Genomic DNA, 69,882 nt, shown 5'->3' on the forward strand with positions numbered 1-69,882 from the left:
GTGCAGGTGAGAACACTGACTGACGTGAACACTTGGACACATAAGTACCTCCTGGGTTGGTTAGCTGGACAGGCTGGGCTTTGTACTCAGTCACGTGCTGCAGAGCACAGGCCACACAGTCCACACTGGCTCCTGTGGAGTGGAGCTGTGCCCATGCAGGGTTCAGGGTGAAGAAGGGAGTGCTGGGTTGGTGGCAGGGTCACCTGCAAAGTGACACAGAACACGAAATGCAAGGCAAATGCAAAATAGTTACAAGCCAGCCCACTGAGCACACATGAAGGATGGAGGAAGGGTGTGAGGTGTTTGCAGGTTTGGAATGCCGTGTTATTTTTAAAAAGTATTTTAATAATCCTTCAGATTTATTCAGCACTCATCAGTGTCATGAGTGTTTTTTAAACACTTTGCATGAATAAATTTATCTAATCTTCACTAGAAACCTACAAAGTGATTGAGCCGAGGAACATGCAGGCTTGGTAAAGAGCAGAGGGCTGCAAAAAGCTGGTGAGAAGAGCAGAATTTCAAACCAAGGTGGTCTGGCTCCAGAATCAATGTGTTTCACAATCACAAAGACACTGGGGAACACAGTAAGCATCAAACAGGACTGAATACAAGATAGAATTTCCCTGCTAAGCCCTAGGTGCATCAGAAACTAGATTACACAAACTTTTAGTCATTGTTAATTTATTTATTTTTTTGTTTTTTGCTTTTTAAAAGTATTTTATTTAAATTCAATAAGCCAACATAAAGTACATCATTAGTTTCAGATGTAGTGTTCAAAGGGTTATCAGTTGTGTATAACACCCAGTGCTCATGACGTCACATGACCCCTTAATACCCATCAGCCATCTACCCCAACCCCTGGCCCCCTCCCTTCTGTAAACCTCCATTTGTTCCCGGAGTCCAGAGTCTCTCATGGTTTGTCTCCCTCTCTGATTTCTTCCCCTTCACATTGAGTTTTCCCTCCCTTCTCCTGTGGTCCTCCACACTATTCCTTATGTTCCACATATGAATGAAACCATATGATAATTGTCTTTCTCTGCTTGACTTATTTCACTTAGCATAATCCCCTCCAGTTCCATCCATGTTGATGCAAATGCTGGGTATTCATCCTTTCTGATGGCTGAGTAATATTCCATTGTATATATGAACCACATCTTTATCCATTTATCTGCTGAAGGACATCTTGCCTCCTTCCACAGTTTGGCTATTGTGGACATTGCTGCTATGAACATTGGGGTGCAGGTCGCCTTCTTTTCACTACATCTGTATCTTTGGGTAAATACCTAGTGGTGCAATTACTGGGTCTTGGGGTAGCTTTATTTTTAATGTCTTGAGGAAACTCCATATAATGTTTCCCAGAGTGGCTGTACCAGCTTGCATTCCCACCAACAGTGTAAGAGGGTTCCCCATTCTCTGCAACCTCGCCAACACTTCTTATTTTCTGTCTTGTTAATTTTTGCCATTCTAACTGGTGTAAGGTGGTATCTCATTGTGGTTTTGATTTGTATTTCCTTCATGCAGAGTGATGCTGAGCATTTTTTCATGTATCTGTTAGCTATTTGTTTCTCTTCTTTGGAGAAATAACTGTTAATGTCTTCTGCCCATTTCTTGACTGGATTTTTTATTTTTTGGGTGTTGAAGTTCATAAGTTCTTTATAGATTTTGGGTACTAGCCCTTTATCTGATAAGACATTTGCAAATATCTTCTCCCATTCCGTGGGTTGCTTCTTAGTTTTGTTGACTGTTTCCTTTGCGTACAGAAGCTTTTTATCTTGATGAAATCTCAAAAGTTAATTTCTGATTTTCTTTCCCTTGCTTTTAGAGACCTCTCTTGAAAGAAGTTGCTGTGGCTGATGTCAAAGAGGTTACTGCTTATGTTCTCCTCTAGGATTTTGATGGATTCCTATCTCACATTGAGGTCTTTCATCCATTTTGAGTTTATCTTTGTGTATGGTGTAAGAGAATGGTCGATTTTCATTCTTCTGTATATAGCTGTCCAATTTTCCTAGCACCATTTATTGAAGAGACTCTCTTTTTTTTCCATTGGATGTTCTTCCCTGCTTTATCAAAGATTCGTTGACCATAGACTTGAGGGTCAATTTCTGGGGTCTCTATTCTGTTCCATTGATCTATATGTCTGTTTTTGTGCCAGTACCATTCTACCTTGGTGATCACAGCTTTGTAATATAGCTTGAAGCCAGGCATTGTGATGCCCCCAACTTTGTTTTTCTTTTTCAACATTCCCCTGGTGATTCAAGATCTTTTCTGGTTCCATACAAATTTTAGGATTATTTGTTCCACCTCTGTGAAAAATGCTAATGGTATTTTGATAGGGATGGCTTTGAAAGTGTAGATTGCTCTGGGAAACATAGACATTTTCATAATGTTTATCCTTCTGATCCATGAGCATGGAATGTTTTTCCATCTCTTTATGTCTTCCTCAATTTCTTTCACAAGTGTTCTGTAGTTTCTAGAGCGCAGATCCTTTACCTCTTTGGTTAGGTTTATTGCTAGGTATCTTATGGTTTTTGGTGCTATTGTAAATGGAATTGATTCCTTAATTTCTTTCTTCAGTTACATTGTTAGTGTATAGAAATGCAACTGATTTCTGTGAATTGATTTTGTATCCTGCCACATTACTGAATTGCTGTATGAGTTCTGTATGAGTTCTAGTAATTTGGAAGTGGAGTATTTGGGTTTTCCACCTAAAGTATCATATCATCTGCAAAGAGAGAGAGTTTGACTTCTTGTTTGCCAATTTGAATGCCTTTTATTTCTTTTGTTGTTGTTGTTGTTGTCTGATTGCTGAGGCTAGGACCTCTAGTACTATGTTGAACAATAATGGTGAGAGTGGCATCCTTGTCATGTTCCGAGCTTTTCCCCATTGACAATGATGTTTGCTGTGGGCTTTTCATAGATGGCTTTCATGATATTGAGGTATGTTCCCTCTGTGCCTATACTTTGAAGAGTTAAGCAGGAAATGATGCTGTATTTTGTCAAATGCATTTTCTGCATCAATTGAGAGGTTCATATGGTTCTTGTCTTTTCTTTTATTAATGTGCTCTATCATGTTGATTGATTTCCAAATGTTGAACCACCCTTGAATCCTAGGAATAAGTCCCACCTGGTCGTGGTGAATCATCCTTGTAATGGACTGTTGGATCCTATTGGCTAGGATCTTGTTGAGTCTTTTGGCATCCATGTTCATCAGGGATATTAGTCTGTAATTCTCCTTTTGGATGGGGTCTTTGCCTGGTTTTGGGGTCAGGGTAATGCTGGCTTCATAGAACGAGTTTGGAAGGTTTCCTTCCATTTCTATATTTTTGGAACACCTTCAGTAGAATAGGTATGATTTCTTCCTGAAATGTTTGGTAGAATTCCCCTGGGAAGCCATCTGGCCCTGGATTCTTGTTTCCTGGGAGGGTTTTGATGACTGTTTCAATTTCCTTGCTGGTTATTGGTCTCTTCAGGTTTTCTACCTTTTCCTGTTTCAGTCTTGTAGTTTATAATTTTCTAGGAAGGCATCTATTTCTTCCAGATTGCTTAATTTGTTGACATATAGCTGCTGGTAACTGGTTCTAATAATTGTCTCTATTTCCTTGGTATCAGTCATGATTTATCCCCTTTCATTCATGATTTTATTACTTTGAGTCCTTTCTCTTTTCTTTTGGGTAAGTCTGGCCAGATTGATCGATCTTATTAATTCTTTCAAGGAAACAGCTTCTAGTTTCGTTGATCTGTACTGCTATTCTTCTAGCTTCTATTTCATCGATTTCTGCTCTAAACTTTATTATTTCTCTTCTCCTGCTTGGTTTAGGCTTTATTTTCTGTTCTTTCTCCAGGTCCTTTAGTTGCAAGGTTAGCTTGTGCATTTGGAATTTTTCTAATTTTTTGAAAGAGGCTTGGATGGCTATGTACTTCCTTCTATGGACTGCCTTTGCAGTATCCTGTAGGTTTTGAACCAATGTGTATTCATTTTCATTGGTTTGCATAAATTGTTTAAGTTAATTTCCTGGTTGACCCATTCATTCTTTAGCAGGACACTCTTTAACTTCCAAGTGTTTGAGTTCCTTACAAATTTTTTCTTATGTTTGAATTCCAGTTTCAAAGCATTGTGGTCTGAAAATATGCAGGGAATAATCTCAATCATTTGGTATCAGTGGAGACCTGATTTGTGGACCCAGTATGTGGTCTATTCTGGAGAAAGTTCCATGTGCACTTGAGAAGAATGAGTATTCTGTTGTTTTAGGATGGAACATTCTGTATATATCTACAAAGTCCATCTGGTCCAATATGTCATTGAAAGCTCTTGTTTCTTTGTTGATCTTTGGCTTAGATGATCTGTCCATTGCTGTGAATGGAGTGTTGAAGTCTCCTACTATTAATGTATTATTATCTATAGGTTTCTTTATTTTGGTTATTAGTTGGCTTATGTAATTGGTTGCTTCTGTGTTGGGGTCATAGATATTTACAATTGTTAGATCTTCTTGTTGGATAGACCCGTTAAGTATGATATGCTGTCCCTCTACATCTTTTACTACAGTCTTTGGTTTAAAATCTTATTTGTCTGATATGAAGATTGTTACCCCAGCTTTCTTTTGAGGTCTGTTGGCATAGTAAAATGTTCTCCAACCCCTCACTTTCAATCTGGAGGGGTCTGTAGGTTCAGAATGAGTCTCTTGCAGACAACATATGGATGGGTCCTGCTTTTTTATCCAATCTCAAACCTTGTGTCTTTTGATAGGAGAATTCAGCCCATTCACATTGAGAACAACTATTGAACGATTTGAATTCAGTGCCATTGTATTGCCTGTAAAGTCCTTGTTTCTATAGATTGTCTCTGTTAATTTCTGGTCTATATTACTCTTGGGGTCTTTCTTCATTTATAGAATCCCCCTTAATATTTCTTGCAGGTCTGGCTCGCTGGTCACATATTTTTTCTGTTTCTGGCTGTCCTGGAAGCTCTTTATCTCTCCATCCATTCTGAATGACAGCTTTACTGGATAAAATATTCTTGGAATCATGTTCTCCTCATTTAGTAACCTGATTATGTCTTGCCAGCCCTTTCTGGTTTGCCAGGTCTCTATGGACAGGTCTGATATGATTCTGACGTTCCTCCTTCAGTACGCAATGAATCTCTTCCCCTAGCTGCTCAGGTGGCTTCCTTTGCTCTGAGATTTGCGAGCTTCACTATTATATTTCCAGGTGTTGATCTATTTTTATTGATTTTGGGAGGGGTCCTCTCTGCTTCTTGGACACGAATGCTTATTTCTTTCCCCAGATTAGGGAAGTTATCAGCTATGATTTGCTCAAATATACCTTCTAGTCCTCTCTTTCTCCACCCCCTTGGGGATCCCAATAATTCTGATAATGGGATATTTCATATTATCATTAATCTTTCCAATAGTTTTTTCATGTGCTACAAGCTGCCTATCCCTGTTTTCCTCTGCTTCCTTCCTATCAACTTATTTTTTAGATCACTGATTCTCTCTTCTGCCTCATTTACCTTGACAGTTAGAGTGTCCAGTTTAGACTGTGCCCCATTCATAGCCTTTTTTTTTTTTAGTTCAGTCTGACTAGATCTCATTTCTGCCCTTAGAGATTCTATATTGTCACTAATGCTTTTTTCAAGCTTAGCTATTAACTTTATGATTGCTCTCCTGAATTCTATCTCTGACATCTTGCTTATATCCATATTTATTATTTCTGTGGCAGAGGACATTGTCTCTGGTTCTTTTCTCAGTTGAGAGTTCCTCCTTTTAGTCATTCTGTTGAGAGATGGTTGAGCAAATGAACAGAGTCCAAAATATCAACCATGACCCAAGCAAAATGCACCCTAGGAAAAAATTCAAAGTGGTCGGAAGCTACCACAGATACACAACAAAAGCCAAGATGACCCAAAACAGTAAAAAAAAAAAAAAAAAAAAAAAAAAGCAGTGGGGAGAAAGATCATAATCTCTCAGGGTGGACAAAGCAGAGTGATCTGCCTGTTCCTGATTGATTTTTTGATCTTTGGTTAGAAGACACTATATCCCAAAATTGCAAAGAAATCAGAACTTATATATATATCAAGATAAAATCAAATAGAGTGAAAAACGGGCTAGGATGTGGCATAAATTTATAAAATGTAGATGTGAAAAAATAAAAGTTAAAAAGCGACTTAAAAACATAAGTTGGGAAATAAGAATCAATTCAAATGGGAACAGGGTAAAAAAAAAAAAGAAACGAAACAAAAAAGAAATGTAAAATTTTAGCCTGAAGTATAAATGAGTCATGAGGGAACACCTGGAGCTTCCTATATTATTTTCCCCTGGCACTGGAGTTTACAGTCCTTGGGAAATAAGCTTATCATTCACTTGTTCTTCCAGTCTGTCTTCTGAGGGAGGGGCCTCCTGCTCTTCTTCTCAGGCTTTTTTGCCCGGGTGGAGTTGCCCCACCTTTCATCAGGGGCATGGGATTAATGTGAGCTGGTCATCTGTGTGGCTTCTGTTTCCTGGCAGCTTTCTACTTCTCTTTAGAGGGTCAGAGCAAATATGGCTGTGTGGGAATCTTTGGCCCAGAGCTGCAAGGTCATGGTCCCCTTTCTTCAATAAACTGTCTCCACTTCTGTGTGTACTAAACTCCACAGACTTGTGCTATTCGTGCCTGCTGTAATTCTCCCAGGGCAGTTCCGGGGACCCACTAGCATCAATTTCCTTTGTGACTTTGCAATAGCTAGAGACTGTGGGATTGTGTGTGCACCCTCTTCCACAGCTCCCAGGTCACGGCTGGGTGCTGCCCCAGTGTCCTCTCATGGGCCACACCACCCAGAGAGCTGTTGCCCTGTCATGGGCACAAGCCATTTTATATTTCCCCTAGGATGTCAAACAGTCAAACGGTACCCTTTAGTCCTTTTCAGGGTGGTCAGGCAGAACGCTGTCTCCCTCCCGGCCCAGCTTGCAGTTTATGGTGACTGGAGCTGAGAGTCCCCTCTGGGCTCGCTAACCATGACCAGTCTCCCCACTCCACTGCTTGGGCACTCTATCGGTTCAGGCTTTCCCATTCTTTTTGAGTCTACTGGAATCCTGAGACCAAGACCACAATGATTCACCTAGAATTCTGCCCTATTCATCCTTTGTGCCCTTTTCAGAAGGGGGTGCCTCTTACTAGAGCAGATTTCCAAGGGCCCTGAGTTTTTGTTCTGGTGTTATATCACTTTCTGGTGGCCAGTTTATGGGGGCTCCCTTCCCCCTCCATTTATCTTCTGATATTGCCCCTGAAGATTCAAGGTTCTGCACCTCCTACCTTGCAAAAAGTAGTCATTTTTCTGCTTGTAGAGATCCAGATAAATCTTCTTACATCTCAGTTGAATTCATGTGTTTTCAGAATGGTTTGATAGATATCCAGCTAAGTTCGAGGGACCTAAAGAAATGAGGTCCCCTACTCTGCTGCCATCTTGCCCCCAACTAAGTTTTATTTTTAATAGCAATCATGTCCATGTAATCATGACATGAATAGATCAACACATTCTAAAATGCAAATATAAATGCAATCTTGTCATTGCGAATAATACCATTGCAAGCAAAGGAAGCAGAAAGTTTTCCAACTTCATTGCTTTCTTTATGGTTTCAAAGATGGTTTACACCCACCTATTTGCAGTGCTTGAGTGCCCAAGAAAACAAGAGACAAATTCCATTCAAATTTAAGGGTTCGAATGATCCTATTTGTCTTGATGCTCTGGCCTCCAGGCTGGCTGAGGCATCAGTGCTCAGCCCCTGTGCCTGCCGTGTTGCCACCTTGCCTGGACAATGTCCACTACAGAGCTGGTTCCCCTCTTTGAGACTGCAGAGATGACAGCCTTGCCCCCCTCCTCCAGGCCTGTGGTGGGACGGGCAGCCCCGCTGATCTCCAAATTGTCTTTAGGGTCATTCTTCACTTTTCCTGGAGGAAAAAATATTTTCACAGCCAAATAGCCCCATTTCCCATCCTGTAGAATCCCAGGAGTCTGACGACCTTGGTGTCAGCAAGGAGACACCAACCCATGTCATAGAAAGTAGGTGAGTGGTTTTCCTGGCCTTGCACAGTACATGATGAGTAGAGCTGAAGTATGTTCTGACTGTCCCTCCATCTGCCATCCTGTCTCTGATGACAGAGGTAGCCATTATGATAACAGAGACACTTGTTATGGGTACCTTTATAGCAAAGTGTGTGTGTATGTACCCGTATGTGTGTTCAGAAGGTGGCATACAATCAGTTGTCTTCCAGTGAAACAGAAGCACAAGCCCCTGAGGCTCTTCTCTTTCCAGAGCCCTGCCTCTGTCTCTGATATAGATGGTAAGCTGCCTGGGAAGGAGCTCCAGAGATGTGTGCTGAGTGAACAAGCCAACCTCCATCCACCTGCAGGAAAGGCTGAGCTGACAGACTGCCCACACGTGGCTTCTCCACTGCCTGTCCCAGATCTGTGATTGGGATTGAACTTTTCATCACAACCACCAGGAGCTGCTACAGCTGGATGGTCATTCTTCTAGAAGGTGGGGATTTTTTCCTCGTGTATGGAAAAAATAAAGGAAATTTATTTTAAAAGTGGAGGGAATCTAGAGCTGAGTCCCTTTAGCAGTGAACAGAATCAGGTGTGCATGTGGCCCAACATTTACTATATTTTTAGCCATAGAAAAGTGACTACCTCCTTCTCTTTGCAGTTGTAAATCCCCTCATCAGCATCTTGGTTAACAGAAATGTGAAAGCAGAGTTTCATTGTGGAGTCTCCTTGGAAAATAATGGTTATTCTTGGAACAGGAATACCCCAGGAAAACATCGTGATGGTGGAGTTGTATCAAGCAAAGTGAGGCCACTCACCCACTGTCTTTCTCATAGACACACAGCAGCTCCTACTTTCCCTCCTTACTGTATGGGCTTCAACAGCTGAAGCCACGGTCAGTTTCAGGGGGCATCAAGGCATTTAGGGTTTGATTTTAGCACCAAAGTACTTGGTCAGGGAGAAAAATGCTAAAGGGTGTGACCACCAGTATCAGTTTCCTTCTGTTGTTACAATTCTGGAAGAAGTGTTGTCCTCTACTGGAAACACATAATGGTTTCATCTCAACAAAAGTTCGAAATGCAACTGATTGTTGCCATGAATGTGGAGGAAAATAAACAACTTATTCCCTTTAAACTGGATTATGTAACAATTACCTGAGACCAGGTATGAGGGCTGAGGGCTCTTAGAAATACGTTTTTATTTTCTAGTCAAGATATTTAAGAGAAAATCAGAAATTTTCATTGGAAATTTTTAGTGTTTTTATTTGTTTTTTTATTTGTAAGAAAGTTGTTCAGATTTGACCCCACAGGTAATCCATCTACCACAGTCATTTTGGAAACCCCAGAGCTGACCATTCAGAGGGACACATGTTCATAACTACATTTCTTGATCTATGCAAGCTAATAGTTTAAAGGACACTGATGAATTTTACACAATTTATGAAGTGCCAGTGGATTGCATTAGATGGCTGAATTCACGTCCTCTTGTAATGAAAGCATATTAAAGTACATGTCTCTGTGGAGAGAGCTTGCTTGCGGGGGACCATGAATGAGATTTTTCTAGGAAGCAATATTCATAAAGACAGTAGACCTTGACTCAAATAGGGAGATCACAGAAGTTCTCCTTAATGCTATTATCAGGTCAGTCATTATTTGCTTCATAGAAAAAGAATGAATATTAATCGTAATCATGTCTAGCTGTTCCTATATGGAAATTCTAACTAATCTGTGTCTCCAATTCTGTACACATTCTCTATCAGATCCTTGCTCACTAGATGTATCTTTCAATTTATCTGTTACATCTATTGTCTATCATTTATCTAAAAATATAAAACAATCATCTTTTTAATTTCTTTGCTTTTTCACAGTATGTGCATTGATGGTCTATGTATTTTACCTTCAGAAAGTTTGACATACAGTTCAAATCTGTTTCAGTATATGATTGTAATGTCTATTCTATGTTTGTATATTCCCTTTCAATGCATTTAATGTTTTCATGACTATGGGTTTTGTCTTTGTCTACCTAACAAGTCAACTTATATTTTTTATTTTGCATAATTTTATCCTTGTCTGTTCTTTCTCTATATATAATCCCAGTGTCCAAATGCCCATTTTACTCAGTTGTTATTTTTCCAATGGTTATGATATCTCATTTTCTTCCCATAGGAATAAGACAGGAATGACAAAGAAAGGTGACTCACAATTAAGAAGGAATGAAAGGGACAAATTTTAGCAATCCAGCAGGTTTTATCTTGCTGGGTTTTTCTGACCAGCCCCAGCTGGAGACGATCCTCCTTCTGGTTGTCTCTATCATATATGTTCTGACACTGGTGGGGAACACAGCAATCATACTGGTCTCCTACTTGAACCCCAAGTCCCATAAGCCCATGTACTTCTTTCTGTCTAATCTTTCTTTCCTGGACCTCTGCTTCACCACCAGCATCATTCCACAGATGCTGTGGAATCTCAAGGGCCCTGAGTGTGTGATCCAGCTCTAGGTTGCATTGGGGCCGGGCTCCACAGAGTGCATCCTCCTGACTGTGATGGCCTATGACCGCTTCAATGCCATCTGCCGACCACTCCACTATGGTGTTATCATGCACCCGAAGCTTCTCTGGCACCTTGCAGCTGTGGCCTGGATCAATGGTTTTGTGGAGTCCACAGTTCAGACCCTCCTCGTTTTCCAGTTGCTTCTCTGCAGCCACCACAGAGTGGATGATTTTATGTGCGAGGAGCCTGTGTGAACACAACCTTCCTGGAAAATGAGCTCTCCATAACAATTGTCCTGGTTATACCTCTAGGGCTTATTCTGGTCTCCTATGGCTGCATCGCTAGGAGTGTGCTGAGGACAAAGTCCACGGAAGGCAGGAGGAAAGCATTTGGGACCTCTGGGTCCCACCTCCTTGTTGTTGTTTTGTTCTTTGGGACTATAGTTTTTGTCTACATCCAACCCAAGAGCAAGTACACACAGAACCACAGTAAATTCCTCACCCTTTTCTATACTGTAGCGACACCCTCACTTAATCCTTTGATTTACACCTTGAGAAACAAAGAGGTTAAGTGGGCTCTGAGAAGATTGCTCAGAAGAGACCCCCATCAGGGGGAAATGTGAGATATACTCATGCAGTCCCCCAGAGACCGAGGACTTTTAACATCATCTAATTATTGCTTCTCATCACATTTATAAGGTTCACAGCTTAATCTCCTAAATAAAATAGGTGTGACTTTTCCTTTCAATGGCATCCTGAGGTTACTATTCTATACCCTTCTTATCCTCCCTTCTGAAAACGTCATGCCTCTTTTTCTGGCTATTTTGTAAAGATTCTATGAATAAGTAAATAAATGTTTATAGGTATGTGCAGGCATATCTGAATTATACTTTCATAAATTTTGGAGTTATCACTCTAGTAATTAACTAATGCCATACCCGAACAATTATGGCAAATCTAGTGTCCCATCACAGAAGTATATCTTCCAGCTTCTGGAGGGAGAGCTCTGGTCACAGCTGGGTCAGTCTGGGTCTACCTGAGGACATGGCTCTGCAGCACGTGCCCTGTCTGTAGCTTGCCAGAGTGCAAGGGCCCTGCAAATCCACAGCTACCTGACAGTTTGCCTTATGTAGGGTATTGTTGATTCTTGTGCATGCAGAAGAGCATCTGGGATTAAGTACATTCGGGATTTTTTTGATCTCTCCCACCCACAGAGAAAGCCTCCAAGGAAAATGGGCCATGAGACCGAATAATTCTCTATTATGCATCTCTTGTCACCACAGAGGAGCTCCCGATCTCCTTAGATCAACCCTTTAGTGCTATATCTGCATCTAAGACAAATATGCAAACACATTTTAAGTATTGTCATTAAATCTGAATATTTAAATCTCACTAAAGTAAACAGATTTATTTATAAATAAAAATGATGGTCTTTGTCATATACAATATTCCTTTTGATTGATATTATAACTGAATAGAATTTTTTTTTTTATTATGTTATGTTAGTCACCATATAGTACATCATTAGTTTTTGAAGTGGTGTTTCATGAATCATTATTTGTGTATAACATCCAGTGCTCATTACAACACGTGCCCTCCTTAATATAATTGCATAGGATTTATAAAATTGTTTTCTTTATATTGAATATAAAGTTTTTACCTATTCTAATAACATACTTGAAAATATTGGTAGTTTTTAAAATTTGAAAATATTGGCCTTGTTTTCCCTACATTCACAGTAGTTATTGATTTATAAAATATTATCAAAACCCTTATTGGCTTTAATTCTAGAGCCTGCTTAGACATATTTACAATATGTTTTGTTTTATAAATGTGGCTTTGTAAATAATAAATGCTTTTAATGGGCATTAATCCTAAGGAATCATTTTAATACAGATAAATAACTCTAGCAGAATTTAGTAAGTTGAATGGAGTGATAAAAAAAAAACACATTGGAGAAGAAAAACATGATCTAGTAAGAAGACATTGATAAGGTACCTTAGGTATTGTTTTTGTATTTCTCTGCTTATAAGATAGAATATGATTGACATTTGATTAACTGGGGTCATATTGAAATAAAATTTTTTAATTGAAGAATTAAGATAGCCAAATACCTAACCAACAATATGATTACCTAAATCATTTAAAATCTTATAATTTCAAATATGCAATAAATTAATAAACTAATAAAAATGATATCTTTATGTACACACTAAGAAGAAAAATTTTACTATTTTCCATATATTCTTTACATTTTTAGTAGTCATACCTAGAGGTATGATTATTTGTACTTTTCCAAAAACATTTAAAAATATTTTAAAGAAAAAAATAAATAAATATTAGTGTTTTTAAATTTACAGAACTAATATTAAACTATATGCATCACTTATACTAATTTTTTAAGAACTATTCACAAAAGTATTCAGATTATTTAATTACATGAATGTATCTCATTTTATTTAGTTAAATATTTATACTGTTTCAATTTTTTTTTATTTTCAACCATGCTGCAATAAACATTCTTGTGTATATATACTAGTTTTTACATACTTTCATGAAAGTGATTCTGTGTGGTTGGTAACTACCCATGGAATACCTCTTTTTTTTTTTAACATTTTTTAAAATTTAAATTCAATTAATTAACATATAAAGTATTATTGGTTTCAGAGGTAGAGGTCAGTGATTCATCAGTCTTATGTAATACCCAGTGCTCATTACATCACATGCCCTCCTTAATGTCTAACCCTGTTACTCCACCCTCCCACCCCCCTACCTCCAGCAACCCTCAGTTTGTTTCCTATGATTAAGAGTCTCTTATGGTTTGTCTTTCTTTCTGGTTTTGTCTTGTTTTATTTTTTTTTTCTTCCGCTATGTTTTGTTTCTTAAACTCCACATATCATTGAGATCATATGATAATTGTCTTTCTCTGATTGACTTATTTAGCTCAGCATAATACCCTCTAGGTCTATCCACATCATTGCAAAAGGCAAGATTCCATTTTTTTTTTTTTTTTTTGGTGGCTGTGTAATTTTCCATTACATATATATATATATATATACCACATCTTTTTTATCCATTCATCTGTCGATGGACATCTGGGCTCTTTCCATAAGTTTGGCTATTGTGGACATTGTTGCTATAAACATTGGGGTGTAGGTGCCCCTTTGGATCACTATATTAGTATCTTTGGGGTGAATACCCAGTAGTGCAATTGCTGCATCATAAGGTAGCTCTATTTTCAACTTTTTGAGGAACCTCCATACTGTTTTCCAGAGTGGCTGCACCAGCTTGCATTCCCACCAACAGTTTGGGAGGGTTCCCATCTCTGCATCCTCACCAACATCTGTGGTTTCCTGACTTGTTAATTTTAGCCATTCTGAATGGTGTGATTTAGTATCTCTTTTTTTTGTGTGTGTGTGGTTTTGATTTGTATTTCCCTGACAGTTAGTGATATGGAGCATTTTTTTCATGTGTCTGTTGGCCATTTGTATGTCTTCCTTGGAGAGATGTCTGTTCATGTCTTCTGCCCATTTCTTGATTGGATTATTTGTTCTTTGGGCGTTGAGTTTGATAAGTTCTTTATCGATTTTAGATACTAGCTCCTTATCTGTTATGTCATTTGCAAATATTTTCTCCCATTCCATAGGTTGCCTTTTAGTTTTGTTGACTGTTTCCTTTGCTGTGCAAAGGCTTTTTATCTTGATGAAGTACCAAAAATTCATTTTTGCTTTTTTCCCCCCTTGCCTTTAGAGACATGTCCAGCAAGAAGTTGCTGCAGCTGATGTAGAAGAGATTGCTGCCTGTGTTCTCCTTTTGGATTTTGATAGGTTCTTGTCTCACATTTAGGTCTTTGATCTATTTGGAGTCTATTTTTGTATGTGGTATAAGGAAATGGTCCAGTTTCATTTAATGTAAATAAAATTGGATTTCTTTTGAACCTGAAGCCCATTGACAAGGACATGTGATAGGAGGAATGTAACATTCCTCCAGGAAACTCCCAGTTGTCTTCATGTTAGTGCCTCATTAGAGGGGGAAATAGCCTTGGCTTGACAATAACCAGGCCTCCAGTATCCTGAGAGTCTTTAGCATATGACAATCCTTCTGGACACCCACTTTGTTCTCACCTCTACAACTCCTGAGTATATAATCAGCCACTCCTCAAGACCACAGGGCAGCAGCTCTTTCTACCCATGGGTCCTGTCTCCGTGCTTTAATAAACCACCATTTTGCACCAAAGATGCCTCAAGAGTTCTTTCTTGGTCATTGGCTCCAGACCTCACTTATATTCTAAAACTACATCAGTACTGTCTCAAGCCACACATTTTTATATGTATTTTTGTTGAAATTTAGTTATAAATGCTTTGTAAATTTAATTTCTATTGATTCTGTAACTTGAAATTATTTAGGAATGTGGTTTGTAGAATCTAAACTCATGGGATGTTTGACTATGATTTTGGGAATGCTATCTCTTTTTTTGTTATTGATTTCTTATTTTATTCTATGTGATTGAAGAGGAAAATTACCCAGAGCAGGCCCAGGCCAGGAGGCCCCAGAAGATGGAAAGTTACTAACAATAAGCTAGAGATAACCAAAAGCCCTACTGAGAGCAAGAGATAACCAGCCGTGTCTGCTTCTGTAAACAGGCTTCCCACCACAGGCTCCCTGTCTACTGTCCCCGCCTAAAGCAGCCCCTGCTCCCCCAGTTTAAATCCACCTACCAGGAGTCAGCATAGCTCTGGGAACTTGATGGCCTGCAGTCCCCTATAAAAGCCCTATAACCGCATTGCCTGGGGCCCAGAACTTCGAGTACAAGCTCATCTGGGTCAACCGGCAAAAAATAAATTCGAGGTCTCCTACTTCCCCAAGTGTCACTTGGTCTCTCACTGGTCTGATTTTTATTTTTCTGCAACATGATCAGTGAATATAATCTGAAAAAAGTTCTTTAAAATCATTGGTTTGTCATTTTTGCCTGGTAGTTCTGAAAGATTTGGCCCTGTCTCTCTTAAGGCTTTTTTTTTAATTTAACAACATAGATTGGAAATCACTCAAAATCATTTCATGGAGAAAACAAATTGATTGGGAAAAGCACTACACTAATGATGAGGGAACAGAAGGCAAGCTGAGGACAAAGCAGAATCTGACACCTCACAAACCCCCCCGCCCCCACCACCATGGGATATATGTGACATTCCTCAGGCACTCCTGGCTGCCCTAAAAGAAAAACAGTTAACTTGTAGAGATCACAATCCTGCAAGACCCGAGTCTCCCTCAGTTTACTTACAAAAGCCCTAGCAATAGCTTCCAGAAGGGAATGTAATACAATTAAAGGTCTTTATAACTGGCAGCCCATCGACAGATACTTGAAGTGGGCAGATTGTAATGTTCCTCCAGGAAGTTCCCAACTATCTTAATGTCAATGCCTTACTAGAGGGGTAAACAACCTTAACTTGACAATGGCAAGGCCTCCGGTATCCTGTGAGTCTTCTTTAGCATATGAAAGTTGTTTCAGAAAGCTCTCTTTTTCCTTACCTCCCCCAACCGCATAGTATATAATCAGCCACCCCTCACAACCCCGGTGCAACAGCTCTTTCTGCCCACGGGTCCTGTCCCTGTGCTTTAATAAACCACCATTTTGCATCAAAGATATCTCAAGAATTCTTTCTTAGTCATCGGCTCCGGACTCCACCCCACTGAACCTCACCTATATTCCAAAACCCCATCACTAATGTATTGCTAACAAGCTTGAAGGTGAGGAAAGTGTCATCATAAAACTATTTGATTAATTATAGAAATATAATTGCAATAGAAGAAAAGGCAAGCAATAAATCAAATAGAAATCACATAGAAAAATAGTAGCTACCAACTCCAACAATTATATAAATTATAAATTATATTGTATAAATTATATAAATGTAAATGGCTAAATTGTCCAAATAAATACAAACATTTTCATAGTACATTTTTTTTTTTTTTGGAGACTAAGATAAAAACTACATTTAGGGATGCAACATAAAGGATACAAAAAGACATACCCTAGATGGTGGCCAAAAGAAAACCCGCACAGTCATGCTAATACCAGACGAAGGAGAGTTTAAGGGAAGAACTATTACCAGGAATAAGGAGGAATTCTCATCCTGATAAAATATTTAATCAACTTGGAAATTATAATACTCCTGGACTTACATACATCCTGTAACATAGCTTCAAAATATGAAGCAAAATCTGACAAATAGCAAAGACATTAGAGAAATCCACAGCTGGAGTTGGATGAATCACTGGTAGAAAAGACATACACACATGAGTGAGGGAGTATGCAGGAAATATGAATAACAGTAAAATTCACCTTATAAATACTGAGAGAACACTACAGGTAACAAGCACACACAATCATTTTTCAAGCATACACAGAATATCCACAACAGACTGACAACATAGTGAATAACAAAGCAAGTCTGAACACATTTCAAAAGTTAAATGCATACAAGCATTTTATCTGAGAAAAATGAAATCAAGATAAAATCAATAACACAGAATGGACAAAGTATAACTGTTCTTCATGTGTGAACATTTCAGGCATAGTGAATGGAGGTAGGATAAAGTAAGATAAACCCAGGGACACAGCAAGTAAACATTAACAATTATCAACATCACACCAGTTTTGTTTCAAATATTTCCTCCCACAGTTTTTTGCTGTAATTTTAAAAAGTAAATCCCAGGCATCATATCATTGCAAAAGTAAATAATTTAGAATGAAAATGAACAATACTTCCTAATTATAATCCATCAGCCCATGTTTATATTTTCTTAACTGTCTTAAAAATGTCTTTTTATCTTTGGTTTGTTCAAATCAGGATCCAAAAAAGCTCCACACCTTGCATGTCCTTGGTATGTTTGTTATGTGTCTAGGTTTTCTGTAAGGGGCAGGTACCTAGCATCTGAGATCTCTGCAGCAAGCACTAAACTCTGCAGGCACAGCAGGAAAGCAGCCCCTAGGCAGTGTGTCAATGAGGGGCTGGTTGGGCTTCAATTAAACCTTATTTACACAAACAGGCAGCAGGTCAGATTTGGCCCTCTGCTGACAGTTGGCAAACCAAGCCCTGGTTGGCCATTCTGTAAGGAGACAGGCTGACCTAGAGAGGCTGATGATATGTTATAATTTTGTAACTTGGTATAGAAAATAACTCTAAGAGTTATAAAATTAATAAATTCCTTTTCAAACTCTCTCTCTCTCTGCCTATATTTCCTTATTGTTCAGCCCTGGGCCACCTAGCTTTTATCTTCTGCCAGTTCATCCATTATTGAATCAAATAAACTTTTTAGCACATTCTAAAAAATCTATTTGTTTGAGAATTTTGCTCTAAGACAACATGCTTGTGACTGGATTTTTATGTAAACAGGAGGTAAACAGTTTATGTGTGTACTTCAAAGATAGTAGGCATATGTATTTAGGTTTTCTTTGGGATTACTCTTAAATATAAATCAGAAGTTACTGTATACACCGCATATGCTCATTAAAACCAAAGGAGAAGCCTTCAAAAAAGAAAAAGAAAATCACCCCTCTGAAAAAATCTTACAAGTTAGTAGGAAGCCTGAACACCAGGGCTGTCCCTTCCCAGCAGAGACATTCTCTGGTCTTTTCACTCTTATTTATCTTGGGGACAGAGGACACAGGGAATCAGAATTAATGGAATAAACTTTCCTGGAATTTGTGGCCGAGAACCATGGGATTGTGCACCAGACCATCCATACCCAATGCTGGTCCTTGTTAACTCCTGGGGGTGAGTGACTCCAGCCTCTGTTCCTCTGTACCATGTGTGTAGAATGAGAACAATAGTACATGGGTGGTTTTTAAGGTCAATCATTAGGCAAACATTGAAGGAGCTTGAGCTGCCCTTTTATATATTCAGAATCCAGTGAATGGTGGTTATCCTAGGGTTGGTGCTGCTGTCAGCTGGTGCTGAGGACAATGCATTCTAAAGCCTCTTTGAAACCAAACCAGGGTTTGAGGATCAAAGTTAGCAAAGAATTTCTCCCTTATTAATATTCAGGAATATTTAATAGAGAAAATATGGAGGATAAGTTAATTTATGACAATGTAGATATTTAAAACAAACATGAAATGTTCTAGAAGTTGCATTTTTGGTACTTTTTGTATTTTCAACTGCTTTCAAAATAGTATATATGTTTCAATAACATAATCTGCCTTGAGAAGGGACTTGAGTGTGTGTGTGCGTGTGTGTGGGTAGCAGAAAGCAAAAGGCTAAAATTAAATAAACAAAATATTTACATTGGTTATTACTGCATGGAAGGAATATAAATGAATAAATTTTAATTTTTACATTTTTTATACATTTTATACATTTGCTCTGAAAAGCATGTATTATATTATAATTGTTTTAATAAAAATGTCCACATTTAAATATTTTAATATTTGTATTATACATAAATTACATGTTTGAAAGAATTGGACAGTTTTTGGTAAAATAGGGATATCTGGCAAAATGCACATCTTGGTTGTTAGTGAATATCACCGTTATCCCCTGATAGAATTATCACATTCTTTGATCCTTTCCAGCTAATTGAGATTTATTATCTCAAGTAAAACTGCATGTCTTTAAGGTGTATGATGTGATGATTTGATACACATATGTATTGTGAATTGATTAGCACAATTAAGTTATTAACACATCTCTCAACTCACAGCAATTGTGTATGTGGTGAGAATACTTGAGACCTACTCTCTCAGCACATGTCAAGGGCATAATACAGCATCACTAACTAGGGGACCAGGTGGTTCATCACACCCAGGACTATTCATCGTACACAGTGATTAAGTCACAGACCTCCTCTCTGTCCCATTACAGCTACTACATGAGTAGTTACCAACCCCTCATACCCCACAGCATCTCCCTAAGTGCTCCCATCGCAGGAAATGCCTCTCCAGATGCCTACAGCTCATTTCTCTTCAGAGCAAGTGTATGGATAATTTTAAAACATATGGAGTCAGAATTCATTTGCACATATGCAAATTTTGTTAATTACATAAAAGTCTTTTAAATTATTTATGTTAATTATTTTTAGTTTGTTTTTCTCCTTCTATCCTTGAATTTAAATATGATTTTCTTTCTAAAAACACTTTCACCATGGAGGCTTTTGATAGAAATTCCTACTTTTTTCTTTTAATATTCTGCAAAAAATACCTCTGAAATGTGTTTGTTTTATTTACATATTTAAATATTGTTATAGTACGCACAACTCACAGAAAGAATTAATTCTATATCATGTAACAATAATTAAGGTTGAAGTGTTTGAAACATTTTTTATGGAAGGAAATAATGTGCTCCATGGAATTATTAGGGAATTAAAAGTCATGTGGGACAGACATATGTGGGAACACTTCCCCCAGAGACCAGGGCAGTCAGATGAGACCCTCAGGGGCTAGAAAATGCCTAAGAGTACAGAATGAGAATTTGCCAGACTTCTGAGATATAATCTCAGAATCTCTGGCAATCTATACAGCAAGACTGGACTGACATATTTTGGAAAACCTGTCTAATATTGGACACACCTATTAAAATTCTTTGGTAGCCAACTTCCTTCCAGAATTTGGCAATCAGAAGTTTGACTGTGAGTACAGAGGTGTCTCCAAAATTACAGCTACTTTTATTAAAGAAGGTCCTTACAAAATAGGTTGCAGAGAGCTTGGTTTTTGTTTCTTTCTTTACTCTTGAGTTGTGTGTGGATCTTTTCAAAGAGCAGATTTGCATGGTCTTCTGGGATCTACCCATGAGTCAAAACTTTTTTCTTACCCAGGGTTCTCCGGAGAGCTGCCTTGACCTCCTTGTTCCGTAAACTGTAGATGATGGGATTGAGCATGGATGTCACCACTGTGTAGAACAAAGCTAGGAGTTTATCTATTCCTGGTGAATGGCTGGCCTTGGGTCTCAAGTAGGTGACAGACCCAGAGCCATAGAAGAGTGTCACTACCAGCAGGTGGGAAGAACAGGTGGAAAAAGCTTTACGGCGGCCTTCAGGTGAGGGCATAATCAGCACAACAGCTAGGATTCTGCCATAGGAAGCAATAATTAGTAAAAACGGACTGGAAATGCAAAGAATGGCCACGACAAAGACCGCAGCCTCATTATGGGATGTATCACCACAGGCAAGAGCCAGGATAGGGGGGAGGTCACAGAAGAAGTGGTCTATTTCACAGGGGCCACAGAAGTTCAAGGAAAAAATATAGTTGGTCTGGCACAAACCTACCATGCAACCCATTCCCCAGGAAATGACTGCCAACTGGGCACACACCCCACGGCTCATTCGCGTTGCATAGTGGAGTGGGGAGCATATGGCCATGTAGCGGTCAAAAGCCATGGCTGCCAAAAGACAGCATTCACTGATAGCAAATAATATGAAGAAAAACATCTGTGTAGCACACCCCTCCCGGGAGATTCCCCGGGCCTCACTCACAAGGCTCTGCAGCATCTTGGGTATGACTGAGCAGGTGTAGCCAATCTCTAAGAGAGACAGGTTGGCCAGGAAGAAATACATGGGCATGTGGAGGACTGGGTTGGTCCAGATGGCAAGGGCTATGAGGGCATTGCCCGTGAGGGATACTAAAAACATGAGTAGGATGAGGGTGAATAAAAAGAAACACTGTTCAGTGACCTCAGAGAACTTGGCAAATGCAAAGTGCTTGACAGATGGGCTGTTGTCCTGCCACAAGGAGCAGCTGAGGTTCATGACCTGGAGAAGAGGACAGCAAGGAAAGTGTCATTCAGCTATAAATGCAAATCTCTATATTGCTTTTAACAAGCTCTAGTAAGTCAGAGAGACACATTTCTTACCTGCAATTCTAAAATTCAGAAAGTTTGGAAATTAAACCTCTCCTCATGCCTTTACAAACCAAATCCTGTTCTGTGTTCACAATGCCAGTTGATCCATTCAAAAATACATAGTCAACAAGCATAAAATTGAAAAAAAAAATTAACTTCAGCTCAATTCTACCTTCATTTCTTCCATTAATCAGTCATCAAATACTGCCAGACAAAAGTCCTCTCACACCTGTCCTTTTCTTCCTTTCTGTTGTCACTGAATTCTTCACACATTCATTCAGCAAGTGTTTATTGAGCACAGAGTATTCTGCACTTACTGCTGCAGGTCCTGAGATTTAGCAATGAAAAAAAAAAAAAAAAAAAACCCACCATTTCTCCCCAAATGGAACTTATTTAGTGAAAGAAAGCAGAAATTAAATGGGTATTCAATGAATAAAGAATCGCTTCAATGCAGAGCATTAAAGCCAGGGTGCGTCCTGGGGACTGGGTGTTGGAAGGGGGTTTTGGGCTTGGAGGCACAGGAGCCCAGGTGTGAGGAACCCCACACCCACTCACACCATGTCTACACTGCATGCTGAGTTCATTGCTCAAGATGACAAACTTCTTTACCTTCAGTACTTCTCATCTGACAGCCTTTCCCCATCACAGGTTTCTTTGCTAAATAGAAATTACCACTGCTTTCAAGTTAAAATTCAAATGTCTTCATGTAATTCCTGCAAATCCATGGATTGGCTTACTGACTATTGATAGAAACTTTGATCTTACCCCTTAACCAAAGGATCTCATGTTATAGTATATCCAACTACACACACACTAGCAGCCTTTAGTGTGTGCCTTGCTTACATGGATTTCCTCCTCTTTGTGCTCGTTTTCTTGCAGGGCCTTGTCATCTGCCTCCCCAACTGTCCACTCCAGTGAACTGCCTAGTGCTTTCAAATTAGAGGATGATGTCTTCTCTCTGGAAACTTCTTCCCCACTCCTACTCTGTCTCACCCCAATACTATGCATGGGCATGCCCCTCCATGTGTTCCCACCACTCGGTAACCTCCATGAGAGCACTCACACCACTCCAAGGACAATCAATTGCTAATTTCTTCCTGAGCACAGTCTCGGACACAGACACAGAGAGCAGAATTGTATTTCTTCTTTTTTTTTTTTTTAAAGATTTTATTTATTTATTTGATAGAGAGAGACACAGTGAGAGAGGGAACACAAGCAGGGAGAGTGGGAGAGGGAGAAGCAGGCTTCCTGCGGAGCAGGGAGCCCAATGCGGGGCTCGATCCCAGCACCCTGGGATCATAACCTGAGCCGAAGGCAGATGCTTAACGACTGAGCCACCCAGGCGCCCCCAGAATTGTATTTCTTTACCTTTGCTTACCATTATACCATCACACCAGTAAATAAGTTCTCCTGTAATGAGGAAATGCCGGAAAGCTAAGCTTTACTCCAGCTGCCTGAACATCTGCCCATGGGTGCCAAGTCTATTTTCTGAAGTTAGTTATGATAAAGCTCATCTCCCTCAAATGTCCCAAATGTGACAGTTAATTTGTCTCTCAATCTAATACCTATTGATTCCTGACAAAATATTCCTTGTTCTTTTTGTGGGTGTACTGCCATTTGGCTTGTTATTTTGAAATGTCATCAAGCAAGATTCTAAACAATGTTTGCCATGAAAAGGGCAGAAGGAGGAGGAGGTTGCATGTCCATTGCTCTGGACTTTATCTGTTCATTAGCATAATTTGAGACCATGTTTATACTACATTTGTTTAGAACACATCACTGTTTATCCCACAGTAACATTTGATGCCAATATATGTAACACAAAAGTATGCTTTTTGAGGTCCCAAGTTACTATGAAGAGATAAATATATTAGGTGCATTCACAAAAACATATGTACAAAAATGTACATTTTTGCATATAAACATATATCTGTACACCCACACAGAAACACACACATTCAAATCCACACTGAGTGCATTAGGAATTAAGAGTATTTTGGAGATATTCTATCTGGGTTCAAATCTTAATACAGCCATCTATTGCTGGGTCAAAGTTAACATTTACTTAAACTATCTGTTTCCTCAATTTTCCCATTTATAAAAGGAGGTGATAGTGGTATGTCCTTAATGGGGTTGCTATAAGGATTAAGTAAGTTAATTCCCATAAAAGCACTTAGAAAAGTGGTTCTGTACTCAGTAAGTATTGGTCATAGTCGTGCTTGTGTCCATGTGTATGTCACCATAGATTTACCTTCATATACTCCCTCTTGTGGAATTTTTTATCCCAATATCTAATCATCCCTCCTGATTCATTATCTTCAACCCCTTTTAATGTTTTGCTATGCACCTGCCATGATGGAGAGAAGAACAGCAGAAATACATACATACATACATATATACATACACATATACATACACACATACACATATAAAAATGCCACCCGAGAGTTATGTCCTGAGAAAAAATACTTGCATTATGGATCATTTTAATCTACTGCTTTGCAAAAGTGCCCAAAGTTAAGGATGGGAACAAGAGGACCAATTCAAAACTGGGAAATATGAAATAATAACTCTGCATAATGACAGGGAGTCCCAATGCATGGGACTATTGGAAAATTTGCTCACACATCAGGTCATCTATTATAATGTAATTATACATATATTAAAGCATTTTTAAGCACATTCATTGCATTGTAATTAATTTTAGTATGTATAGTTCCCATGAAGTAACACAAATCAGTTAAGGTTGAAGCAAAGAAAACAGACCACGGTTACTTATCTTTTTTTTTTGACCCACAAAATTTTCTTCAACATCCTGACTCTTCAATAGTCAGATTCTTTTCTTCTTCCCTAACTGTCCCCTGGCTTGATACTAAAACAGGTAAAATCCGATTTTTAAAATTATTCTTCCTATTGCTTTCAAGAGTTACTCTCCACTGACCTTAGTCTGGAGACCTTGAGGTCCATGTAGTAGAGACCAGCTTTATGTACATACCAAGAACATTTTATTTTAATCACTGCTATGGAAAGACTGAGATACTCGAAGCAGGTGCCCGGCATCTGTAGAAACAGCATCAAACCAGTAGAACCACTGGGTTTGAACATTGCTTCTGTCTCTCACTTAACACAGTTTCTTGACTTAAAAGTTTTTGATTCATCATTTCCATGTAAAAGAAGGATGATGAAGCCCTTCCTGTCTTTCTTGCGGCATTGTTTTGAGTTAAAAATGCAAACACTGTAGAGGCAAACCATGAGTAAAAAAGGAAGAAATGGCCATTAAATTGAAATTTATTAGCATCAAAACCTCTTATCTTTTAAAACATCATGTTATATGGTTTCACTCATATGTGGAACATAAGGAATAGCACGGAGGACCATAGGGGAAGGTGGGGGAACTGAAGGGGGAGAAATCAGAGAGGGAGACGAACCATGAGAGACTATGGACCCCAGGAAACAAACTGAGGGTTTCAGAGGGGAGGGGGTGGGGGATGGGGTAACCAGGTGATGGGTATTAAGGAGGGCACGTGTTGTGATGAGCACTGGGTGTTATACGCAAGTAATGAATCATTGAACACTACATCAAAAACTAATGATGGGGGCGCCTGGGTGGCTCAGATGGTTAAGCGTCTGCCTTCAGCTCAGGTCATGATCCCAGGGTCCTGGGATTGAGCCCTCATCGGGCTCCCTGCTTGGCGGGGAGCCTGCTTCTCCCTCTCCCTCTACTGTTCCCCCTGCTTGTGCTCTCTCACTCTCTCTATCAAATAAATAAATAAAATCTTTAAAAAAAACAACATCAACAAAAAAACTAATGATGTACTATATGGTGGCTAACTGAACATAATAAAAAATAAAATAAAAATAAATAAAACATCATGTTAATGAATTCATAGGACACTGCATGGAATATTCTCTATTATTATCAGTCTCTTGTTATGTTATAATATATTATATACAAAATAAATATATATAAATGTACTATATATTACATCATTATTAGTCTATAAACGTAACCTATTAAGAGTCCATGACCAAGCAAATGGCAGTGTCATATAATCTGAAGATATAAGGGTTTCATGCCCAATGAGAAATTCTATTTGTAGATTCCTATTCAATGTAATAAAGATTAAGTGGCCCTTGAACACCGGTGGGATTCTGAAGGTTTACGTATTGAGGTGGACTTTCAGTGTCAGTTGGATATATGAGAGAAATGTGAGGGAAACAAGGCAATTTTAATAGCTCAGCTTCATGTGCTGCCTTGCCCAGCCCTAAGAGCTAAGACAAGCACTCAGTATGTCATTCTGGTTTGGAAATGACCCAGCACAAGTGAATCATTTTGGGTCATCTCCACATAATTAGAAATGTTGCTTGACTGAGTCAGCCTCTTATGAATCTTTGTTTTCATAACAAAATGTTTCTCTTTCCCTATCAACCAAAAGAAAACATGTTATATACATTATTAGACATTGTATCTGAAACACTTAGCACTGTGCCTGGTGTACAAGAAACAGTAAATATTAATCCTCATTATTATGAAATTTTCATTTCTGACATGTCTTAATAGGAGAGACCATTCATGTAAATGGCTCATTACAGATTATAGAGATGGTTACCCATTGCTTTCCACAATTTCCCCACAGTCCCCGCACTGAGGATCTGATAACAAGGTGACACCTTAATATGATGCAGCAGAAACTATTTTATCATTTGATTGGACTAAGGTGTGCAGGAGAATCCAGGTATTTCCTTCCCCAACAGTAACAGATATTTCCTGTGAAATAATTAATTTAGAACAACTAACAGGAATCTTATGACAGGAATACTGGTAAACTGAGTAAGTTATACTCTTCAGAGAAGGAAGAAAACAGCTGATTAAAGTTGTGGTCAGCAGTGAAAAATGCTTTGGGCTTGGCTATCCATGTTTACATTGTAATCCACCATCTTCTACAGCCCTCTTTTCTTAAGATATCCATTGTGCCACATACCTGTAATCATAACGTTTGAAGGAAAAACTAGATGGTTGTTGCTTCGGATGAGCCACTCCCTGATTTTCTTTGCACCCTCCCCTTATCTTACAACCTCTCACAATCCAGAGGATGTAAGTCTGCCAGTCCTCTAAGACTGTGCACCCAGAAGCTTTTGTGGTAGTCAGTGCTGAGTGTGGTCTCAGGAAGCCTATGTGTCTCATGGGAGAGCATCACATCCCTCCAGCCATGCCTGCAAAACTCCCCACTCCCCACCCCTACACAAGTGTGCAAGGCTGTGCCAATCACAGGGTGATATAGTTGAATCTTCCTCCTTCCTGAAAAATAGTGGAGTATGAACATATATTTCAATTCTTCTTGTCCTGGATCCGTATCCTTCCTCCCTCCCCCAGGAAGCACATTTCCTTCTCACTGGAGAGGAAGAAGTTTGATTCGGTCTCTTAGGAATTGTCATGGGCAGGTCTGTCTCTGTTGGTAAATGCTAACATTTAGGGCAACAGAAGTAAATGTAAAGGACAGAAAACTCAATAGTTAAATATAATGAATAGCTTATATTACAGGTAATTGTTATCACAGTCTGTGTACAGAATATGTTACCAACTCAATAAAATGTACTATTGCAACCAAATCTTTGGTGACTCTAAACTATTAATATGAAAGGTTCAGATTTTAATTTTTTGTCTGATTAAACAAAGGTCATGAAATAAAATTATGAAAACTACATCAGTAACTTTCATGTCATATTATATTGATGCAGTCATTATTTATTCTGATTAGTATAAAAGACTCAAGTTAATAAGTAATAATAATCTTCTAGTTACACATGAGTTTGACAAAGTACCTACTGTTTTCTATCAAAAGTAAGAATAAAATGGTCAAAAGTCAAAGGGTGTATATTAGGACGGTGGAAAAAACTGTAGGGTACTGAATGCTTATTACTTAAATGATACAAAAAATGAGTAAGGTACTATATACCTATTATTGTCATGAGAGAGAATAGGAAAGAAAAAAGTGTCATTTAGGTAAAAAATTCCCCTTATTGTTGCCCCCTCAAATGAAATATGCACAATAACTTCTTTGGAATTCCACATAAAGAGCTTATTGTTCCAACCTTATATATTCTGGTTTACACTTTTTGCTTTTAGTACTCCTGAGTTAGAACCTGAATGCTTGAATATGATTAAAACATAGTTCTCTTATAGTTATCACTCCCTAATTCAAATCTAGAGCCAAAGGGATCTTTATTAGGTTTATGAATACTGGACAAGATACTTGTGTTCTCCAACATTCTCCACCTCAGTGACAGAATATGGAATTTATTGAGTGTGCAAAATGCACTGAGTTGAAGAACATTTCTCAGCTTCTCTTGCAGCTAGGTGTATCCCACAACTAATTCTGGCTGATAAGATATACAAACAGAAGTAGGTTGGTATTCCCAGGAGCTTTCCTTAAAGGGAAGGAGAATGCCTTGATTTGACCCTCTCTGTCCATCCTGTGGTCCAGGAACTCAGTGTGATGTCTGCTTTGGCCTGATATTCAGCTTGCACCATAAGGACAACCACCAACGCTGAGGGACTTTGGAATAGAAGGCAACAAGGACGCTGTATTGCAGACAAACTGGACTTCATTGTGTGAGACATATCAACTTGTCTTTTTTAACAAGGCATTGGTGTTTGGGGGTTTCTCATTATATGCCCTGGAACCTAACCCTTGCAGATTCAGTAGTAACCTCTCAAGCAGGTGGTTGCATTGAGTTGAGGAAAGCCACTGGGATTCTGTTTACCCTTTATCCTGGATACAGGAAGTTGACCTCTCCCCATTCGTCAGCACTAAGGAGCACATGGGCTTGCTAAGGCTTTCTAAACCAAGAACAGTAACTTAAATATCATTAAATGACTGGCCCTAGCACTGAATGAAAGTTAAGGAAAGCAGTCAGTAGCCAGTTGAGTTAAAAGGAGAGTTTTGTAGAAGGAAACAGGACTGGGAACAGGGGGACAAGAGGGGAAAATTAAGGCTGATGTTCAGAGCTGCAGAAGGTGCTTGTGCCCGTGGACACTGCACAGTGCAGCCTGAGGAAGAGACAGCTGGCTAGGAGAAGTGCTCTCATGGCTTTGTTTCCCCTAAAATACTTTGGTACATGCATTGATAAATACAAATAAGAGCTTATTGTAGCAGTAGAGGCCAATAACATGTATTCAATTTGATAATGCATTCAAATTGTTAAGTGTGGTAAGTAATATACTTTTCAAAGAAAAAACATAATACTTACTCTAAAAAAAGTAATACACATGACTAGTTAGTTTGTGTTTGTTCATATTTGGCTTTTTAATTACCATTATTATATGTAGTTACGTTGCTTTATGTTTAAATATTTTTTCAGGGACGCCTGGGTGGCTCAGTCGTTAAGCATCTGCCTTCGGCTCAGGTCATGATCCCAGGGTCCTGGGATCGAGCCCCGCATCAGGCTCCCTGCTCCGCGGGAAGCCTGCTTCTCCCTCTCCCACTCTCTCTGCTTGTGCTCTCTCTCTCTCTCTGACAAATAAATAAAATCTTTAAAAAAAAAAAATAAATATTTTTTCAAATACACAATTTTTACTAGTTAGGGAAGGGGAAATAGGGAGAAAAGCAGTTTAGTGGAATGAGTGAAAGTATTAATTTATTCAAAACATATCTATTTGGATGGAGCTACAGATTATTATGCTAAGCAAAATAAGTCCATCAGAGAAAGACAATACACTTGCACTCCTATGTGGAATTTAAGAAACAAATGAGCAAAGGAAAAAGAGAGAGAGAGGCAAACCAAGCAACAGACTCATAACTACAGAGAACATACTCATGGTCACCAGAGTGGAGGCAGGTAGGGGATGGGAGAAACGGGTGATGGGGATTAAGGAGTGCACTTGTTGTGATAAGCACCAGGTGATGTATATAAGTGTTAAATCACTAAATTTTACACTTGACACAATATTACACCATATGTTAATTAACTGGAATTTAAATTAAAAACTTGGAAAAAATATTTGATGTTGACTATGTTCATGGTGACAACAATGCTTCTTTCTGAAGACTGTTAACATCATCTAAACTAGATTTCCCATTTTTACAATATAAGAAATGTTGAAAAAAATATTTATTATGCAGATAGTATCTGTTAAGTAATTAAAACTATGTGATGATTGGCTGTTTAATATTGTAGCCTTATACGATATTAACAAATGCATGTGTCAGGATAGAGTGTTGAAATAATTATATGACTTTTGGGGGGAAAGATGGCAGAGGAGTAGGGGAGCCTATTTCAACTGGTCCCCGGAATTGAGCTGGATATATACCAGACCACTCTGAGCACCCACAAAACCAGCCTGAGATGTAAGAAGATATGGATCCCTACAAACAGAATAGTCGCAGGTGGTTGGTTTTGAGGTACGAAGCGGGGAGCTGTGATTCTGCGGGAAGATATCGGAGGATAAACGGCAGCGGGAGGGTGCCTGGCTGTGGGGATCCTACACCGCCGGTGAGTGACAGCCTTGTGTGCTGCAGACCGGGCACAGACTCGCAGACTGGTAGCGGCGGGGAAAGGACTCTAGGGCAGCCCCCAGGATGGAAACCCGGAGCGGGGGAGGGGGGGCGCGGGCGAACTGCAGCCCCTGAGACGAAACCCGGAGCGGGGAGTTGCACGTGGGTGCGCACGTGAAGGAACCGGGAGTGGCTGGCGGTTTTAGAAGCACAAAGTACAGACATGTGCCCTGACCTGGAGGCAGGACTGGGAGCACTGTGGAGGAGCGCACAACCCAGGACGCTGCAGTTTATAGCAGCACGGACAGAAATGGAGATGGTGTGGCCTGCAGAGCTCACTGAAGAACAGACTGCGGTCTCTCTGCTCTGAGGCAGAGGGTTGGAAACGGTCTCTTCTGCTCTGACTTGTGGAAGAGACCCAGAAAGCCACCAGGGAAAGCGACCAGAGAACAAAAGTCCCAAAGACTGATTCCCGCTGAGCCCATCCCCCACCACAGGGGGGCAGGGCAACTCCACCCAAACAGGGTTGCCTGAGTAACAGCCCGGCAGGCCCCTCTCGCAGAAGACAGGCTGGGAATACAAGAGGCCAGCAACCCTAAGGCCAAGAAAACAGGTGCGTCTTGCTTGGGTTCTGGTCAATAATTTGGACTCTATACATTCCCTCAAACACCCATCAACAGAATGACTAGGAGGAGCCCCCAAAACAGAAAAGACTCAGAGATTATGACTTATGCTGCAGATTTACAAATGGATGCAGATATAACCAAGATGTCGGAGATGGAATTCAGGCTAGCAATTGTGAAGACAATGGCTAGAATGGAGAAATCAATTCATGGCAACATAGAGTCTCTAAGGGCAGAAATAAAAGGTGAATTGGCAGAACTTAAAAATGCTATCAATGAGATCCAATCCAATCTAGATAATCTAACAGCTAGGGTAACTGGGGCAGAAGAGCGAATAAGCAACCTGGAAGACAATATAATAGATAAAAAAGGAAAAGAGGAGGCCAGGGAAAAACAACTCAGAATCCATGAAAATAGAATCAGAGAAATAAGTGACACCATGAAGCGTTCCAATGTCAGAATCATTGGAATCCCGGAGGGAGTGGAGAGAGAGAGAGGACTAGAAGATGTATTTGAGCAAATCATAGCTGAGAGCTTCCCTAATCTGGGGAATGAAACAAACATTCGAGTCCTAGAGGCAGAGACGACCCCTCCTAAGATCAAGGAAAACAGGCCAACACCCTGGCATGTAATAGTAAAACTTGCAACTCTTAGAACCAAGGCAACCACCTTAAGGGCAGTTAGGGGGAAGAGATTCCTTACGTACAGAGGGAGGAACATCAGAATAACGTCAGACCTATCCACAGAGACCTGGCAAGCCAGAAAGGCCTGGCAAGACATATTCAGGGTACTAAATGAGAAGGACATGCAGCCAAGAATACTTTATCTGGCAAGGCTGTCATTTAGAATGGATGGAGAGATGCAGAGCTTCCACGACCGGCAGAAGCTGAAAGAATATGTGACCACTAAGCCAGCCCTGCAAGAAATACTAAGGGGGGGTTCTATAAAAGGAGAAAGACCCCAAGAGTGATCTACAACAGAAATTTACAGGGACAATCTATAAAAACAACGTGTTCACAGGCAACATGATGACAATTAATTCATATCTTTCAGTAATCACTCTCAACGTGAATGGTCTAAACACTCATAAAACGGCACAGGTTGCAGATTGGATAAAAAGACAGGACCCATCCATATGCTGTCTACAAGAGACTCATTTTGAACCTAAAGATACATCCAGACTGAAAGTGAAGGGATGGAGATCCATCTTCCATGCCAGCGGACCTCAAAAGAAAGCTGGGGTAGCAATTCTTATATCAGACAAATTAGATTTTAAACTAAAGTCTGTAATAAGAGACACAGAGGGACACTATATCATTCTTAAAGGGTCTATCCAAGAAGATCTAACAATTGTAAATATCTATGCCCCCAACATGGGAGCAGCCATCTACATAAGCCAACTGTTAACCAAAATAAAGAGTCACATTGATAACAATACGTGAATTGTAGGAGACCTCAATACTCCACTCTCAGCAATGGACAGATCATCTAAGCAGAAAATCATCAAGGAAACAAGAGCTTTGAATGATACATTGGACCAGATGGACCTCATAGATATTTACAGAACATTCCACCCTAAAACAACAGAATACTCATTCTTCTCGAGCGCACATGGAACTTTCTCCAGAATAGACCACATACTGGGTCACAAATCAGGTCTCAACCGATACCAAAAGATTGAGATTATTCCCTGCATATTCTCAGACCACAATGCTCTAAAACTGGAACTCAATCACAAGAAAAAATTTGGCAGAAATTCAAACACTTGGAAGCTAAAGACCACTCTGCTCAAGAATGTTTGGGTCAACCAGGAAATCAAAGAATAACTTAATTCATGGAGATCAATGAGAACGAAAACACATCGGTCCAAAAGCTATGGGATACTGCAAAGGCAGTCCTAAGGGGGAAATACATAGCCATCAAGCCTCACTCAAAAAAATAGAAAACCCCGAATTCACCAACTAACTCTACACCTTAAAGAACTAGAGAAAAAGCAACAAACGAGGCCTAAGCCACACATTAGAAGAGAAATAATTAAAATTAGAGCAGAAATCAATGAATTAGAAACCAGAAACACAGTAGATCAGATCAATGAAACTAGAAGTTGGTTCTTTGAAAGAATTAATAAGATCGATACACCACTGGCCAGACTTATCCAAAAGAAAAGAAAAAGGACCCAAATTAATAAAAGTATGAATGAAAGGGGAGGGATCACGACTAACACCAAGGAAATAGAAACAATTATTAGAAATTATTATCAACAACTATATGCCAATAAACTGAGCAATCTGGATGCAATGGAGACCTTCCTGGAAACCTTTAAGCTGCCAAGACTGAAACAGGAAGAAATTGACAACGTGAATAGGCCAATAACCAGTAACGAGATTGAAGCAGTGATCAAAAACCTCCCAAAAAACAAGTGTCCAGGGCCTGAGGGATTCCCTGGGGAATTCTACCAAACATTTAAAGAAGAAATAATACCTATTCTACTGAAGCTGTTTCAAAAAATAGAAACAGAAGGAAAACTTCCAAACTCATTCTATGAGGCCAGCATTACCTTAATCCCCAAACCAGGCAAAGACCCCATCAAAAAGGAGAATTTCAGACCGATATCCCTGATGAATATGGATTCCAATATGCTTAACAAAATCCTAGCTAATAGGATCCAACAATACATTAAAAGGATCATCCACCACGACCAAGTGGGATTTATCCCTGGGATGCAAGGGTGGTTCAACATTCGCAAATTAATCAATGTGATAGAACACAGTAATAAGAGGAGGGAGAAGAACCATATGGTCCTCTCAATTGATGCAGAAAAAGCATTTGACAAAATACAACATCCTTTCCTGATTAAAACTCTCCAGAGTATAGGGGTAGAGGGAACATTCCTCAAGCTCATAAAATCCATCTATGAAAAACCCACAGCGAATATCATCCTCAATGGGGAAAAGCTGAGAGCCTTTCCCTTAAGATCAGGAACACATCAAGGGTGCCCACTCTCACCACTGTTGTTCAACATAGTACTAGAAGTCTTAGCAGCAGCAATCAGACAACAAAAAGAAATAAAAGGTATTCAAATTGGCAAAGAAGAAGTCAAACTCTCTCTTTTCGCAGACAACATGATACTTTATGTGGAAAACCCAAAAGACTCCACCCCCAAATTACTAGAACTCATCCAGCAATTCAGTAATGTGGCAGGATACAAAATCAATGCACAGAAATCAGTTGCTTTCTTATACATTAATAGCGCAACTGTAGAAAGAGAAATTAGAGAAACGATTCCATTTACAATAGCACCAAAACCCATAAGATACCTCGGAATAAACCTAACCAAAGAGGTAAAGGATCTATACTCTAGGAACTACAAAACACTCATGAAAGAAATTGAAGAAGACACAAAAAGATGGAAAAATATTCATGCTCATGGATCAGAAGAATAAACATTGTTAAAATGTCTATGCTACCCAGAGCAATCTATACTTTCAATGCCATCCTGATCCAAATTCCAATGACATTTTTCAAAGTGCTGGAACAAACAATCCTAAAATTTGTATGGAATCAGAAAAGACCCCGAATCGCCAAGCCAATGTTGAAAAAGAAAAACAAAGCTGGGGGCATCACGTTGCCCGATTTGAAGCCATATCACAAAGCTGTGATCACCAAGACAGCATGGCACTGGAACAAAAACAGATATACAGACCAATGGAATGGAATAGAGAACCCAGATATGGACCCTCAACTCTATGGTCAAATAATCTTTGACAAAGCAGGAAAAAACATGCAATGGAAAAAAGACAGTCTCTTCAATAAATGGTGCTGGGAAAATTGGACAGCCGCATGCAGAAGAATGAAACTCGACCATTCTCTAACACCATTCACAGAGATAAACTCAAAGTGGATGAAAGACCTCAATGTGAGACAGGAATCCATCAAAATCCTAGAGGAGAACATAGGCAGTAACCTCTTTGACATCGGCCACAGCAACTTCTTTCAAGATACATCTCCAAAAGCTAGTGGAACAAAAGCAAAACTGAACTTTTGGGACTTCATCAAGATAAAAAGCTTCTGCACAGCAAAGGAAACAGTCAACAAAACAAAGAGGCAACCCACAGAATGGGAGAAGATATTTGCAAATGACACTACAGAGGAAGGGCTGGTATCCAAGATCTAGAAAGAACTTCTCAAACTCAACACCCAAAAAACAAATACTGAAGTCAAAAAGTGGGCAGAAGATATGAAAAGACACTTCTCTGAAGAAGACATACAAATGGCTAACAGATGAAAAAATGTTCATCATCATTAGCCATCAGGAAATCCAAATCAAAACCACACTGAGATACCACCTTATACCAGTTAGAATGGCAAAAGTGGACAGGGAAAGAAGCAACAAATGTTGGAGAGGTTGTGGAGAAAGGGGAACCCTCTTATACCGTTGGTGGGAATGCAAGTTGGTATAGCCACCTTGGAAAACAGTGTGGAGGTTCCTCAAAAATTTAAAAATAGAGCTACCCTATGACCCAGCAATTGCACTACTGGGTATTTACCCCAAAGACACAGATGTAGTGAAAAGAAGGGCCATATGCACCCCAATGTTCATAGCAGCAATGTCCGCAATAGCCAAACTGTGGAAAGAGCCGAGATGCCCTTCAACAGATGAATGGATAAAGAAGATGTGGTCCATATATACAATGGAATATTACTCAGCCATCAGAAAAGATGAGTACCCAACTTTTGCATCAATATGGATGGGACTGGAGGAGATTATGCTAAGTGAAATAAGTCAAGCAGAGAAAGTCAATTATCATATGGTTTCACTTATTTGTGGAACATAAGATATAACATGGAGGACATTAGGAGATGGAAGGGAAAAATGGGCGGGGGGGACTGGCGGGAGAGATGAACCATGAGAGACTATGGACTCTGAGAAACAAACAGGGTTTTAGAGGGGAGGAGGGAGGGGAGATTGGTTAGCCCAGTGATGGGTTTTAAGGAGGGCATGTACTGCATGGAGCACTAGGTGTTATACGAGAACAATGGATTGTGGACCACCACATCAAAAACCAATGATGTATTGTATGGTGACTAACATAAAATAATAAAATTAAAAAATAAATAAAAATAAATAAATAAATAAATAAATAAATAAGATTTAAATTAAAAAAAAAGAAATAATTATATGATTTTTTTTTTTTTTAAAAGACTTGACCCTGGAAGGGATGGGGTGGCTGGGTGATAGACACTGGGGAGGGTATGTGGTATGGTGAGCTCTGTGAATTGTGTAAGACTGTTGAGTCACAGACCTGTACCTCTGAAACAAATAATACATTATATGTTAAAAAAAAAAAAGAAGATAGTAGGAAGGGTAAAGTGAAGGGGGGGAATCGGAGGGGGTGATGAACCATGAGAGACTATGGACTCTGAGAAACAAACTGAGGGTTCTAGAGGGGAGGGGAGTGGGGGGATGGGGTAGCCTGGTGATGGGTATTAAAGAGGGCACGTACTGAATGGAGCACTGAGTGTTATACACAAACAATGAATCATGGAACACTACATCAGAAACTAAGGATGTAATGTATGGTGATTAACATAACATAATAAAATAAAATTAAAAAAAAAGACTAGCCACATTAAAAGACATTTAATGGCATTAAATTCAACAAGTGTTCTTTTATATACTCTAGTGATTGATACAGATTTTAGGTTTCATCAATTAATTTTCTATTATAACTTGCATTTGAACATTTCATTTTATATTCAAAAAATCTATGCATTAACCCATTACTCTTGGCTGTCAGAGCTTAAATTTTACATTATTTGAACCAATGAAAAATTACACCTATATGGATTATAATAAAACTATTATCCATTTCATGAATGTAATTCCTGATTTGAATCTGGTGGTAAAGGTTTTTGAATACACACATTATTGGCTTCTAATATTTTATTATTCCATCTTCAGAATTGCTACTAAGACAAAAGAAAAATAATGGTTAATGATAGTCACTTTGGTGGATTTATACTCCTTGGATTCCTAGGGCTGCCCCAGCTGGAGATGATCACCTCTGGGGTTGTCTTTCTCTTCTACACCATTGCCTTGATGGGAAATAAGGCCATCGTCCTGCTGTCTTTCCTAGATGACCATCTCCAAAGCCCCATGTACTTCTTCCTTAGTACATCCCTTGTACTTAGATCCTAGATTCCTTTGGCCATCTTGGATCTCTGTTATACCATAAATATAGTACCACAGATGTTGGCCAATGTCTAGGGCAAAGACAAGAGGATTACCTTTGGTGGCTGTGTCCTTCAACTTTTCACTGATATGGTACTGTGCTCAGTGGAATGCATTTTTCTGCCTGTGATGTCCTATGACTGATTCAGTGCTGTCTGCAAGTCTCTGCACTACATGACCATAATGGACCCCCAACTTTGCCAGGTCCTTGTGGCCATCACCTGGGTAGTTGGTGTTATTAATTGCATGGTAGTTTCCCCCTATGCCATGAGTCTTCTTTGATGTGGGAATCACCACCTGGATCACATTTTTGTGAAATGTTTGCAATGATCAAGATTACATGTGTGGATACCGTAGCCATGGAGGTAGCCTCATTTGCCATGTGCCTGATTATAGTTCTTGTTCTTATTCTTTTCATCCTGGTTTCTTATGGCTCCATTGCTGTAGCTCTGCTCAAGATCAAATCTGTAACAGTGAGACAGAAAGCTTTTGGGACCTCTTCCTTCTACGTCATTGTGGTGTCCATCTTCTACAGGAGTTATCTACATGTACATCCAGCCAGGAAATAGTCCAAATCAGGACAAAGGTAAACTTCTCAGTATCTTTTATTCCATTGTTACTCCCAGCTTGAACTCCCTTACCTACACACTAAGGAATAAGGAGTTTAATGGGGCATGAAGAGGCTGATTGGAAAAGAAAAAGGTTCCATGGAGACAGCAGGACATTGACATCTTTTACAAGAAGTTTCCAGTTAAGAAACTGGCCATGTGTGACCTATGAATCATTGTCAAGTTATTTTAGTAGTAGTCATCACTGAAAAGTGAAATCATACCTAAAAATGTTGCTTCCACTTTAGCATCAATGTTCCAAATGGCCAAGGGTTGTTTCTAAGATCAGAATGTCTTCCTAAGTCACCAATTATCACCTTTGATAATTTGTCCACAGCTGTGGCCACAAAGCATGTTCTAGGGAGTCCAAGCATTGTGCTATAAGGGGAAGGAGGAAGCACTCTACAAAAGCTACATTCAAATTATGATTTACTAAATCTTTAAACTATCATGACACTTTAACAAAAATGCAAAAACTTAATATGCTAACTATAAATTTTTACTCTGACTCACCATTCTGTTCCTGTTAAGACTAAATCATTTCTGTGCAGATCTCAAATGCTCCTGCCACGTCTATCTACTTTAAAAGAATCCTAATATATTATGTAAATTGACTAAAATATAGTTTCACTTATAACTGTTTTCTGCCTCAATCAGGACTTCCTCAAACTTATGCTGCCAAAATAAAATATGAAAATAAATTGGATGCTGAAGTTGATGTGATAACAAATCACACTTGGTTTCAAATTTTTGTGTTCATTACAATAGGCACATTAATCTATTTTGTAAATTGGTAGTAAATAAACAATACAAGTTTATTAGCTTATTTTTATAAGGTCAGCATAAAATTGACCTCAGAACTTTACAAGGATATTACACACACAAAAAAGAAAGAATGGAAGAAAGAAGAAAGAAAGGAAGAAAGAAAGAAGAAAGAAAGAAAGAAAGAAAGAAAGAAAGAAAGAAAGAAAGAAACAAGAAAGAAAGAAAGAAAGAAAGAAAGAAAGAAAGAAAGAAAGAAGAAAGAAAGAAAGAAAGAAAGAAAAAGAAAACAAGGAAAGGAAGGGAAAATTTTCCCACCGATATCTCCCATGAACATAGATGCAAAATCCTTAACAAAATAGTAAGAAATCAAATCCAGAAATAAAGGTTAATACATGTCAATAGGAGGCTTTACTCCAACTACGCAAGGTCGGACTAATATTTGAAAAATCAATCACCACATGGTTCTGTTAATTTAATCCATGATACTGACAGAATAAAAGTGAAAAATAATAAGATTATTTCCATAGATTCAAGAAAGGATTTCAACATTCATTTACAGGAAAACAAAGATTCTTAGCAAACTTGGAATAGAAACAAATTCCATATCTTGATGATGATTAAATTTCTAGCAAATATTATATTTGAGAAGGAAGCTAAACAAACTGACCAATGGAATAGTATAGAGTCCAGAAACAGCTCCGACACATGGACAGTCAAGTAATTCATGACTATGTTGTCCTGCGGTGCAGGAAGGAGAAGACAGTCAATATATGGTTCCAGGTCAATGGATGTCCTTGTGGGAGAAAAGACATTTAAACCTTATACACAAAAATCAATTTCAACCTGATTATGTGTATAAATGTGAAAAGTACCACAAGATGGATTTAAATAATATTGTGCATGAATTTTAAAGCTTTATTTTTCTTTTTAGAGAGAGCGCATATGTGAGTCAGGGTGGAGAGGGGCAGAGGGAGAGGGAGAGAGAGAATCTCAAGCAGACTCTGGCTGAGCTCAGTCTCATGACCCTGAAATCATAACCTGAAGTGAAATCAAGAGTCAGATGCCAACGGACTGAGCCCCCCAGGTGCCCCTCATCATGAATTTTGAGTGGGAAAAGATCTATGAAATAAGACAAAGTTTTAACCATAATAGAAGAATTTGTTTAAATTGAAAAATAGTAAAATTAAGAGCATCTCTTTACCAAAAGGTCCATTAAGAGAGGCAATGCACACAATGTGTGTGTGAGTGTGTGTGTGTGTGTCTGTCTATCTATCTCAAAGAAAGAACAATCCAAAGAATTCCTACAAATCAATAATAAAAAGATAGAAAACCTAGAAGAACAGTCCCTTTACCTATCCAAATGACCAACACATAAAAAGGTATTTAACTTCAGGGTATTATGCTAAGTGAAATAAGTCAGACAGAGAAAGACAAATACCATAAGATTTCACTTACATGTGGAATCTAAAAAGCAAAACAAATAAAAGCAGGAACAGACCCACAAATATAGAGAACAAACTGTTGCCAGAGGAGAGGGGTAGGAATGGGCAAAATGAGTGAAGGGGAGTGGGAGGTATAGGCTTCCAGTTATGGAATGAGTAAGTTAAGGGAATAAAAGGTACAGCATAAGGGATATAGTCAGGTGTATCATAATAGTGTTGTATAGTGACAGAGGGTAGCTACAGTTGTGGTGAGTATAGCATAACATATAGAGTTGTTGAATATGTTGTACACCTGAAACTAAAGTATCATTATGTGTCAAATATACTTCAATTAAAAATTGGAAATAAAAAAAAATAAATGCAAATAGAAAAGGAAATGTACTTGCTAATCATCAGGGAAAATTATAATGACAAAACAGGGTTATTACACACATTCAAGTATTGTTCCACAAGAATGTTGTATTTTACTCTGAAAGGAATGCAGCTCCTTAAGGTTTGCATTAGCAGAGGTTTGAAAGCACATACGGGAGTGGATGTTAAAGAATATGAAATATAACACTTGAATGATCTGAATTTAATGGCATTGGTGCTATCATCCAGAGCACAGGTTATGAGGAACTGGCTGTCTTCCACATTGGCTACCTGAAGTTTGAACTCAATGACAGTCTATGGTAAATAAGGTTGAAAAGCTGGAAATTCCCTGGTACCCTGTCGAAAAAGGAATTAGTGGGCTCAGGAAGATGGGAATTTTGGAATCTCTCTAATGCAATATGCTCAGTCACCCTCTAAACATACCATGTGGAAAGCCTGGAGAACATTTTCTTCATGAAGGCATTAAGAAATGATTTGGTAAGGCGGGCATTAGTATTCTTAAAATGTTCTGTGGTATCTAACTCCCAAGGACCAGTGATGATGGTGGGGAATGCAGCAGTGGAATTAGGCCACCTGATATTGAAAATAATGATAAAATAATAATGTCCTGGAAAATTAGGTGCCATCCTAACAAGGTGGAACTCATTACTACAATTAAGCCACATGAGTTTTGACCTCCAGGGATTTGTGGTGATGGATAATTTATCACAGGATTAAAAATAAAATACTTGGTGACCTACTAAGATGTTAGTTGGAATATATTAGCAGAAAAAGATATGGGTCTAAGGGCAGAAAGATAATTTGAATCAACACAATGAGGGATTCATGACCAGTTCACAGACCCAGATCCTCTCACTTGAGAAGGAGAGCAGCTTGAAGAAAGGACCCTACAATGCAACAAAATACTATTAAAGATTTTTCCCTCAAGTCTTCCTTAGAGGGACATTTCAGCCGCTTAACAAGTTGGCTACACATGGGAGAAGGAAGCTGCCAGTCCCTGGGGATCTGGTTCTTCCCCAACGTTACTTTGATGACTGCCTGGCATCTGAACATGAAAGAAGACTTGGGGCTGAGTTTTAACTGATTCACTTTGATTCTTTGTTGTCTTTATCCTCTAAGAGAGAAAAGTTAAAGGTAGTTTTGCTCCATGACCTACTATGAAATGCACTTGAAACTTTAATAGCTTCAAAGAGCACCGAGAGAAGTTAAATTTCATAGTGCAGAATCAAAGTGAGATCATAAACCCCAGCAACTCCATGCAACATTTTACTGATAATCTGTGAGTCATGCTCTTCTCTTAAGTGAAAATCTTCCTTGCTTTTTCTCTGACTTTAAACATTAAATATTAGTGTCTTTATTCTGAATCCTTGAGAAATTTTCCTCCAGTTATCCAGAGGGAGAGAAATGGCAAATGCAACAGTTCATCAAATTCTCAGTAAGCAAGAACAAGCTACTCAAGAGAGAAACATAGTCTGATCCTCAACATTCCTACTGGTTGCCTCTGGTTTTCCTTTTTCACACCTTTAGAATATGGAAGACATTGGTTGAATAAACCAATTATTCCATGAAATAAATGTCAAATTATGTCTTTTTTACTTATAAATTGGGGGAAAATGTAATGAAAACACAGGAGGCCAGAACCATTGAATATTTTTCTGTGATTTATAGTCAATAATTTTATGCTTTCAGGAAATATTACCACACATTTCAGAAAATAAAACTTCTAATCTTTTTCTCTGAACTACCCTATTTTGTAAGAAGAAAAAATAAACATACAAACAAACCATTAGTGGGAAAGTGAGTCTAGTAGAATATAGCCAGTAGTAAATGCCAAACAATCTGAAATTTATTTTTTAATTTTTATATTTTTTAAAGATTTTATTTATTTATTTGAGAGACAGAGAGAGAAAGAGAGAGCTCAAGCACGAGTGGGGGGCAGAGGGAGAGGGAGAAGCAGACTCCCTGCTGAGCAGGGAGCTGGGATTCTGGGACTGGATCCCAGGACCCTGGGGTCATGACTTGAGCTGAAGGCAGACATTTAATGGACTGAATCACCCAGGTGTCCCAACAATTTGAAATTTAAATCACAAAGAATATGAGTTAATCTAGGAGATACTCTGTGTGGTTGTTTTGTTTTGTTTTGACTAAGACAAGGTTCTGAAATTAAAACAAGTATTTTCAAGAATCATTTTAATTATTCAATATATATATATATATTTTTTAATTTATTTATTTGACAGAGAAAGATACAGCGAGAGGAGGAACACAGGCAGGGGGAGCGGGAGAGGGAGAGCAGGCTTCCCTCAGAGCAAGGAGCCCGATGCAGGGCTCGATCCCAGGACCCTGGGACCATGACCTGAGCCGAAGGCAGACGCTTAACGACTGAGCCACCCAGGCGCCATTATTCAATATATTTTTTAAAAACCAAATCTATTTTTAACTCATTACTTTCTTTGAAATATTGTGAAAAAATTATCAGGTAATAATTTTATTTTTGAGATTATAATATTACAAAACTTAGGGAGCTGGAAAGTTTTGAAGTTGTGGGATGTAATGGTTCTGTCAGAGATAGAATCTATGCATTATAAAACATGCATTCAAGTTATTATATTAATGATAAAATGATATGTTCTTTATTATATCGAGTTTGTTTCATGACTAGACCTAAGGCCTAAAGAATCAAAGTAAATTGTATTTAATTATTTTCAAACTTTTAATTTATTTTGAGTAACAGATTCAGCTTTAAAATTGATGAGTAAAAATAAATAAATATATAAATAAATAACAAAATAAAATCGACAAGAGTATAAAGTGACAATTAAATATGAAACTTTTTTTTAAAGATTTTATTTATGCATTCGAGACACAGGGATACAGAGAGAGAGAGAGAGCACGAGCAGGGGGAGAGGCAGAGGAAGAAGCAGGCTCCCCGCTGAGCCAGGAGCCGGACGTGGGGCTTGATCCCAGGATCCTGGGATCATGACCCGAACTGAAGGCAGATGCTTAACCATCTGAACCACCCAGGTGCCCCTAAATATGTAACTTTCTTAACCTGAGGTACATTTCCCCCAAATAAACCAATAATGTCTCTACAAGTTTATGGAAAATATGCTATGTTATATCATACAAATAGAATACAATATATACAATGCTCTGCCATGCAATCTATGCTTCTACTTAATGATATATCTTGATCATGCTTCCCTATGAGCACATGCATATTATGTAATTTTGTTAAAGTTAGGTAACGTTTAGTTAACTAGTTTCTTCCTGATGATCACCTATGTTGTTTTAAACTTTTCACATGAAAACAATACTGCACAAATATTTTGGGGGAAGTCATGGTATGTATGCATGTATGTAAATTCCTAGAAACAAAACTAGGGGGATCTAGTTCAGAAGGTTTGCACAGTTTTTAAAAAAATATATTTATTTATTTTAGAGAGAGAGGGCTTGAGCAGGGTGAGGGGCAGAGGGAGAGGAAGAATTTCAAGGACACTCCCTTCTAAGTGCAGAGCCCAATGCAGGGCTAGATCTCACAAGCCTGAGATCATGACCTGAGCCAAAAGCAAGAGTCAGGTGCTCAACTGACTGAGCCACCCAGGCACCCCAGGTTTGCACATTTCTAATTATGAAAGATAATGGCAAATTGTCTTCCAAAATGATTTATACTCTTTCACATAGATTATGTGCCTGAGCATTTTCTCATATATGCAACATTACTGGTTTATAACAACCACTTCAATATATGGCATGTTAGGAAAAAAAACCCCTCAACTTTTCAATTTCAATTTTTCTAATTAGAATAGAATTGAAATTATTTTCCTATGGATTCATATATTTCTTTTTCCTCAAAATGCCTTTTTAAGACATTTGCCCATGAGTTTTAGTAAAGGCATTCCTTATTTGGCAGGATTATAAAGCCAGAAAGCTAATTTATTTTAAGTAAAGGAGTCTTTTTCTACCAGGTATATTAAAGGTTGTGTTTGGATCTTATTAGACCATGTGGTTTATCCATGGTGGAATTTTCATTTTTTTTTAAAGATTTTATTTATTCATTTGTGTGTGTGTGAGAGAGAGAGAACGCACACAAGCAGGGGGAGCGGCAGGCAGGGAGAGAAGCAAGCTCCCTGCTGAGCAAAGAGCCAGATATGGGACTCGATCCCAAGACCCTGGGATCATGACCTGAGCCAAAGGCAGATGCTTAACCGACTGAGCCACCCAGGCATCCCCATGGTGGAATATTCTATTGAAATTCATGACATATTCTTTTTTTCAAGTCTTGTTTTATATCTGTAAGATAATTCTTGTGTTCATATTCTGTTGTGAATTTTTAATTCAGTTGTGACTTTGAAAGAAATTTTTATAAATTATAATGGTACTTCAGGAATAGTGAGATGGGGAGCTCCACAGACCTACTGCCCAGTAGAACAACTGTAACTGGTGATTTTTTAAAATTCAGTCTCTAAAATTGTTCTATCAATTTTCCAACAGCAAAAAAAGTAATATTTATTCAAGAAAATCTACTAAATCTCAGTAAGAGCAAGAATCTATGACAATTGAGGCACAATGTGTTCCCTATTCCTGCTCAGCAGTGTAATGGAAACTCCACTCTGGGCAAGTGTGGCCAAGAAAATAAGGCTCCTTCTCCCCTCAGTTCCCAGTCAAGAGATGTAATATATCACTGGGAAGGACAAAATACCTTTATTTCTCATTGCCTCCAGCTGTGAGTTGTTGAGGCTGCATTCTTAGGGATATGGCCAGGAGGTTGAGGGTTCCCTTCCTCCACCAACCCTATTCATAGGGTGGATGCTGTCTACACTAGGCATGGCAGGCCAACAATACTGGGACCCTGGTCACCCTTGCCCTAGCTCACCCATAAGCAAAATCCAATAATAGGAGAGGCAAGCCAAGAAGACCAAAGGCTACCACTTATGGCCAATGCACTGTTCATTAAGAAAGGATGTCATCCTGCCCTCCAGCTTTGAAACAGTGGCTCAGAGATTTTGCCAGAGGCAGAGGCAGTCCCTAAGAACAAAGCACCCAGAAGTTCTGTCCAAAGGAACTGAAGTTATTTGAAGCAAAGTATTGGAAAGTTCATGCCTCATGGATATTTTAATGGTAAACCAGTAAGACAAGGTTGAAACTCTATGGGAGACCAAGCTACATTGTAAGCCAGTTAGAGAGAACCAGGGAAAGAGCACTGTAGAGAGAACCAGGGAAAGAGCACTCCTGGGATTGAAACAAAACTCAAAGAGTGGTCTTGAAAATGGCCCCTGAAACATTGGATCAGACTGTGAAGAAATCTGTGCCCCCAGGACGTTAACAATAATAAAATCAGCCAGCCATTACTGGGGCCTAATCGTTGGGTATGATACCAAATGAGGTAGAGATCTTAACAGAGCAATCAGGAAAAGACAAAGATACTCTCATCCCTGGATGGTCATGCACATGAAAAGGCTGCAGCCACAGGCTTCACACTGTGGGGGAAATTTGCTAAAACAGTCCATCCAAATCATTAAACAAACAAAAAAGCAAACAGCAAATTTAAAAAGTCCCAAAGAAGGAGCATAGTAGTTTTCAAAACTACTATATGGTACCAAAATGACTAGTTTTCAACAACAACAACAACAACAACAACAACAACAACAAAAATGTGAGACATGTAAAGAATAGGAAAGTGTGACCGATATATGAGAAAAAGAGCAGGCCACAGAAACCACCAGTGTCAGGGACCAAATGTCAGATTTAACATACAAAGACATCAAAGCAGTCATTATAAATGTGTTCAAAGAAAAAAAGAAAACCATGCTTAAAGAAGTAATGGAAGGTATGATACCAATGCCTCATCAAGTAGAGACCATTAAAAAAAAAAAAGATAAAAATCATTTTTAAAAATAAACCAAGTGGAGGGGCGCCTGGATGGTTCAGTCATTAAACGTCTACCTTCAGCTCAGGTCATGATCCCAGAGTCCTGGGATCGAGCCCCGCATCGGGTTCCCTGCTTGGTGGGAAGACTGGTTCTCCCTCTCCCACGCCCCCTGCTTGTGTTCTCTCTCTCACTGTGTCTCTCTCTGTCAAATAAATAAATAAAATCTTTAAAAAAAAAAAAAAAACAAATGGAATTTCTGGAGTTGAGGGGCTTAACAGTAGATTTGAATTAAAAGAAAAACTTAGTCCATAAGCTTAAAGATGGATAATGCAGTCTGAAGAACTGAGAGGGGAAAAATGAAAGTAAATGAACAGAGCCACAGACAGATGTGGAACACCACTGAGCACACCAAAGTACTCATTATGGAAATACCAGAAGGAGGAGAAAGAAGCTGAAAAATATTCAAAGAAATAATTGTTGAAAACTTATCAAGTTTGATGAAAACATTACTGAACATATCCAAAAAATTCATTTCACTAAATAGGATAAATCAAAGAAATCCACATCAAAATATATACAAGTAATGTTTCTATGTATCAGTGGAATTAAGCATGAGTCTGAAGTAGATTCTGATGAGTTAAGGTGTAGGTGGTATACCCTAAAACAACTGCTAAGAAACAAAAAGTACAATGAAAAAATCACTACAGCCATTAACATGTTACACTAGAAAATATTCACTTAATGTAAAAAAGAACCAAAAGAAGAATAAAGGAACCAAAAAATGACGAGACATACAGGAAGTAACTATAAAATGACAGGTGTACATTCAAGTATAAAAAACATTAAAAGTAAATGGATAAACACCTGAATCTATTCAGTTGGGGAAAGAATAGTTTCTTTCACAAATGGTGCTGAGACAACCAGATATCCACCTGCCCTGGTTCTTTGAGAAGCCCTAAGATCCATCAGGCACCCAGTTCAAAAAGGGACTGCCTTTACCCAGTATTAAGCTGCCACCTTTGAAAGAATTTGAGGGAGGAAGCACTCTTCACCCTGGGGGTGCACATGTTTGGGGGACCGGTCTGAGGTTAACAGGGCAGGAGGAAACTGGCTGAAACAGGTGGGAGAAAGAGGGGTCACTTGTGCATGGGTAGGTAGTGAAGCCTCAAAAGATTGCCTGCAAATAAAACAGAGGACTATAAGTAGAGCCCAGGCCTTGGAGGGGACTAATGGGGCCAGGGTGACCTCAACACACATCTCTGTAAGCCTTTGCTATGTGAAAAGCTGGGGGGCCCTTCAGGCACCATGTTGACAAAGGGACTTTTGGGGGCCAGTCTGAAGCTGCCTTATTTGAAAGAATTTTGGGGAGGAAGCACTCTCCCCGCCTTGGGTTGTACATGTGTAGGTGACCGTCTCAAGCCCAATGGGCAACAAGAGAACTGGTGGAAAATCGCAGGGTAACTAAGGTGGCCAACTGCGTGTGCATGAGCTGACCAGGTTGTCAGGGGGCCCACTGCCCATACCTACACAGAGGGTGGAGGAGGGAGGGCACACAGCACCCTCACGGGCAGCCCACTCACAAAATGTGGCCTGTAATTGAAATGAGGGACCATAGGTTAGAGCCCAGGTTCCAGAGCAGTCTCCTGGGGGACTGGTGTGACTGCAACAGCCCACCAGAAGCCCTGCAGGGAAGGTGGCAAGGCAGTGACCCTTGGCTCATGTGCAGCTGGAGCTCCACTAATAGCCAACTGTGTATTCTGGGCCACCACAGGCCATGGATGGCCTGGGCATTAAAGGGGCAATCAAATGCAGAGCCCAGGCCTGGAACCTGGATCCCAGACTTCCTTGGCATCTGCACAACCCAAAACTTATCCCACACAATTGCACATATTGCCCCTGAAGGCAGAGCTGGAAGAATCTGGGTTGCTTTGTCAGCGAAGGAAGAGGGATAGTTGGAGTTCCCTCCAGAAAGACACTCGGTAGCCTCCTCTGGTGGAGAGGCCTGGGACCCCAGCAGGCAGCCAGTCCAAATGGGAACGGACTGTCCACTAGGTTCCATCTGCCCCTCAGAAAGATTGTCCTGCTCTGAGCTCCCTCCACCCTGAAGACATTCAGTTGCTCTGAAATCCACCTGGTACTCCATGAGAATGGTGGGTCCCCTGGAGCCCAAGGTGGCTGACAAGGTATGGAGAGGGCATTTGTAGTCCCCACAGGTCCGAGGAGCTAGGGACCTGAAACATGGCAGCTGTGGTAAAATGCTGGGTCACAGTAGTAGGCTATTTGGTGGTGCCTGCAATCAGACTAATTCAAAACCTTAATTGGCACCGATGCTCATATGCCCCTTGAAGCCTGGTCTGGAGGCAACTGCACTGCCTTCTAGCACTGAGAGGTGGCCTGCAGGCTGATGAATCCACCCACAAAAGATCCCTGGGAGCCTTGATGGCTGGAGAAGCAGGGACCCCATCAGGCAGACAGGCTGCTTGGGGACTGACTGCTTGGGGTAAATACCTAGTAGTGCAATTTCTTGGTCATGGGCTAATTCTATTTTTACCTTTTTGAGGAATCTCCATACTGTTTTCCAGAGTGGATGAATGTGGGGATTCACAGTACCTGGATAGATAAAACCTGACTTGAATATGCCTCCCTGGATGAGATTAATTGAAAAAGTAGGATTTCCCAGAATGCTGGGCCTCCTCTGAAGTTACTTGGCTGAACAAGGCCAGATTCTTACTGTGGCTCAAGGGTCTCATCAGGGAGTAAATGCTTAAATGCAGGCACCTGTAATGGTCACGTACTTCACGAACTCCTTGCCTTGCCCATGGTGTGTTAATTAAACTCACAATAAAAGCAGAGAGAGAGCTTGGCTCGAGGCCTTTCTCCACTAGAGCGTCTGGCCCCCAGGCCTCTCCTTTCTCCTAAGGAGTTGAAGTAAGCCTCTCATTTGCCATCTCAGGGTTTGCTGACCAAACCTGATAGCTACAACACTATGAATTCCCACCAACAGTGTAGGAGGGTTCCCCTCTCTCCAGATCCTCTCCAATATCTGTGGTTTCCTGACTTGTTAATTTTAGCCATTCTGACTGGTGTGAGGTGGTATCTCATTGTGGTTTTGATGTGTATTACCCTGATGTCAAGTGATGTGGAGCATTTTTTTCATGTGTCTATTGGCCATCTGTATGTCTTCTTTGGATAAATGTCTGTTCATATCTTCTGCCCATTTCTTGACTGGATTATTTGTTTTTTGGGTGTTGAGTTTGAGAAGTTCTTTATAGACCTTTGATATCAGTCTTTTGTCTGTACTGTCATTTGCAAATATCTTCTCCCATTCCATGGATTGCCTCTTTGTTTTGTTGACTGTTTCCTTTGCTGTGCAGAAGCTTTTTATCTTGACACAGACAATAGTTCACTTTTGCTTTTGTTTCCCCTGCCTTTGGAGACGTGTCTTGAAAGAAGTTGCTGTGTCTCCTCCAGGATTTCAATGGATTCCTGTCTCACATTGAGGTCTTACATCCATTTTGAGTTTATCTTTGTGTATGATGTAAGAGAATGGTCCTGTTTCATTCCTCTAAATGTGGCTGTCCAATTTTCCCAACACCATTTAGTGAAGAGACTTTTTGCATTGCATATTCTTTAGTGCTTTGTCAAAGATTACTTGACCATAGAGTTGAGGGTCCATTTCTGGGCTCTCTATTCTGTTCCATTGGTCTATGTGTCTGTTTTTGTGCCAATATTATAGTGTCTTGATGATCACAGCTTTGTAATATAGCTTGAAGGCAGACATTGTGATGCCACCAGCTTTGATTTTGTTTTTCAACATTTGTTTGGCTATTCAGGGTCTTTTCTGGTACTGTACAAATTTTAGGATTGTTTGTTCCAGCTCTGTGAAAAATGCTAATGGTATTTTGATAAGGACTGCATTGAATGTGTAGATTGCTCGGGGTAGCATAGACATTTTCACAATGTTTGTTCTTCAATTCATGAGCATGGAATGTTTTTCCATCTCTTTTTGTCTTCCTCAATTTCTTTCATAAGTTTTCTGTAGTTTCTAGAGTATAGGTCCTTTACCTCTTGGTTAGGTTTATTCCTCGGTATCTTATGGTTTTTGGTGCTATTGTAAATGGGATTGATTCCTTAATTTCTCTTTCTTCTGTCTCATTGTTAGTGTATAGAAATGCAAATCATTTCTGTGCATTGATTTTTGTATCCTGCCATGTTGCTGAATTTCTGTATGAGTTCTAGCAATTTTGGGGTGGGGGTGTTTGGGTTTTCCACATAAATTATCATGTCATCTACGAAGAGTGAGAGTTTGTCTTTGCCAATTTGAATGCCTTTTATTTCTTTTTGTTGTCTGATTGCTGAGGCTAGGACTTCTAGTACTATGTTGAACAGCACTGGTGAGAGGGGACATCCCTGCTGTGTTCCTGACCTTAGGGGAAAACTCTCATTTTTTCCCCATTGAGAATGATATTCACTGTGGGCTTTTCATAGATGGTTTTTATGATATTGAGGAATGTTCCCTCTATCCCTATACTTTGAAGAGTTTTAATCAGGAAACGAAGCTGTATTTTGACAAATGCTTTTTCTCCATCAATTGAGAGGGCCATATGGTTCTTGTCTTTTTATTAATGTGATCTATCATATTGATCTGCGAATGTTGAACCACCCTTGCATCCCAGGAATAGTCCCACCTGGTCATGGTGGATAATCCTTTTAATGTACTGTTGCATCCTATTGGCCAATATCTTGGTGAGAATTTTGGCTTCCATGTTCATCAGGGCTATTGGTCTGTAATTCTCCTTTTTGTTGGGGTCTTTGTCTGGTTTTGGGATCAAGGTAATGCTGGTCTCATAGAATGAGTTTGGAAGTTTGCCTTCCATTTCTATTTTTTTTGAATCAGTTTCAGCAGAATAGGTATTAGTTCTTTAAATGTTTGATAGAATTCCACTGGGAAGCCATCTGGCCTGGACTCTTGTTTTTTGGAAGGTTTTTGATTACTGCTTTAATTTCTTTGTTGGTTATGAGTCTGTTCAGGTTTTGTACCTCTTTCTGTTTCAGTCATGGTAGTTTATAAGTGTCCAGGAATGCATCCATTTCTTCCAGATTGCCTAATTTGTTGGTATATAGTTGCTTATAATATTTTCTTGAAATTGTTTGCATTTCCTTGGTATTGGTTATGATCTCTCCTCTTCATTAATGATTTTATTAATTTGGGTCTGTTCTCTTTTCTTTTGGATAAGTCTGGCCAGAAGTTTATTGATCTTATTCATTCTTTCAAAGAAACAGCTCCTAGTTTCATTGATCTGTTCTATTGTACTTCTGGTTTGTATTTCATTGATTTCTGTTCTCATCTTTATTATTTCTCTTCTGCTAGGTTTAGGCTTTATTTGCTGTTCTTTCTCCATCTCCATTAGGTGTAAAGTTAACTTTTGTTTGGGATTTTTCTAATTTTTTGAGAGAGGCTTGTATTGCAATGTACTTCCCTCTTAGGACCGCCTTTGCTGTATCCCAGATGTTTTGAACTGATTTGTTTTCATTCTCATTAGTTTCCATGATCTTTTAAAGTTATTTAAAATATATATATATATATATATATATATATATATATATATATATTTTTTTTTTTATCTGATAGAGACACAGCAAGAGAGGGAACAGAAGCAGGGGGAGTGGGAGAGGGAGAAGCAGGCTTCCCACGAAGCAGGGAGCCTGATATGGGGCTCAATCCCAGGACCCTGGGATCATGACCTGAGCCGAAGGCAGACGCTTAAGGACTGAGCCACCCTGAAACCCCTTTTTAAGTTATTTTTAACTTCCTGTTTGACCCATTCATTCTTTAGCAGGATACCCTTTTACCTCCAAGTGTTTAAGTTTCATCCAAATTTGTTCTTGTGATCAAGTTCCAGTTTCAAAGCATTCTGGTCTGAAAATATGTAGGTAATAATCCCAAAGTTTTGGTACTGGTTGAGACCTGATTTGTGACCCAGTATGTGATCTATTCTGGAGAAAGTTCCATGTGCACTCGAGAGGAAGGAATATTCTGTTTTAGGATGGAATGTTCTGAATATATTTGTGAAGTCCATCTGGTCCAGTGTGACAATCAAAGCTCTTGTTTCTTTTTTGATCTTCTGCTTAGATGATCTGTCCATTGTTGTGAGTGGAGTGTTGAGGTCTCCTACTATTAATGTATTATTATCAATGTTTCTTCACTTTGGTTATTAATTGGTTTATATAATTGGCAGCTCCCGTGTTGGGGGCAGAGATATTTACAATTGTTAGATCTTCTTGTTGGATAGACCTTTAAGTATGATATCGTGTCCCTCTACATCTCTTAGTAGAATGTTTGGCTTAAAATCCAATTAGTCTATGTCCACAATAGCCAAACTGTGGAAAGAGCCAAGATGTCCATTGACAGATGAATGGATAAAGAAGATGTGGTACATATACAATGGAATATTATGCAGCCATCAAAAGGAACGAGATCTTGCCTTTTGCAATGACGTGGATGGAACTGGAGGGTATTATGCTGAGCGAAATAAGTCAAACAGAGAAAGACATGTATCATATGACCTCACTGATATGAGGAATTCTTAATCTCAGGAAACAAACTGAGGGTTGCTGGAGTGGGGGGTAGGGTGGGAGGGATGGGGTGACTGGGTGATAGACACTGGGGAGGGTATGTGCTCTGGTAAGCGCTGTGAATTGTGCAAGACTGTTGAATCTCAGATCTGTACCTCTGAAACAAATAATGCAATATATGTTAAGAAAAAAAAAAAAGAAGAAGAAGATAGCAGGAGGGGAAGAATGAAGGGGGCGAGATCGGAGTGGGAGACGAACCATGAGAGACGATGGACTCTGAAAAACAAACTGAGTGTTCTAGAGGGGAGGGGGGTGGGAGGATGGGTTAGCCTGGTGATGGGTATTAAAGAGGGCACGTTCTGCATGGAGCACTGGGTGTTATGCACAAACAACGAATCATGGAACATTACATCTAAAAGTAATGGTGTAATGTATGGGGATTAACATAACAATAAAAAAATAAAAAAAAATAACACACAAGGTATGTATTGGCATGTCTTCTGAGTGGGCATATGCATCTTTATGCCTGCCCATTATATGCGATGATGGGACCTCCCCTTCTGAATATTCATCCCAAACCCTAATAAAAGGAACCTGCTTAACCCTGAAAAAAAAAATAAATCCAATTAGTCTGATATAAGGATTGCCACCCCAGATTTCTTTTGATGTCAATGAACATGGTAAATCATTTTCCACCACCTCACTTTTCATCTGGAAGTGTCTTTAGGTCTAAAAAGAGTCTGTGGCAGATAGCATATGGATGGGTCTTCCTTTTTTATCCAATGTGCAACCCTGTGTCTTTTCATGGGAGCATTCATCCCATTTACATTCAAGGTAACTATTGAAAGATATTAATTTAGTGCCATAGTATTGTCTGTAAAGTCCCTGTTTCTGTAGATTGTCTGTTTCTTTCTGTTCTATGTTACTCTTGGGGTCTCTCTTTGCTTGCACTATCCCCCTTAATATTTCTTGCAGAGCTGGCTTAGTGGTCACATACTTGTTCAGTTTCTGCCTGTCCTGGAAGCTCTTTATCTCTCCATCCATTCTGAATGACAGCCTTGCTGGATAAAGTATTCTTGGCTCCATGTTCTTTTTATTTAGTACCCTGAATATGTCTTGCCAGCCCTTTCTGGCCTGCCAGGTCTCTGTGCATAGGTCTGATATTAGTTTGATTTTCTTCCCTCTGTAAGTAAGGAACATCCTATCTCAAGCTGTTCTCAGGATAGTCTCATTTTTTTTTTTCCTAAAATTTTCAAGCTTCACTATTATACATGGGGTGTTGATCTATTTTTATTGATTTTTTGGTGGGGGAAGGGGTCCTCTCTGCCTCTTGGACATGAATGCTTGTTTCCTTCCCCAGATTAGGGAAGTTCTCAGCTATGATTTGCTCAAATATACCTTCTGGACCTCTCTTTCTCTCTCTCCTCTCCCTCAGGCACCCCAATAGTACTGACAGTGGTTCATTACAGGGCATCATTAAATTCTCAACCTTTCTTCATGGGCTATTTGTTGTCTTTCTCTCCTTCCTTTTCATTAGCCATCTCCTAGATCACTTACTTTATCTTCTGCCTCATTCACCATAGCTGTTACAGCATCTAATTTAGACTGCATCTCAGTTACAGCATTTTTAAATTCAGCCTGATTAGATCTCATTTCTGCACTTAGAGATTCTCTACAGTCTTTTATGCTTTCTTCAAGCCTAGCTATTAACTTTATAATTGCTATCCTGAATACCATCTTTGATCTCTTACTTATATCCATATCAATTAGCTCTATGGCAGAGAGCATTATATCTGGTTCTTTCTTGTTGTGAATTCCTCCTTATAGTCATTTTCCCCAGAGAACAGTGGACAGATGAGTGAGTGAGCAGAGTCCAAAATATCAACCACAACCCAAGCAAAATACACCCTAGACAAATCTGAAGCAGTCAGAAACCATTACAGAAAAGCAAAGCAAGCCAAAACAAAACACAAAGGTGGGGGTGGGGTTGGGGGAGAGGCTATAATACAGCAGGGTGGACAAAGCAGGGTGCTCCACTTGTTCTGGAGTGAATTTTGGTCTGTGTGTTAGAAGACCTTACATCCCAAAATTGCAAGGAAAGTAAAATTTATATATATAGAAAAGAAAAATTTTAGACTGAAAGATAAATGAATCATGAGAAAAAACCTTGATTTCAATCTACTATTTTCCCCTGGCACTGGAGTTTTACAGTCTTGTGGGATCCATAAACCAGTTGTCCACCTGTTCTTCCAGTCTGTGTTCTGGGGGAGGGGCCTGCTGTTCTGCTTCTAAGGTGTCCTTGCCTGGGTGAAGTTGCACCACCCCTTGCGAGGGGGCTGGGCTCAGTGTAAGCTGGTCCTCTGTGTGGCTTTTGTTCTCTGGAGGCTTTCTGTGCCTCTTTAGAGGATCAGAGTAAATACGGCCATGCCTGGTTCTCTGGCCCAGAGCTGAAAGATCATGGTGCCCCCTTTTCAGTAAACCCTCTAAGACAAACAGTCTTTACTTTTGTGTGTGCCAAACTCTGCTGACTCTTGCGGTGCACGCCCACCACAATCCTCTTGGGAGGAGTCCAAGGGACCCGTGTCACTGCCTTTTGTATGTCCTGGGACTGAGAGTGGTTGTGGGCTCATACATGTACCCCGCTCTGCTGCTCCCAGGAGAGGGCTGGGTGTCGCCCTACTGTCCTTTCTGTGGCCACTGCCCTGAGAGCTGTTGCCCAGTCATGGGCACACCTGTGTCACCCCTTCCAGGGGATGGTAAATGGCCCATGCATTCCAGTCATTTTCAGGGTGCTCAGGCAAAGAGCAGTCACTTGACTGGCCTGGCTTGTGGTTTATGGTGACCCGACTGAGAGTCCTCTCTTGAGCTCGCTGACCATAACCAGTTTCCCTGCTCCACTGCTTGGGCACTCTACCAGTTCTGGCACCCCCATTTGTTTTGTGACTCCTGGATTATTGTGGTCTCAGGATCCCACCTAGATTTTGCCCTTTTCATCCCCTGAGCCCCTTTCAGAAAGGGATGTCTCTCACTGGAGCAGATTTCTAAGGGTTCTGATTTTGCACTCTTGTGTTGTATCACTTTCCATGAACTGGCTTATGGAGGCTCCCCCCCTCTCATTTATCTACCAATATCTTCCTGCAGATTCATGTCTCTGTACCTCCTATCTTGCAAAAAGCAGTAGCTTTTCTGCTTGTAGAGATCCAGATATATTTTCTTACATCTCAGACTGAATTCATGGGTGTTCAGAATGGTTTGAAAGATATCCAACTAAATTCCAGGGACCAGATGAAACAAGGTCCCCTACTCTTCTGCCATCTTGTCTATCTCCCAGGAAAGTCCCAAGATTTGTTTGAGAGTTTAGATCGGCAAATTGTAGCCCTGCCCAGAGCAAACAGTCTCTGATAGTTCTCACAACTCTCAGTATTTATCCTCTGTCTGTCCTGTTGTCAGTCACTTCTTCCTAAGTTTTCAATAATGAGCCCCCAGGTGGTCCTCAAAGCAGCTGAGCTACTGAGTTCTTCGGGTGGAGAACACATGAGAGGATGCCATCTTGACACCACGTATAGCATTCTTCAGTGTCTCATGGGGGTTGTGAGAGAACAGGTCTGTCACCTGTTCAGTATTTCATGGAGAAGGTGGGGGAGAGTAGATATTTTCACAGTGTTGGTTCTTCCCTGAGCTCAGAGTGTCTTCCCATCTCCGTGTGTCTCCCTCGATGTCTGTCTTCAGTGTCTCACAGGGGGTGTCAGAGAGCAGGTCTGTCACCTGTTCAGTATTTCATGGAGAAGGTGGGGGGGAGTTGGGAAGCTTGTTTTGAGGGAAAGTCCACTGGGGAAAAGCAAGGGTTCGGGGTGATGGAGGGTTCTTACCCGTGGAGCTGCAGGGGTGGTGGATTTCTTGTAGGAGGTGAAACCTACATCTTCCCCTTTGGGGTCTGTGACTGATGAGTCTCTCCTGTGGGGGGTTCTAATGCTGGGTCTGTAACTCACAGTTGTTCCTGTAACTGACCCTCTGTGGTAGGCTCCCCCCTCCAGCCTCCCCTTCTGGCATCCCTAATCCACTTTACTGAGGCTTCCCTTCATGCATTTTCACAGTTCTAACCAGTTGTGGAGCGTTGTGGAAAATTGGAAATCCAAATCCCACTGCTTCTACTGCACCCAAGACACAGGGGCCACCGGTTTCTTGCTAACGTGTGTCCTCCTACAAGGGTGAGTGGCCTCTCCATGGTGGGTGAACTGGATCTGGGAGGACTTGGCCTCCATCACGAAGTTTGATGTCGTCTCTGCTTCTGTGACCTGGTGCTGCCATGGTTGTTTGGAAAAGTAATTGACTCTGAGGTGATTTTAAAGTGCGGTAAACTTGTGACAGCAGCACAAATACACTTTATCTCCACACTCAGACCCCCCCATCTGTCCTTTCCGTACTATATTTACCACGTCACGCGAATACTTCAGTGCGTTTTACCCCAAACAGGGACACTGTCCCGTGGAACCACCACATAACCCTGAATGAGGAATTCATCCTTGTTTCCACATTTTAACCCAGACCACAGGCCCACTTCAACTGTCACCACCTGCCCCACGGTCTGAAATGTCCTTTTCCATTTGGATCCAGTTTTCTTTTTCTGGAACTGCTCCCGAGACTTTCCCTTATTTGCACAACCCTGATGGATTTAAGGAGCACAGATGGCCCCAATCTGAGTGGACTTTTCTGTTTGGCTTCTGTTACTGGGGCTGTTTTCAGTGTCCATCCACATTGTGACATGCATCAGTCCCTCATTCATTTTTTTCTCTGTGATTAAACATAATAACATTGACCACTTAAAACATTTCAGGTACACAGTTCTCTGACCTTAGCTGAGTTCCCACGGTTGTACATCATTCTGCAGAACTTTTTCCTTCTCCCCGAGGGGGACTCTGTATGCATGAAACACCAACTCCCCATTCCCCTTTCCCCTTGGCCCCTGCAGCCACATTCTACTTTGTGTCTCTGGATACTTCATATAAGTGGAATCATGCAGTATCTGTCCTGTGAAAACTAGCATCCTGTCCTTGTTCCTGATTTCAGAGTAGAGCTGTCAATCTTCAGAGTTGAGCATGGTGTTTGCTATAGATTTATTGAAAAAATTACCCCTATTCCTGCTTTCATGAGTGTTTATGTCAGCAACAGATATTGGATTTTGGTTAGAACTTTTTCTGCATCAGTTAATATGACCACATGTTTTTATTTAAAAATTCATTGCGGTGTATAACATTGCTTGGTTTCACTCTATTGAATAACCTTTGAGGTGTTTGTGAAGAGTCACTTGCTTATGGTGCACAATATATTTATGAGCTCTTGGTTTTGCAATTTTTCTGATCTGGATTCTTACATCTATTTTAAGAAAGGTATAGGGATGTATTTTGCTGATTTTGTGATGATTTCATTGGGGTTGTATTAGTGGTTAGGATAGGGGTTAGGGGTTAGGGTTATGGTTGGGTTAGGGTTAGTGTCTCCCTGTCCTCTTCTGCACAGAGCCCATTCTCCTCCAGTAACCAGAGTGATCTTTTCGGAACATAACCTTTGGGCCTCTCTGTGGTCTGCTCCCCTCCTGCCTATCCTTTCCAGCCTCACCTCTTCCACCATGGCCCGCCCCTCTGTGGGCCACCCAGGGGTGTGGTTGTCCCACATGTGCCTCAGGCTTGACTCCAAGCCTTTGCATTGGCTGTGCCCTCTGCCAAGGGCACTCATGCCCCCCCCTCCCCCGCTTCATGTCTGGCTTGTTTCCCCATTGGCTGGGCCTCGATTGGCCCCCTGATGGCCTGACTTATGCCTGCTGAGTGTGTGTGTGCTTGTCCCCTATTTAAATGCAGTGCCTGCCTTCCCTTTGTGAGTACTTTACTAACCTTCTAGGTATGGGGCGGGCACAGGGAAGTAGCCTTAGTGTATGCACAGAAAATCAGTTTCAGAGGGGTTTACCACACTTGCCTGACGATGGGGGAGATGCTTTCCCCGTGGTGGGGAACAGGTAATACCCTCAAAGGGGGACCAGCCATGTGAGGCAGTTGGACAAGACTCCCAACTTCTTAGGGCCGGGGAGATGTAGACCTGGATCCGGAAGCTCACACCCTTGGATTCAAGGCTGGGGCCTAAGCAAGCCCCCTCTTCTTCCAGAGGTCCTCTTTCCTCTTCCCTGCGCATGAGCTGGAACTGATCTGGGGGAGTTCTAGGGTGACGCCTCCTAGGAATACCAGTGGTTTACTGAGGACCTTGTTAGCAGGATGCCCAGTAGCCTTCAAGGGAGGACCGTACAGGAGTTGGAGACAGCTCTGTGGGGGCCAGCGACATCCCACTCAAAACAAAGTGGGGCAGGTGGCTGGTCCTGCTGGTTCTACCCAGTCTGTAGGGCACAGAAACAAGGGCTGTGCCCCAAGGTGCTCAACTCCTGGCAGGTGGGGACAGGACCTGTGGGTTTGCCCGTGAGCTCAGCACAGGGGGAATGTTCCTGGCTCCAGCATGCTGGAGCCCATGTGGGATTGCATGGGTTTTCAACCTTCTAAGCCTTAGGCTTCCCTTTGTAAGATGGGTTGCTGATGGCCCTCATCTCTGGGAGCAGAAGGTAGGGAGGGCTCATGGGCAGACTTGCTTAGGACAGGTCAGGAGAGTGGCTGTTGCTCAAAGCAGCCCAGGGCCTGCCCCCTTGAAGGAGGTGCACACATGCACAGCCCCCAGCTTTGGGGTCCTGCTGCCAGCCTCTGGCAGTGACCCTCCTCCCACCCTGTCCACTGCCGCTGTAGCTATGTGGTCTTCCTGGAGCTGTTCCTGCAGATGGCTGAGAAGCACTTCATGGTGGGACACAGGGTCACCTATCATGGTGGGACACAGAGTCACCTACTAGGTCTTCACCAACCAGCCGGCTGCAGGGCCCCATGTGCGCCTCTGGGAAGGCCAGAGGGTGGTGGTCCTCATGGTGCACTCAGGGTTACCTACTACATCTTCACTGACCAGCCGCTTGCCGGGCCTGTGTGCCCCTCTGGCAGGGTCAGAGGGTGGTGGTCCTTGAGGTCTGCGGCACCCCGCACTGGCAGGATGTGTCCATGCAGTGTGTGGCGATGATCAGCTGCTTCTGGGAACAGCACTTTCTCCATGAGGTGGATGACTTGGTGTGCGCGGACGCAGACCTGAAGTTCCGTGACCACATGGGTATGGAGATCCTGTCCCCTCTCTATGGCACCCTTTACCCCAGTTTCTACTGGCTGGCCCGTGAGGACTTCAGCTACGAGCGCCAGCCACAGTCCTAGGCCCATATCCCCAGGGACCAGGGCAACATTTACTACATGCGGGCATTTATTAGGGGTCGGTGGCAGAGGTTCACTGAATGACCTTGGCCTGTCACCAGGCGATGGGAGTCGACCTGGCCAATGGGATGGAGGCCATGTGGCACAGCGAGAGTCACCTGAACAGGTACCTGCTGGACCACAAGCCCACCAAGGTGCTATCCCTGGAGGACCTGTGGGACCTGCAGCTGCTGGGCTGGCCCTGGAGGACCTGTGGGACCCTCAGCTGCTGGGCTGTCCCCCAGAGGACCTGTGGGACCCACAGCTGCTGGGCTGCTCCTGTCATGAAGAAGCTGAGATTCAGGCCATGCCCAAGAATCACCAGGGCACCCAGAACTCATGAGGGGCTGTCCCCAGAGGCCATGTGGGACCTAAGGCTGCTGGGCTGTCCCTAGAGGACCTGTGGGACCCTCAGCTGCTGGGCTGGCCCCGGTAATGAAGAAGCTGAGATTTGGGCTGTGCCCAACAATCACCAGGACACCCAGAACTCATGAGGGGCTGGCCCCGGAGGACCTGTGGGACCCACGGCTGCTGGGCTGGCCCTGGTCATGAAGAAGCTGAGATTCGGGCCATGCCCAAGAATCACCAGGACACCCAGAACTCATGAGGGCCTGTCCCCAGAGGCCATGCGGGACCTGAGGCTGCAGGGCTGTCCCCTGGAGGACCTGCGGCAGCTGCTGGGCTGGCCCCAGAGGACTGTGGGACCCGAGGGTGCTGGGCTGGCCCCCCATCTTTCCCCAGGTCATGAAGAAGCTGAGTTTCATGGCTGTGCCCAAGAATCACCAGGACGTCTGGAACTCATGAGGGGTTGCCCCTGTCTCCAATCAGGGGGTGCTGCCTTGAGCGCATCCGTCAGAGCAGGTTCCTACTTCTGTCCCCTTGAGGGAGACTGTGGAGCCCAGCTGCTTGCACAGGCACGCCAGTGCCCCAGCCACCCCTGCGCACAGGAGGCCTGCCTGGGGGCACAAGTTCCTGTCTTTGTGGTCACTACATTTTGACCACTTTGGGCCTTTTGCAGCTGTGAACGGCTCCAGTTTTATGTTGGATGTTTTTCTGTGTCAATGCTGAGCAGCCATCTTTGAAAAGAACAATTGAGGGAAAAGGTTTTCTCCCTGGTTCTAAACAGACACCAGCTGGTGGGGCTGGGAGCAGCCCTGTAGCAGCCATGGAGCCAGAACGGGCCCTGGCCGGGTGTTCCCTACCAGTCCTTACACCTCACTGTGGCCATGGGGCTTCAGGGTCAGGGGTGCTCCGAGCCACCTCTCAGACCCACAGTCCCCTGACCACCAGAGGCCTTGGCCATGGCCGCTAGCTTGGCCTCCAGGAACATGGAGCCTTCCGGGCTATATAAGGTTCCTGCCTTGGTTTTAAATGGCTATTTCTGTGCTGGTGTTTGTGAAATGTGGAACTCACTCTGTCTGGATGCACATCCCGTTGGGATTCCTCAGTGCCCACAGGTGGGTTTGCACTTGTGTACTCTCTCTGGACCATCTGCCTGCACTGCGTCTTAGCAAGCATTTACTGATGCATACTGTGAGCTCAGTCACCAACAAGGGGCAGAGTATGAGAGCAAGAACTAAGATACAGGCTCCCTGCTCCTGGGCCCTCCAGGGACTCGAGATGGCCCTGTCCTCCTGACTCACTACTTTCCTATTGTGGTATAATCGACATACAAATGATAGTGTTAAGCACATTTCAAGGTACAATTCAGTGGCAATAAGTACATTCATTGTTCTGCACCTGCCACCTCCATCCATCACCATGTTTTCATCATCCCAACTGAACCCCTACCCACGAGACCCTAACCCCCCATTCCCCTTCCCCAGCCCGGCACCCAGCAGCTCTTTCCACCTTTATGAGTCGGAGTGCTCTCCTTCCGTCATGAGTGGGGTCCTCCAGTATCGGTCCTTTAGGGACTGGCTTATTTTACATAGCACCATGGCCTCAAGGTCTATCCCCATGATCTTGGACCTGACCCACTTTTCTCCCAAAGGAGTGTCTCAGCCCTCTCCTGTCTAAGCCAAGCCTCCTCAGTCCCCTCTGCTCCCCGCAACTTCCTCCTCAGCCTGAAGATGATTCCAGCCAATCTGCAGCTTTGAAGACCTGTTCAGTCCAGGTGTCAGGCACATACCCCGGGGGCCTCGGGCCTCACCTACCACATCTGTCCACGTCAGGTGCCTGCCCCTGTCCCCCCACCAGCTGGTCACCTGCTCGTCCCACAGGTGTCCCCATCTCAGGAGAGGGAAACACCAAGTCCAGACCCTTGGAGTCCTGTGTGACTTCTTGCTTGTTACCAACTCTCCCAGTAGTGAAGTGGCTATGTCCTGAAGAGGACATTCAGTGTCCAAAACATTTAAAGGCCTACGTGAAACACAAACAATATACAGTAACAGTCACTTTACAGGCAATACAATGGCACTAAATTCCTATCTTTCAATAGTTACCCTGAATGTAAATGGGCTAAATGCCCCAATCAAAAGACACAGGCTATCAGATTGGATTAAAAAACAAGACCCATCGATATGCTGTCTGCAAGAGACTCATTTTAGAACCAAAGACATCCCCAGATTCAAAGTGAGGGGGTGGAAAGCCATTTACCATGCTAATGGACACCAAAAGAAAGCTGGGGTGGCAATCCTTATATCAGACAAATTAGATTTTAAACCAAAGACTGTAATAAGAAATGAAGAAGGACACTATATCCTACTTAAAGGGTCTATCCAACAAGAAGATCTAACAATTGTAAATATCTATGCCCCTAACATGGGAGCAGCCAATTATATAAGGCAATTAATAACAAAAGCAAAGAAACACATCGACAACAATACAATAATAGTGGGGGACTTTAACACCCCCCTCACTGAAATGGACAGATCGTCTAAGCAAAAGATCAACAAGGAAATAAAGACTTTAAATGACACACTGGACCAGATGGACTTCACAGATATATTCAGAACATTCCATCCCAAAGCAACGGAATACACATTCTCCTCTAGTGCCCATGGAACATTCTCCAGAATAGATCACATCCTAGGTCACAAATCAGGTCTCAACCGGTACCAAAAGATTGGGATCATTCCCTGCCTATTTTCAGACCACAATGCTTTGAAACTAGAACTCAATCACAAGAGGAAAGTCGGAATGAACTCAAATACATGGAGGCTAAAGAGCATCCTACTGAAGAATGAATGGGTCAACCAGGAAATTAAAGAAGAATTAAAAAAATTCATGGAAACCAATGAAAATGAAAACACAACTATTCAAAATCTTTGGGATACAGCAAAGGCAGTCCTAAGAGGAAAGTATATAGCAATACAAGCCTTTCTCAAGAAACAAGAAAGGTCTCAAGTACACAACCTAACCCTACACCTAAAGGAGCTGGAGAAAGAACAGCAAATAAAGCCTAAACCCAGCAGGAGAAGAGAAATAATAAAGATCAGAGCAGAAATCAATGAAATAGAAACCAAAAGAACAGTAGAACAGATCAACGAAACTAGGAGCTGGTTCTTTGAAAGAATTAACAAGATTGATAAACCCCTGGCCAGACTTATCAAAAAGAAAAGAGAAATGACCCAAATCAACAAAATCATGAATGAAAGAGGAGAGATCACAACCAACACCAAAGAAATACAAACAATTATAAGAACATATTATGAGCAACTCTATGCCAGCAAATTAGATAACCTGGAAGAAATGGATGCATTCCTAGAGATGCATCAACTACCAAAACTGAACCAGGAAGAAATAGAAAACCTGAACAGACCTATAACCACTAAGGAAATTGAAGCAGTCATCAAAAATCTCCCAAAACACAAAAGCCCAGGGCCAGATGGCTTCCCAGGGGAATTCTACCAAACATTTAAAGAAGAATTAATACCTATTCTTCTGAAATTGTTCCAAAAAATAGAAATGGAAGGAAAACTTCCAAACTCATTTTATGAGGCCAGCATTACCTTGATCCCAAAACCAGACAAAGACCCCATCAAAAAGGAGAATTACAGACCAATATCCCTGATGAACATGGATGCAAAAATTCTCACCAAAATACTAGCCAACAGGATCCAACAGTACATTAAAAGGATTATTCACCACGACCAAGTGGGATTTATCCCTGGGCTGCAAGGTTGGTTCAACATCTGCAAATCAATGAACATGATACAATACATTAACAAAAGAAAGAACAAGAATCCTATGATCCTCTCAATAGATGCAGAAAAAGCACTTGACAAAGTACAGCATCCTTTCTTGATCAAAACTCTTCAGAGTATAGGGATAGAGGGTACATACCTCAATATCATAAAAGCCATCTATGAAAAACCTACAGCGAATATCATTCTCAATGGGGAAAAACTGAGAGCTTTCCCCCTAAGGTCAGGAACGCGGCAAGGATGTCCACTATCACCACTGCTATTCTACATAGTATTGGAAGTCCTAGCCACAGCAATCAGACAACAAAAAGAAATCAAAGGCATCCAAATCGGCAAAGAAGAAGTCAAACTCTCACTCTTTGCAGATGATATGATACTTTATGTGGAAAATCCCAAAGACTCCACCCCAAAACTGCTAGAACTCATACAGGAATTCAGTCAAGTGGCAGGATATAAAATCAATGCACAGAAGTCAGTGGCATTCCTATACACCAACAACAAGTCAGAAGAAAGAGAAATTAAGGAGTTGATCCCATTTACAATTGCACCCCAAACCATAAGATACCTAGGAATAAATCTAACCAAAGAGGCAAAGGATCTGTACTCAGAAAACTATAAAATACTCATGAAAGAAATTGAGGAAGACACAAAGAAATGGAAAAACGTTCCATGCTCATGGATTGGAAGAACAAATATTGTGACGATGTCAATGCTACCTAGAGCAATCTACACATTCAATGCAATCCCCATCAAAATACCATCCACTTTTTTCAAAGAAATGGAACAAATAATCCTAAAATTTGTATGGAACCAGAAAAGACCCCGCATAGCCAGAGGAATGTTGAAAAAGAAAAGCAAAGCTGGCGGCATCACAATTCCGGACTTCCAGCTCTACTACAAAGCTGTCATCATCAAGACAGTATGGTACTGGCACAAAAACAGACACATAGATCAATGGAACAGAATAGAGAGCCCAGAAATGGACCCTCAACTCTATGGTCAACTAATCTTTGACAAAGCAGGAAAGAATGTCCAATGGAAAAAAGACAGTCTCTTCAACAAATGGTGTTGGGAAAATTGGACAGCCACATGCAGAAGAATGAAACTGGACCATTTCCTTACACCACACACAAAAATAGACTCCAAATGGTTGAAAGACCTCAATGTGAGACAGGAGTCCATCAAAATCCTAAAGGAGAACACAGGCAGCAACCTCTTCGACCTCAGCCGCAGCAACTTCTTCCTAGAAACATCGCCAAAGGCAAGGGAAGCAAGGGCAAAAATGAACTCTTGGGACTTCATCAAGATAAAAAGCTTTTGCAAAGCAAAGGAAACAGTCAACAAAACCAAAAGACAACTGACAGAATGGGAGAAGATATTTGCAAATGACATATCAGATAAAGGGCTAGTATCCAAAATCTATAAAGAACTCATCAAACTCAACACCAAAAGAACAAATAATCCAATCAAGAAATGGGCAGAAGACATGAACAGACATTTTTCCAAAGAAGACATCCAAATGGCCAACAGACACATGAAAAAGTGTTCAACATCGCTTGGCATCAGGGAAATCCAAATCAAAACCTCAATGAGATACCACCTCACACCAGTCAGAATGGCTAAAATTAACAAGTCAGGAAATGACAGATGTTGGCGAGGGTGCGGAGAAAGGGGAACCCTCCTACACTGTTGGTGGGAATGCAAGCTGGGGCAGCCACTCTGGGAAACATTATGGAGGTTCCTCAAAAAGTTGAAAATAGAGCTACCATATGATCCAGCAATTGCACTCCTGGGTATTTACCCCAAAGATACAAAAGTAGGGACCCGAAAGGGTACGTGCACCCCGATGTTTATAGCAGCAATGTCCACAATAGCCAAACTGTGGAAAGAGCCAAGATGTCCATCAACAGATGAATGGATAAAGAAGAGGTGGTATATATATACAATGGAATATTATGCAGCCATAAAAAGGAATGAGATCTTGCCATTTGCAACGACGTGGATGGAACTGGAGGGTATTATGCTGAGCGAAATAAGTCAAAAAGAAAGATATGTATCATATGACCTCACTGATATGAGGAATTCTTAATCTCAGGAAACAAACTGAGGGTTGCTGGAGTGGGGGGTAGGGTGGGGGGGATGGGGTGACCGGGTGACGGACACTGGGGAGGGTATGTGCTCTGGTAAGCGCTGTGAATTGTGCAAGACTGTTGAATCTCAGATCTGTACCTCTGAAACAAATAATGCAATATATGTTAAGAAAGAAAAAAAGAAGAAGAAGATAGCAGGAGGGGAAGAATGAAGGGGGGGAAATCGGAGGGGGAGAAGAACCATGAGAGACGATGGACTCTGAAAAACAAACTGAGGGTTCTAGAGGGGAGGGGGGTGGGAGGATGGGTTAGCCTGGTGATGGGTATTGAGGAGGGCATGTTCTGCATGGAGCACTGGGTGTTATGCACAAACAATGAATCATGGAACAGTATATCTAAAACTAATGATGTAATGTATGGGGATTAACATAACAATAAAAAAATTAAAAAAAAAAAAGGCCTACGTGAGTCTCTGCTGCCTAAGGCAATGGATAACAGTTGGGGCAAATAGAAACCAAGCAGAATCACTGGAAGAAAGGCTGAGTGATGAGAAGCTTTAGGGAAGAAGGGCCTGGAAGCTCTGACTGCCCGTATCCGACCTTCAGATGCCCCTCAGTTACTCCTGTGCCTCTGGTGTCTTCCTGGAACCCTGACCTGTGAGTTTTCAGATAGCTTGTCCAGTGGTACCCTCACTTTCTGGGAGGGGGGTTTGCTGGAATCTGAAGTGTGTCATACTGCCCCACCGGGATCACTTTTTGAAGGCACATCGTCTGGGCCATCTGAGGACCGAAGACTGTGGGTCTGTGGCCTGGAGGGATTCTGAGCAGAGCTGGTGGGATGGGAGGGCTGCAAGGCCCAGAGGAAGGTTTCCAGAAAGCCGTCTGGGGTCCCCGGCATCCTACCGTTTTTGAATCAAAGCCCTGAGATCTTTAAAATGCCAGCAATGTTACAGCATGGGCCAGAAAAACAAATGTCCCTGTGCACGTAACACCACCTAAACTATTGGCCATTTCTTGTCACTTGAGCTGAGTACAAAGGATTGCGAGTTGGGGCTTGAGGGGGTTCCTGGGCCAGACTTCGTATTTGGGGGACAAAGGCCATCCAGACCAGCTTGTGCTGGACCTGAGGAGGCTGCCTTGTGTAGACCCCAGCTGCAGGCACTGCTGTCCACTGATGCCCCCTCAGCCCTCCCCAGTGCACCTGCTGCTGGGGGAGAGCCTGCCCCCTCCTCTCTGCCTGAGGGCTCTCTCATGCACCAGGTGCCTCCTCCTGCCAGTCGCTGCCAGCCTGGAGCTTGGGAGTGTGGATACCCTGAGTTCCTCCAGCTGCTGGGGGAGTGCCTGCTCCCTCCTCTCTGCCTGAGGGTTCTCTCCTGCACCAGGTGCCTCCTCTTCTGCCAGCCACTGCCAGCCTGCAGTCTGGGAGGGTGGCTACCTTGAATTCCTCCAGCTGCTGGGGGAGCACCTGCTCCCTCCTCTCTGCCTGAGGGCTCTCTCCTGCACCAGGTGCCTCCTCTCCTGGCAGTCACTGCCAGCCTGCAGCCTGGGAGGGTGGATATCCCGAGTTCCTCCAGCTGCTGGGGGAGCTCCTGCCCCTTCTCTCTTCCTGAGGGCTCTCTCCTGCACCAGGTGCCTCCTCTCCTGGTAGTCACTGCCAGCCTGCAGCCTGGGAGGGTGGATACCCCGAGTTCCTCCAGCTGCTGGGGGAGCACCTGCCCCTTCTCTCTTCCTGAGGGCTCTCTCCTGCACCAGGTGCCTCCTCCCCTGCCAGTCACTGCCAGCCTGCAGCCTGGGAGGGTGGATACCTTGAATTCGTCCAGCTGCTGGGGGAGCACCTGCCCCCTCCTCTCTGCCTGAGGGCTCTCTCCTGGACCAGGTGCCTCCTCTCCTGCCAGTCACTGCCAGCCTGCAGCCTGGGAGGGTGGCTACCCTGAGTTCCTCTATCTGCTGGGGAGCACCTGTCCCCTCCTCTCTTCAGAGGGCTGTGTCCTGCACCAGGTGTCTCCTCTCCTGCCAGTCACTGCCAGCCTGCAGGCTGGGAGGGTGGATGCTCTGAGTTCCTCCAGCTGCTGGAGGAGCACCTGCTCCCTCCTCTCTGCCTGAGGGCTCTCTCCTGTACCAGGTGCCTCCTCTCCTGCCAGCCACTGCCAGCCTGCAGCTTGGGGGGGTGGCTACCTGGACGACCTCCAGCCCTGGGGACAGAGCCGGTGAGGGTGGGATGTGGTCTCCCAGCAGGCCTGAGCGCCAGGCCCCCACGGTGCTAACTCTCCTCCTGCAGGCTCACTGTGCCATGTCCTCCCTCAGGCTCCCTGGGCCCAAGTCCTCTGCTCGCTGACCACCCTTGGCCCAGGCTCCACACGTTGGGACTAGGAGCAGGTCGTCTGGACCTTCTGGACTCTCGCTTCCATGCCTGTGACATGGGCACAGTCTGGCCTCACAGACTGCTCAGAGGAGACCCAGTGCAGGAAGATGCAGGCTGGTGCAAGGGAGATGCCATGTGACCCCAGAGGGAGTGCACAGGCTTTGCACAATGCACTGGGCTCACAGGACCCCCATGGGATGCAGGCGCCAGGCCATGGGGCACAGGGAGTCCTGTTGTGGGTGGCCCTGGCAGCGGTGGGTAGGGGAAGGCACGGAAGGGTCCCAGAACAGGCCGGAGACAAGGAAGAGGACAGGACAGAGCTTCCCAAGGAGGTCAATGGAAGGATCAGAGGATCACAGTGACCCCTGGGGAAACTCGGAAGCTGTGGAGATGTTGGCTGATACGCTGTGATTGGGTCAGAAAAGTTAGTCACAACCCCCCAGTCAACACAGGATAATTTACTTTGTTGGTTCTAGGAGTCAGTGTGTACCTGCCATTAGAACTCACATTGCATGAAGTGTAGGATATACTTACTTTTCATCACTTTTTAGGACTAGATTTTTCTGGAGGAGGTGCTAAGCATGGGTGTCTCCATTCTTTTCTTTGTGCAACTGGCCTGTTTTCAGGAGCAGATTCTTGGTGCTGATCACCACTCCTCGCCCTGAGGACTGACTCCTGTCACCTTCCACAGTGGATGTGACCATGTGGGTTGCGGGGTGCTCACTGATGAAGCCTCAGTGCTCAGTACACAGTAGGGACCCCAGATCCTCTGCTGAATGAGGGAGGAAGGGGGGAAGGAGGGAGGGAGAGGGAGGGAGGATGGGGGAAAGGGAGGGAAAGAGAGGGAGGGAGGGAGGGAAATCACAGAAGTTGGGTCCATCCATCAGGAGCCCTTATTTGGGGTGAGGTCCGAGGGCACCACAGCCCGGGCCCTGGATGGTGGCTCAGGTCCTCCCAGTGCTGACCTTCCTTCTCCTTGGCCCTCTGTCATCCTGGATCCTCTGCACCTCCTCCTCCTCCAATTTTGAATGTTCCCAGGAACAGGGTGGCAGGAGGGGTATCAGGAGGGGCTTCCCGGATCCTGTGCCCCGAATGACAATGTGACAGTTGCTACAGGAGATTCTATCAGGACGACTGGGACCATGGATCCCATCCATTTCCTTGTGCATTACTGTTGTTCTATTCCCTGCTCTCTGCACCAGTGCTGTGCTGAACAATCCTGAAAACACATCTGTGAAAAACCGAGCCAGAGTTTCCGGGGGTGAGTACGAGGCCGAACATGCTAGGTGATGGGTGGCCCTGCGGCCTGGGACGGGTGCTGCTCACTGTTCTTCCAGACAGGGTTAGGGTTAAGGGTTAGGGGTTACGGTTAGGGGTTAGGGGTTAGAGTTAGGGGTACGGGTTTAGGGTTAGGGGTGTGGGTTTAGGGTTAGGGGTGCGGGTTTAGGGTTAGGGGTTCAGGGATAGGGTTAGGGGTTCGGGGTTAGGGTTCGGGGTTAGTGGTTCGGGGTTCGGGGTTAGGGTTCGGGGTTAGTGGTTCGGGGTTCGGGTTCGTTTTCGGGTTCGGGTTCGGGGTTCGTGTTCGTTTTCGGGTTCGGGTTCGGGTTCGTTTTCGGGTTCGGGGTTAGGGTTAGGGTTCGGG

At 41.8% G+C, this 69,882-nt stretch overlaps 1 protein-coding gene and 3 pseudogenes across 1 annotated transcript; 3 read left to right on the forward strand and 1 right to left on the reverse strand.

Annotated features, from left to right (window-relative positions):
* The first annotated feature begins 10,214 nt into the window (after window positions 1-10,214).
* Window positions 10,215-11,154, forward strand: LOC116638036 (annotated as a pseudogene).
* Window positions 11,155-20,285: 9,131 nt separating this feature from the next.
* LOC116637743 (olfactory receptor 10C1-like) lies at window positions 20,286-21,248 on the reverse strand. The gene has a single exon (XM_032413240.1). The coding sequence runs from the start codon at window positions 21,246-21,248 to the stop codon at window positions 20,286-20,288; it is 963 nt and encodes a 320-aa protein (XP_032269131.1).
* A 15,199-nt stretch (window positions 21,249-36,447) lies between these two features.
* Window positions 36,448-37,368, forward strand: LOC116637744 (annotated as a pseudogene).
* Window positions 37,369-38,768: 1,400 nt separating this feature from the next.
* On the forward strand, window positions 38,769-60,036 carry LOC116637745 (annotated as a pseudogene).
* The last annotated feature ends 9,846 nt before the right edge of the window (window positions 60,037-69,882 follow it).

This window comes from Phoca vitulina, unplaced genomic scaffold (assembly GCF_004348235.1).
Source record: "Phoca vitulina isolate PV1807 unplaced genomic scaffold, GSC_HSeal_1.0 scaffold15, whole genome shotgun sequence".
Taxonomy (NCBI): Eukaryota; Metazoa; Chordata; class Mammalia; order Carnivora; family Phocidae; genus Phoca; species Phoca vitulina.

Bases quoted from the DNA above. Each gene is read 5' to 3' on its own strand.
- LOC116637743 (XM_032413240.1), bottom strand. From the start codon at position 21,248: ATGAACCTCAGCTGCTCCTTGTGGCAGGACAACAGCCCATCTGTCAAG.